This window comes from Mus musculus, chromosome 13 (assembly GCF_000001635.26).
Source record: "Mus musculus strain C57BL/6J chromosome 13, GRCm38.p6 C57BL/6J".
Taxonomy (NCBI): domain Eukaryota; kingdom Metazoa; phylum Chordata; class Mammalia; order Rodentia; family Muridae; genus Mus; species Mus musculus.
Genome location: NC_000079.6, coordinates 83,711,135 through 83,783,223, shown reverse-complemented (window position 1 = coordinate 83,783,223; position 72,089 = coordinate 83,711,135). Strand labels below are relative to the sequence as shown.

The window sequence follows — 72,089 nt, the reverse complement described above, 5'->3', positions numbered from 1 at the left end:
TGCTGACCCCTGCCCTCTAATTCCCTTAAACTGGGACATCGAACCCTCAGAGGACCAAGGGCCTCTCCTCCCATTGATGCACTACAAGGCCATCCTCTACTAAATATGTTGCTGGAGCCATGGATCCCTCCATGTGTACTCTTTGGTTGGTGGTTTAGTCCCTGGGAGCTCTGGGAAGTCTGATTGGTTGATATTATTGTTCCTCCTATGGGACTGCAAACCCCTTCAGCTCCTTCAGTCCTTTCTCTAACTCTTCCTTTGGGGACCCCATTGTATTTGTGAACTCATGATATTGTTCACTTGTCAAAATCCATAAAACATTGAAATACGAGGAAAGAACCTCGATACATACACAAATTTAAAAATATACTAGGAGTGTGTAAATTTAAATGTCAATTTTATTTCCTCATATGAAGGGTTTTCTTTCTATGTACTAACTACCCCTAGTCCCAGGCCTAGAAGTTTCTAGCTTCTGCAACAATCTAATCTTCTGCTGACCTAGGCCTACAATGTTTCATCTTCTGAGACATACTACTGAATAAACTCATTCTTTCTAGTTCTTTCTGATCTCTGGCTGATTTAACTCAGCTGTTCTGTCTCAAACTCCTCTCCAAACTGACTGATTCAAATTGGATTCTCTAGGCTTCTTATTGAATTGCTCCGCTTGGAAGAACTGCTTCTGAACTCCATGAATGAACTGTACTGACTGCACGAACTGAATGGAACTGCACAAACTCACCTGAACTCAATTGCATTCCAATTAACTCCCCAGAAACTCATATGAACTCTAATCCACCTCTTTTCCTACACTAATCTTAAATAGCCTTTCTTTGCTTTCCTTTCTCATGAAAGATCTCTGACTCATTCTGTCAAATCTGATTCATTAATACATTTTCAAAAAATGTGCAAATTATTAAAAAATTATTGAATAAGCAGGGAACACAAATTCATGTAAATTCCAAGTAAGTTCTGGACCCATTCCACTTTTAAAGAGGTAAAAAATAATGCCTAATTCTAAGTATGAAGTGTACTATGTGATATGGAAGTGTTAAATTTTTTAGTTCATAGAGAAAAAAGCCTGACAAATGTTACAACTTTTTACAAATAATCCCATCTAAGTCATCAAGAATAAAGTAACATCGACAGATTTTGCTCAATAATATTTTTTCCTCATATGATGGCTGGTGAAAAAAAGTATATTTTTACCCAATTCCTTTTCAAGACTCCTAACTGCATGCTAATGACAAGAGAAATGTCAAAACAATCCCACTCACAAGACACAAGACATGCAACAAGATATGCAACCAACACTTATCAAAACTAAGTTCTCAAAAACTAAAAACAAATCTAGATCATTGTCACAGCCAAGAGTAACCTAATGAAACATGATAGTTAAATGTAATGTGGAATCCTTATTGAGACCCAAGAACGGATAAAGAACAGAAGGGGCTAGCAGGACATTTACAATCCCCCAAAGAATGGACAACAATGATATTAATATATCAATACTACTACTGATCAACACGTAGTACCAGCATAATGTTAACAACAAGGAAGGCAGCTGTGGGTAAGAACTCTGCAGTATCCTCACAATGTTTCTGTATATGTGAAACCTAATATTTCTTTGCTTCTTAAAGACCAGAAAGTTCAGCCAAACACTTCTGTCCTGAGATAGACAAGATGGTGGAACTGAAATACTGTTGAACTCAGGAAAGTCAAGGCTTGCTGTCAAATGCTGTATGCATGAATGAAATTCCCAAAGAATTAATAAAAGATTATATTTCAAAAAACACACAAATAAACAGAATAAAGTAAACATTTATCATAAGTACTATTTAGCAATAGTGGGCCATAGAACATCCAAATGGCACATAGCTTTGAGATACACTTTGTTATGCTCATATTTACAATGTGGAGTCAAGCAGTTGATCTCTAAGATCTAGCCCTACAACTCTAGTATCTTTGCCAAAGCTAAACACAGGGTCTAATTGAACCACTCCCTTCGTACTTTTCATGAAAAAGTTCAACCTCCAACTCTAAAAATCACCAGTAACCATATTTTCACCATAATTTTCCTTTCAATGTCAGATTCGTTGTAGCCACCAGAGCTATCTAAACTTCATGTTCTCAGGTCATCATTAAGACTGAAAGCTTCATGAGGCTGATGAGCAGATTCATTCTGCTCACTGTAGTCACTTGGACCTAGGACACTATTTGACACTTAGTTTCTAGACAATGGACCAGTGCTTATGCAATAAATAATACACATTTAATTTTAAAGATCTTACTGGACCAAGGAAGAACCAGAGAACTAAAACTCTCCAATGGTACCCAGAAGAGCATTGTGCAGGATATGTCCACCAAACCACAGAGACCTTAAAATAGAAGTAGGATTACTGTACTGAAAAGCCAGAAACATTCGGAAAACTAGCTCTGTACAAAAATTATCCACAGTTTTCTTAATCTCTTGTTACTTTTTTAAATGAAGGGGAAAGATATTTAATCATGTCTGTCTGTGGTATAGCAACATCCTATTCATCCTAAGTATGAGCATGGCCTCTTCATATCCTTACAAAGGTGAGAGATTTAAGAGAGAAGATATTTGGAAGCAAAAATACTATCTTCAGATGTACACATAATCTGTAAGACAATTGTGGTATCACTGTTACAGGGATAATTGCCTGCTTTCTAGTTGGATTTCAGGCACACTGCATAAGAGGGAATTTAGGATTGACTATGTAAACTATTCAAAGATCCATGGCTTAAGGTTACAGGCTCAAGGATGAACTTGCGATGATTGCTGTGTTTCTAAATGCTTATGTTTATAGCCATAGATTAGTGCTACTCTCAGCCTTAGAAGGAGAAGTGGTTGTTGTGGTGGTTGTTGTTGTTGTTGTTGTTGTTGTTGTTGTTTTTGCTGCTGCTCCTGCAGTGGGTAGCAAATGATAAGAAGAATGAGTAGCACTGGAGTAATGGGCACTAAATGAGATATCTATATCAAGCCATGTTGGGAGTGGTAGAATCTCTAAGTGTGTGAGGTACTGAGTGTATGGTGTTATGTGACAAGACTTTTTCTGGGAATACACAACACACATGTATATTCTCCCCAGATAGGAAACCCATGACAAACTAAAGTACAGATACCACCAAGGTCCAGCTTGGTGAACCACTGAGCTTTATTGGCATTACTTGAAGGAATATGGGTGAAGGTTAATGTACAGGTGTAGAAGTAACTCGAAGATGGCAGTATCACCCAAATCGCTCTAGGCATGGACGACACCTCACAAAAACATACAGCCTTCGGGCAGCTCAAACGGTTGGAGATGGACCCTTCCGGGTCACTCAACTGGTCTGTACCGCTTCCAGGCATTTCAGCTGGACTCTGCTTCTTTTCATGCTGCTTGTCTCATAGTCTTCTTTGCAGCTTGTCTTGGCTAAGATTGATTTTCATCAGTCTTAATGGTTTGACCTTGAGCATGTGCCCAAAGGCTGTTTCATCGTACCACAGAGACATGTATTTAACCATGCTCATTGACGCTCTATTCATAATAGCCGGCAATTAGAAACAACCTGGATGTTCCTCAACAGGAGAATGGACAGAGAAAAATGTTACATTTACACAATGGCCTATTAATTGACCATTCATAAGATAAAATTGTGAAATTCACAAGTAAGTGGATGGAACTAGAAAATGTCATCCTGAGTGAGGTAACTAAGATCCAGGAGGACAGATATGGTATGTTTTCACTTATACTTGAACATTAGATGTGAATCATTGATAACCAATCTACAATGCATAGAACTGAAGAAGATAAGTAAGGTGTATGGGGCACAGCTAGATCTCCCTAGGGAAGGGAAATAGAATATCTTGTATGGATAGATTGGGGTGAGGATCAAGTTGGGAGAGGGAGAGAAGAAGGGAGAAAGGGAGGAATACAGGAGAAACAACTAATTTAAGGGTCATTTGAGGGGTGAGATAGAAACCTAATACAGTAGAATCTTATTAAAATATATACATATTTGAAGGTGATTTAAATGAAACTGCCAAATAATGGAGAAGACAGAGCCCCAACTAACCATCTCTGGTCACCAAATGAAGCTTTAAATACTGGGATTGGGTTACATTTAATTAAGTTGTTGACCATGAACCCCCCACACCCACACCCAAACTACCCAGGCTGTTGCCAAGACTACAAAGTCTCCACAAACTGAACAGCAAGGCCACTATTACTGAAGACAACTTCTTCACTGGAAATGAAGACATCATGCTTGTGCCTACATGGAGCCTTTATGTCTACATACTTGAATCTTTGGTAAAGAAAAGTACTCTACATAGTATCACAGGAGAAACAAACACCAACTCTGTTATAAACCCTTTAAATTACAATGGCGTCCTACCTCCAAATATGCTAATGCAATAGTGCCACAAAGTCTGTGGAAGTAACTAACCAACATCTGATTTGATTGAAGGTCCACGCCAAAAAATGGAACCCATACCCAGCATGGGGTAACCAAGAAATTGTGACGCAATTTCCCATAGCCAGGGACCTATAAGAAAATCAAATACTACTGTTTATTGTTGTTGGGTTTTTTTTAAGTAGTAATAAAATGTCTCTAATGACTTCCTGCTATACTCATAGACCAGTACCTTCTCAGCTATCATCACAGATGCTTCATCCTTCACCACATGGGAACAAATTCAGAGACCCACAGGCCAAACATTACTTAGAAAGTGAGAAGCCTTGAAATATATAGCCCTAAATGGGATATCTCCATTAAATCTGTCCCGTTGGGGTTTAGGGAACCATGTAGAAGAGGAAGGGAAAAATGGTGAGAGCCAGAGGGGATGGGGGACACCAAGGAATCAAGGAAGGACCTTTAAATCAACAGCACCCAAGCACATATGAAGTCAAAGTGACTGAGGCAGCATGCACAAGGCCTGCACCTATCTATACCAGATGGGATCCTAGATCTATAAGAAGACATGGACATATGCCTCCATCCTTAATCCAGAAGCTATCTCCAAAAGAGAGTCACTTGCAAATGAAAACTTAATTCTCTCCAGTAAAGTCTTACTGGGCAAATAAACTATTGTGTAGGCCCTATGCTCAGAAGTAGATGGGTAGCAGGAAATGAAGTGGAAGGAATCTTTGGAGGTCCCTTGTCATGTCAAGAATTTGTTTGCTTGTTTGTTTAAATTTAAATTTTTATTTTTGCTTGACTTTATATTTTTCATGGGTATTTTTCTCTCTTTTTACCCGTGGTCATTGGTGGCTTTCAGTTTTAGTGTTTTTATGGGATTCGTGAGTGTGCGAACAAGTGCATCTCTGAGTCTGTATCTATTTCTTGTACCTTTCCTTGGGCTCTTTTCTTTCTGGTTGCTTGTTTTATTCTGTTCCAATGTGTTTGTTTTTTGATTTACTTGATTTTTATTTTTATCCCTTAAAAGCAAATTTGTTTATTTTCCAATAAAAGACAGCAAGTGAGTGGGTTTGAAGAAGAGGGGTTTGGGGAAGAACTGGGATGAGTAGAAGAACTGGAAACGGAATCTGTTTTCAATAAAGGGAAAAGAGAAATTGTTAATAAAACTAATAAACTGAATCTTGATAAGTATCCATTATGTAAAACTTAAAATATTTCAATACAAACTTGATTTCCATCATAGTGAACATACTTACTAGGAAAGAAATTCCTGAAAACAAGCCATGAAAGTGTTTCAGATGGGACGATCATTTTTGATATTAGACAATATTTTTCACACATCCTATATAAAATAATTTAACCCACAATTTTCCTGTTAGGAGTATGCCTTAATACTTCATTAAATTAACTTTTTCTGCTATTTCCTTCTGGCATGGATTTTTAAAAGAATATTTTATCCCAAATCATATATAATGTTACATCATGAGTTAAACTGATCCTGACCCAAAGTTCTATACTCTGAATCCTGAGATCACACATTTACCTTACAAATCTGTTTAATTCGAGGGAGTTTCTTGTGTTGCAGTGATGATGACAACTTGCTCCTTGTCCTCTGCCAACCTTTCATCCTCTCAGTCCCAACACATACCAAGATCCTTGCTCTTAAAGGACTATTTCAAATCTCACCTCTTTAGTGAAGTGATCAACCAACTGTAAGGAATTCGCTATTCTCCTACACCTGAGTTACAACCCTCCCTTTATAGCTCTCGACTTTATTGTCTTTTCAGCCTTTATCAATTGCCTTAATTCACATTCATTTTATCAGTTCCATTTGTTTGAACTACCCACACTTTCTTCCTTAAGTAGACATACATTCTGTAACTGGAAGGGTGCTTCTGGAAGCATTCGCTTTGGACTCTTCCATGCCTTGAATAGTTCTCTACAAAAGGAAGGAATTCAAAACACTTGAGGTACAACAGGAAACATGGCATAGTGTGTGTTTGCAATGACTCCTTTCTCAGTCCTTTACATTAGTATTCCATCTGTTTTAGTCAGTGTTCTATTGCTGTGAAGACACACCATGACCTTACAAAGGAAAGCATTTAATGGAGGCTGGCTAACAGTTTCAGAGATGTAGTCCACTATCCTCAAGGCAGGAAGCATGGCTGCATGCAGATAGACATGGTGCTGGAGAGGTAGTTGAGAGTTTTATATCCAAATTAATAGGCAGCAAGAAGAGATTTACCACTAGGCCTAGCTTGAGCATTTAAAAACACCCAAAGCCCACTCCCCCAGTGACGATTCCTCCAACAAGGCCACATCTACTAATTCTTGTCAGGTAGCACCAGTCCCCAGTGACCCAACATTCAAACATTTGAGGGTTATTCCTATTTAAACCACAACACCATCATAGCAGATGTTTGACATTTCCGAGGAATCCAGACTCCTCTCAAATCATTGAATTAACAATGAAATTGGTAAGGTAGGGTGGAGGCATGGGGGCTCCACGTGGCGATGAGGTGGGCTGGGGAGGAGGTGTGAGATGTGGAGCAGACTGAGGGTGGATGGGTGGGCAGGGAATGGAATATGGAGTGTAAAAAATGAATTAAAATAAAATTAAATTTTAAGAAAACCAATGAAATCATTGCATGCAATTTCAGCAGCTTCTTGTTTATAACACTGATAAACTGTTATACACTTACTGCAGAAGGTTGTGACAATAAATTATGAGTAGCAAGCCCATGCTGATGATTTAAATATTAAACCATTTCTTTGTTGGGGGAGGAGGAGGGTGGCTGATATCCTGGTATCAAGAGATAAAGGACAAAATAAGAGGTAAGATTTTTGAATGACATGGCTTCATGTACCTGCTGGTCCGTGCACACTGGAGGGGCAAGTGGAGTTCTTCTCAACTGGAAGTATTTCATGAAGAAGGATATTGGAATCACACAAAATCACTTAAGTAATTTACTTCCAATTGTGAGAGCCCATCATCTTCTAACACATGAAAACAGTAAATATGGGAGAGAGGCAGTATGATTGTTTTTAATAACCTAACATTCCTAGGTGATTCAAATGAAGGTTTTTTAAGAGGGAAATGGTGGACCATGTTAAAAATCACAGTTTGGTATCGCATGCTCTGGGCAAGATGAATGTCCGATAGCATGTTCTGGTAGTGTTGCATAGTCAGAGGAAAAAAGCATACCCATGCTCTGAAGGCTTCCCAGCCAAGATAGAGTGGTCCATTTTAATTTTCAGAGGAATTTGGTGAACAAATGACTAGATACCCACCAAACCTTGGTACTAATGAAAAATACAGTGCATTCTGAGAAAATCAATATATAGTTTGCCTGAAGGTATCCCAAAGGAAACATTCGGTTATTGAGGTTTAAAATACGTTAGCCCCAGAATAATAAAATTTTTGAAATGCAGGCGTTTGCAAGAACAGCAAAGAGGTTAAAGACATTTTATATTTTATCAAAGCTCTAAACCTGCTGTGCAGAGTCTTTATGCATTTTGTATTTTCCTTGCTGCTTCTTCGTGCTAAAGACCTGGCCAGTATCTCAGCACACTGCTTTCTGTTTAGATGGTGTTAATTTACCCTTCACATAAAATGCCAGCACCCACCTGTCTCCTAAAAGTCTACTGGGTCACTTCAGATCAGGTTGGGAGAACTGGGGTCCTATCTTAAGGAGCAGGTATGTCAGTATTTGTTTTAGGAAAATAAATACATTCTTCCAAAGACATGTTTGACTTTGATTTTAATTACAGATCTTATTTAGTTCAATGCCATGAAGAAGTGAGAAGTCATTTTTTTAAAAACATTAGTAGCAAATATACAGGTCTAAAGTTGTTTCTATGGGGAAACAAATTAAAAATACTTAAAGTACAATAATAAACAATTTATACTTAAAGAATAAATTGGAAAATTAGTACTTCCATTTGGACCAAATCATGAGATTAATTCAAAACATAATCTAATATGACTTGGGTGATCTGTTTTTATCATCTAGGTCTTCAGTATCCATTGGAAAATTGTGACCTGAAGTCCTCCCAAGGAAAAAAAACAAGTTTTTGAAAATAAATCAGACATGATCAGTTGTCTGTATATATATTGCACTATCTTTGTTTCACCAAGTTAAAAAATTATCAGTAATCAAAGGATGGATGAAGGTAAGCATCTGTCAAAAGTCTAATTTTGTAAAATTATTTATAACTTCAATACAAGTAGTTTAAAGTAGAATTTAGGAAAAGATTTTTTTCTTGCAACAAAAAAAAACTACTTGTGGATACTGACAAATACGTTTGCATGTTTCTAAAAATGTGGAGACATCTACCTTCACCTATGGGACAACCTTTGAGAACATATTCATGAAAGTGTCTCCACAATTACGTTAAAAGTCATAGACTCATGGACCTTAATTCACAAGCAGAAATGTTAATTGTTATATCCAGAATGCACCATTAAGAAGCAATTGCTTATAACTGTGCCAGTGAAGCCCTAAGTTATCCATTCTGATCCCTTAGTGTTGAACTCTTCAACACCCTCCAAACTGAGATGATTATTATGAAATTCCCAATATGCCAAAGGATTTTATTTCATGTTCAAAAACCAAATCAAAACCAAACACTACAGCATATGCTATTGAATCCTGACTGTTATCACAAAGATGGTGTCGTAACTCCAAAGAGGTTGCATTCTACTCTTCCAGACTCTTCCAATATTGTTTGCACTAAATTGACCTGAGTGGATATAATTTATAACTGCCAGTCCACTGCACTGTTCACTTAACACTAACTTTAAACATTGAAAACCACAAACATTCCTTATATAAATCATCCACATTACATTGTGTATTACATATACCCTAGAGATTATTAATGTATATAGGAAGATGTGTATAGGTTAAAAATAGTACCCCATTTTATGGAAAAGATGTGAACTGTGGGTTTGGTATCAGTGATGGTTATATATTCTGTAACTGGCTCCTTACAGGTATCAAGGTCCATCTATAGCTCTAGTCACCTGGTCATAAAACTTTACAGAAATTGAAATTGCTTCGATGAAGTCAGTGGAAAAACTGATCTATTCTCTAGGGTGTTCATAGCACAAAGAGATTTTACAGATAAAATTTCAACTGCATACCATGACTAGACTGAAGTAGAAGTGCTCTAAATACAAATAGCAGAAAAACACTTGCCAACATCTGCTAGCCTTGTTCACTTCACTGCCTATTACCGGGAAGTGGTGAGAGCAGTACACTGCTAAGTCACACATCTCTCAGCAGTGTGCAGCTGAAACCACATTGAGATTTTGCCTCTGAAATTTGTATGGGAATTCTTCAGGAATTATGATACACAAAGGCACAAAACCCCATCACATCCCATTTGAAAGTTTTGCTTGAATTTAACTCTATCTAACATGACTTAATGTATTGTTATTACTGGATCAAATTTAAAACCTCCTAAATTCTTTTGCATTTCAGAGACCCTCACGAAAGAGGCTAAAAACACGAACTAACCAGAGACTCTAATTGCCACCCACGAATGTGAATTTTCAGATGATTCAGCTCCTGGATGGTTTTACTTCATAAGAACTTCTTGCTGCACTAGGTATTTGACCCCATTAATTCACTTGTGTTTAAAAATAATGACAAATTAAAGATTATAGATTTTTATATGATAGAGAGAAAATCACAAAAACCCTGTGATAAAGAAATGTGCATTTTTAACTAGCTGTGGTGGCGAACGCCTTACAACCCCATTATTTTGTGTTCCTATAAATTCTAAGCTAAGCTGGGCCACATAGTGAGTTCCAAGCCGACCTAAGATTACACAGTAAAACCCTCTTTCTCAAAAAATTGAATTTTAAACTAATACTGACATATTAAGAATCATTGAAAAACTCTGTGTTAAAAATAATCACAAAGATTTAAGGAATGGATTCATCAGATCACGTCTGTGTGACCACCACACACACATGAGATCCTGAGTTCAAATCCCTGGCACCCATGGCTGCAGATGGCCGCCTGAGTCTAGAATCCTAAGACCCGAGAGTGATACATATAAACGATGGAATTTTATACAGCCATAATAAAATGTAATCACAAAAGAGTGGAGGGAAGTGGGTTTTATTATGTTAAGTAAACTATACCAGATTCAGAAAGACAAATATCACATCTTGTATATACAGAATGCAAATTTTAAATTACAGATGTGCGTGTTTTTACAAAGGTATGTGTAAAACTAGAAAGAGTGTTAAGAGAGTGGACGGAATGTCCTAAGGGGGGAGAAAGAGATGATGATGGAATCACGTGCAAAGAGAGCAGAAGCAGGAACTGTCCTGGGTGAAGGAAGAGAAATAGGCATAGTGGGGCATAGCCCAGTAGACACCAGAACAAGTCACAACAAAGCATAATGCCTCTTCTATGTGAAAATGTCATAATGACATGCATTACCTTATATGCCAACCCAAGCTAATTAACAAACTAATTTAAAGGTATTTAAAAAGATATGTAGCTTTCTCTGCATATCCAATGCATTCCATGTGTTAAATTGGATTTGGACAAAGCTACTTTCCATGTAGTTTGTGACTATTAGCCCATACAAGCCTAAGAGGTAGCTCGGCGGAGTAGGGATGAAGTCATCTGGATATCAAACACACCCACATCCAGTGCGACCATGTTTCAGCTCTGTGGAAAAGGATAAACGGTTTGATTGTTTTGATAGAATCCTGAGAATTAAATGAGACTGTACATTGAAATTATTCGTGTCAACTTCAGCTCAACTCTTTCCTTTTTGCAATTCTCTTTGTGTGATAGATTACTGCAATTTTCCACATTGACAAGTGGCCAACCCTGCTGGTGACTATGGAAACTATATGTATTCTAAGGACAAAATCTTGTGATCCTGCTTAAATGGCACAGTCCATGGTGCATCTAAATCAATAATAAACTTTTTTCTCACAGCATGTTTGTCTGCTCCTTAGACAGATAAAAGGATTTGGAAATGAACTCTCTAGTAGTTTTTGGAACTGATGTTTTGATTCCTATTGTTTCATTATGAGCTGTTAATTCATTTGTTTCGTGATTATATGAGCAAAGTTAATGAGAAAAGTAATAAAATGTAGGTGTTTTATAATTTTGAAAAAAATATCCTCATATAATTCACAGTATGTTCCAGATGTTATAAAAGAATATATAAATAAAATATATTGAATTATTCAACTGTCTAAATTAAAATTATTCTAGAATGAAGTGTTTTACTTAAAATTAAGATGTTAAATTATAGAAAAGTAGATAAAGTTTCAAGTTACAATATTAAAAAAGAAAGAAACACTTGGATTCAAAACTACAGTGAGATGCAGGTCAGTCTTTTTTTATTATTATTATTATTATTATAGAAATCCCTGTCTACAACACTGAATTCAGAATAACTTTGTAGACGAAGTTTTCACTATCTGCTTATTTTTAAAAAGAAATAATAGCATTCTTCTGATCTTTTCAGAGCCTTGATCATTTTTAACTTGTGATTTTTTTTTTTCGGTTTTTAAAAATATTCTGTGGAATGCAGAGTAAGGTGAATGCAACATTGTGCCTTCCTTGGGCAGAAGCAATACAAAAATGTTAGTTATATATATTATGGCCTGGAGAAAGACTAACAGGCAAAACCTTTAGCATAGTTTCTATTTCTGAGTAGTCTGTTAGTCAACACCTCTTTGAGTCATTGGTCTAAAATATGGTTTGGTAATCATTCTCAGCATTGTATATCTATCTTGGTTCTTTGACGTATCATTAGAAAGTCCATATTAGGGGATGGGATGGAAGGAGGGTTGGAGAGGAAACTGGGAAGAGGAAATTCACGTTTGAAATGTGAATAAACAAAATAATCAATAAATTAAAAAAAAAAAAGCAAGTCCATCTTAATAGCTTTTTCTCCCCTTGGCTTAAGACTGCAAACAAATGTTAGATAAATTGCAAGAGAAACAGCTCAATTGCTTATTTCACATATGTTCAGAACTTAGAACAGCTTTGAGTGTTTGCATCTTTGAACTATTGGTTTGTTGTTTCTCATAACTAAGTGTAGAATCATTAACTCATATGTTCTAACGTGGGATTACTCAATTCTCATGACTAAGTGTGGAATCATTAATTCATGTGTTCTAACATGGAAATTAATCAAAGGGAGGATGCAAAGACTAGAGTAGTTTAGAAGCAGAAAATTTCACAAGTTATTATCTCCACATTCACAATATCAAGACAATATCATTTGTTTTAAGATTGAAACTCGAGAAAAGAAATTACAGAATAGGGCTGGAGAAACGACTCAGCAGTTAAGATCACTGACTGCTCTTCCAGAGGTCCTGAGTCCAATTCCCAGCAACCACACTGTGGCTCACAACCATTTGTAATGGGGATCTGATGCCCTCTTCTGGTGTGTCTGAAGACAGCGACAGTGTACTCACATACATGAAATAAATAAATAAATCTTTGGAAAAAAGAAAAAAACAATTACAGACTAGAGCTGGAGAGATGCCTCGAGAGTGAAAAGCGTTGACTGGTTTTTCAGAGAACCAGCTTCCATTTCCAACATGCTCACGAGATCTTACAGCCATTCATAACACCAGTCCAGGGAATTCTATACTCTTGCCTGTCCTCTGATGCCCTGTTCACATGAGGTGCAGAGGCATACATACACACAAGTTATACAACCAAAGTAATAGTCAAAACAAAACAAAAATATATCAAAATACAAAAGTACGATCGAGGGATTCCAAACCTTTCAGATTTCCCTTTTTCACCTTTTCCATCTGTGTCATAGACTAAGAATAGTTGAAAAGAAAATCAGTGAAATAAATAACTCTGTGAACGTATAAAACATCTTATCAAGGGCTTCCTTTCACTCATGCTATTTTTTTTTTTTTAGTTTGGGTTTCTTCACAAATATATTTGTCATATTCTTGATTATTTTTATCTGGTCTAACTTATCTATCACTCTAGCCTCTATACCTACAACTACTTAAAAGGACACAAATTGGGGTTGGATAGATGACTCAGTGACTAAGAGCACATACTGCTTTTTCAGAGACAGAGGACCCAGATTTGGTTCCCAACATGAACATGGTGGTTCACAATTTGTAGGAGATCTAATGGCCTCTTCTGGCTCCTTTAGGCACCACACACACATTGAGTGAACATACAAATATATGAAGGCAAAAATCATGCACATGTACTAAAATAAATAAAACTCTTTTTAAAAGATCACAAGGTTATAGCAATTAATTTTATATTTAGTATAATAGTATATAATATATAGTATATAAAATATAATAACTTGTTTATGAATATATTACTTAGTATAATATTAAGCAGCTCCCCTCTCAAAAAATCTAATTCATACTTTTGAATGTACTTAGAATAAAATATTTACTATAAAAGAATATTGAAGAGTAAAACTTTATTTTCTTCTAAATTATTTCACCTTCTGATGTTGAATAAGCAAAATTTCATTTCTTTCTATAAAATTAACATTATTACTAATGTGTTTGTTTTGATAATCCCATTTAGACACTATTTGTTCAATAAGCAGTGAATGTCTGGGCAGGAATATTAACAAGTTTTAGATATTCAGATCATAATTCAAGAAGCGATCAGGTTGTTCCATCAACAAACAGAAAACATGTCATTTATTTTGAAAGGTAAAATTCAATATGAAGAAGTGTTACATATTAACAAAGAGTGCTGGGAATATTGATTCCTAAATACAAAAAAAAAATTAAACTTTGATTCATAATTTATACCTCATAAAAATTTCAAAAGAAAATCAAGCATACACAAACCTCAATATCAAATTAAAGCTATAAAAATGTTTAAGAACTATTCTAGTAACATCAAGTTACATAATATGTTTCACGTACAAAATCACAATCCACTAATGAAAAATTCGATGATCTAGGTTTCTTCATAGTTGGATTTCATTCTTCAAAAGATATTATGCTGTGGGGCTGGAGAGAAGGCACAGAGGTCAAGAGTATTGTTGCTCTTGCAGAAGACCAAGGTTTGGTTTTCAGTACCCACATCATGGCTCACAACCTTCTATAACTCCCATTTCAGCAGATAAAACACCCTCTTCTGGCTTCCACAAGTACTGCACCCACATGATGTACATACACACCCACACTGAAAGTACAAACAACTAAATGTAAACAAACATTAAGCTATGGTTGAAATGATGATTTTAAAAAAAAAAAGCTACAAACTAGGAAAAAATCATAACCCTGGCTAAGAACTTGAATTCAGAATATATAATTCAAAATCCATTAACAATAAAAACAATCTAACTCTTAAAAGAATAAGCAAAAGGTTTCAATAATCACTTTCCCAAAGAAAAGATATCAGTGGAAAAGAAGCGCACACGAAGGAAATTTTCTGAAGTGAAAAATGTATCTTTAGCTTGATTGTGCTCATGGTCTCATTAATCATTAAAGAAATGCAAGTAGAAGTCACAATGAGATATGACTACACAGTCACCGGAGTGACTAAAAATGATGGGCTCTAGTGCATTCATAAACTCAAAGCAGCTGTGGCTGCCTGCACAAGACCTGTACAACAAGCCAATCAGCATTCTAGCACAGAATGGGGAGGTCTCATGAGTCTTGGCCTGTAACTGAGGAGCTATGCGCAGGTGATAGCTTCTGGGAGAGGAAGAGTATGGCTCCAGGTAGGTTGACCACGAATGCCTGGATGGACCCAGACCTGAGTGCATTGGGCTGGAGAGAAGAGAAAATCCAAAGGGGTGAAGAAAGGGGTGGACTTGGGAAGGGTGGGGGGGGGGAGAATAGGAAGTAAATATGATCACAATATAGTGTATGAAAGTCTCAAAAATTAATAAAAATCCTTATTTATTTTTACAAAGATCCACTCCTCTGCCTCTGGAGTTTATGTAATTTGTTACACAACATAGAGCATCTTGTTTTGATCTCTGAGTGAAAGTGTGTACTGCATCCTCCCAAGTAAAATGTTATTCTGACAGGATATTTGTTGCTATTGAGTTCTGAGATGGCTTGGTTGTTGCTTTTGTTGTTTGGTTTTTATTTTCAAAGTTTGTTTGTTTGTTTGTTTGTTTGTTTGTTTGTTTTTTGAGATGGGATTCTTACTATGTAACCCTGGCTGGCTTTATACTCACTATGAGACAAGTCTGACCTTAAACTCACAGAGAAACACCTGCCTCTGCCTCCCAAGTGCTGTGGTTAATAGCATGTACCACCTTGGCAGGCCTGAGCTGAGTCTTTAGGAGGCCAGTTATTTCTAGATAATAGCATACGTGAGAAGACTATTGAATATCTGGGCATAAGCACATTGCAGAAATTCATTTGCATAGGCTGAAATGTATAAGAGCTGGAGAGATGGCTTTATGGTTGAGCACTTTGTTGCTCTTGTAGAGGACCTGGGTTCAATTCTGAGTACCCACATGGTAGCTCTCAACCATCCCATTACTCCAGTTCTCAAGAGAATGTGATGCCCTCTTCTCACCCTCTCAAGTACTGGTATGCACATTCATGCAGACAAAGCACTCATACACTTAGAATAAAAGAAATAAATCTTAGAAAGTGAAACAGACAGAATAGAATGATCATGATACCATGAAGACAACCAATGAAATGAAGAACACTGGTGTTAGCAAGGGAAGTCATTTTATTTCTAGAACACATTTCCTAATCCAGTGAGTAATAAGCAGTATCCTATCCATGGTAGATGTATTCAGCCAATAGAACAAGGCTTGCTGGTTCTCTATAGGGTCCCATTGTTATCTCATGTTGCCACATGAAGCAATAGATAGTGGTGGCCACCAGCTTAACCTCTAAATAATGAAGTTCTTAAGCTCATTAAGAGCTTATTTCTCTGCTCTCATGGCCCTTTTTAACTGCAGTAACTGAGGGACGAGGTCTTCTCACATCCACACAAGGAGTATATATGTTTACCCACCTAATTACTCAATGTCCCAAACAATTTTCCATGAACATTTATGAGGGGCATACAATCTTTACCCCTTGTTACTATTATGAAATTGACAGGCATACACCTCTTCCCTTGTCCTCCAATTCTAGTTTTTCCCAAGTCTTTACTCATTTGATAAAACCATTATCAACTTCTCCTAAATCAGTGTGAATGTTACAGACTTGTGCAACCTCAAACTCATATGTGAAGTCCAATTACTTCACAACACTGTATTTTAAAATAGTGTTTTTTTTTTTTTTAGAAAGGTGATGAGGACCATACATGAGCCTTAATCCAGTATAATCCAGTCCTTGTAAGATGAAAATAAAGCAGCCCCACAGAGGTGAAATGTTTGTTTGAAGGAAGAGGGCGAGATGGGCCTATATAAGCAAAAGAGAGAAACTTCAAAAGAAACCAACCCTCCTACACTTTGATTTTGAACTTCTATTTCCCAGAACTGAGAAGAAGTAATATATATCTTCTTATTCAGTAGCAGTATTTTATTATGCTTGCCCTAATGATCTAGAACAACAAAGTTCTACTCGTCTCTCAAGTCAAAAAAAAAGCAATAGACAGTCAAACACATACTGTTTGAATACATGCACAGATTTAAATTATGTGCATGAGACGGGCGGTTTAGAAGGAGTGCCTTTCATCAAACATCCCTGTAGGTCAAAACATTTCAGTTAACACTAAGGTTCTGCTGTGTGTGAGAATGTGCCTGTCTGCTTTAGAAGAATGAGTGTTGTCATTTGGCCTAAAAAGGGCAGGCAGAACATAATTCTTCAAGAATTCTGGTGCTCACCTTACTATAGGGTGTCTGGGCTGGAGCAGGAGATGTGGTGAGTGAATGACGAGCCACACATGACACATATGATAAATACACCCCAACACCCTAACCCCATATCTCCAGGCTTCTATTATTCCAAGAAGCACTGGCATTTTTACTCAATATATATAGACTATCACATAATCTAACCTTCATTCCACCCAATGAGAAAACTGTCATGATCCCTTTTAGCAATACTGCTAATGTATTAAATCCTGACTCTCTGGTAAGTGCTCCCATATCAGTTACTATGTCCCGAGCTGATGTTATATGACATCTTCCATGGTCCAATATCCATAGAATTCATTCTGTCATGCATTGTCAAGATTCAAATGCTTGGCACACAAGCTACTTATTCTGAGTGAGACTTAGTATTTAAACTTATGTGGCACAAAGATAGGACCCTACTATTGGGACTAGTTACAAATGACAGTGATTGTGGTACAGCGTAAGGAGCACGGTTCTTCTTATGCAAGAACCTATACTTGGTAAAGGTATTAGAGGGCTTTCAAGCCCAACCAGGAATAGTTTCCTAAGACAGGTAAAGATAAAGTGTGTCTGTCAACAATCCCTACACTACAATGTTCACAGTCCTACATCTTCCAAATAATACTCATTTACATGAGACAGATTTGGATAGCCTGTGAATGAAACTCATGCTAGAATTTCATAGTCTGCACAATTAAATTTGATGTTTGATCTCCACAGTACTAATATTATACTGTGAGTGTTAAGGAGAATCATATGATTAAGGTTGTTCAATCACACAGACAAGCCACAGATGACAAAAGCATGTTTTTCTCTTGAGGCATATGAATAACAGCGACTGGAGCAAACTCACTCCTATCTGTTACTCCTGGAAGGAAGACAAAGAATGCAATCCAAGACCCTTTCTGTGTTTTGAAGAAACTGAGGTCACAAGACTCGTCTTCTTTCCTTAGAGTTTTCTCACAAGCAGTCAGAATTGGATCCTGACCGATGGGAACTGACCAATAGGTAGAAATAAAATGTTCATTTTAAACCGAGAGTTGAGTGCTGCCTCGCAAGAAGTTTTTATGTAGCAAAGCCCCAGACTTGCTTATTCTGAGTTTTAGATACATGGAGGTAGCTTCAGATCTCTTTTCTTATGTCTCTGGGAAAAGAGAACATAATTTCAAGCTTGATTTTGTACGAATTATTTTAAATGCTCTATATTTATAGCATGCATGCGTGTGTGTGTGTGGTATATTCATGTGTGCAGCAAATGTATTGAGGGATGGGGTGCACCAGTGTGGATACATGTGGAGGACAGAAGTTAATATGGGATCTCTTCTTCTGTCAGTCTTCGAAGTGCTTTTTGAGACAAGGTCTTTCATTGAGCCTAGAGTTTGCCATCATGGTTAGGCTTTACCTGGTCAGTGAGCCTCAGGGATCCTCTAATTTTTATCCTCCATCTCCCAGCCCTGGAGTAAAAGACACATGAACTGGGCCCCAGAACATAAGTTCTGGGGATCTGAGCTGAAGTCCTCATGCCTGTGCAGCCTGAATCTCGGAGCCATTTCCTTGGCCTCCAGTTTGGAGCAACTTTAGACGCAATAAGTAGGTCGGTAGGCTTTTCCTAGCTGCTAACTTACAAGCTTTTATTTTTGTTTAACTTCTCCGTAATGTGTCATGCTAAGTGGGGCTAAAGGGGGAAGATAAATAGAATTCAACTTTCGTGAAGTAGTAAGCTTGCAAGCATCACAGGAGGAAGCTTGAGAACTAAAAGAAAGGCAAAGTGACAGACCAAGGTAGTTCTGATTTCAACCGTCTTCAAGGAAAAAGCATAGAACTTGTTTGGGAATCTAAACTGCTACAGGTCCAGTTGGATATCAGGCAATGTCACAATATTAACAAATTAACAAAATGTACCCTTTGATATGATTCAGCTTTTAAATAAAGAATGACAAGTTGAGTTACACAAAATTTTAAGTGTGACTTACTTCAATTATTACTAAAATAAAAACCATTGGCTAACCTCTAACCTATAAATTCACCTTTTATTATAAAAAGTTACATGCTTTGACAAGTTTAGTGCAACGTATTTCATGAAACACTTTAAGTATGTTGACTAAAGCCCAGGTTGAGTACAACGCCCAAACTTAAACTTTATGAAACATTAGATTTTTGATGTCTAAGGGCAGAAAAACCCACATAGAAAAACAGAATTCTGTGGTAGCAATGAGCATCTCCTTAGTGGACAGCGGGTCACCTCAGCTGTTGGTCGAATGAGGCCTGTGCAGATGTTTTACAAGTGTTTGCTTTTTTGTGCCTTGTCTTCTATTGCCCAGGCCCCATCTAATCAGACACTGTGGGAAATGAACTCAAACAGCAATTGTCTTTAGAAGGCTCTTAATGATTCTAACGTACAGCCAGGGTGGAGAGTTGGTATCCTAGGCCTGTCTCCATTGTTCGTGGTTTAGGAACGACAGTAGTACTCTTTGCTCAGGCTTCTTTGAGAAATCTACTGACAGCTGGGGTTCCTGTATAATAAGAAGATCCAGAGTTGCCGTATTTCCTGTCAGTCAATTTGTCATGGGAGATTTGAGAAACATAAACAATTGTTGCAATTTACATTCAAATTTGACATTTCCTAATTAAAATTAGTCTATTCTTGTTAGCACTTTCCTCTAGTTGCTTTCGCTATTTGCATTTTTTTTCTTAGCAATTTCTACATGCTGTAAGAAAGTTTGATATGAATTTTATTATATTACATACTAGGTCAATTATAATCCTCTAATTATTTTATGTATTTACAAGTGTTTTTGAGAATCTGATGAAGTACAAGTCAGTAGTCATAAAGAATACAATCCATATCTAAGTATTGTTGCATATTTAAAAATTAGATAAATATAAAATAAAAACAAGTCATGATATCCTTGAAATAGATTCTCACTGCTGTATAGCAGCACCAAAAAGAATGATCACAATTCCTTTTTTATTCTTAGGAAGAAGTGCTTCTCTAAAAAGCATTTTTTTAATGGAAAGGAGCACTCTGTAAAAGAAATTTTAAAAGTGGAATCACACATTGTGCTATTTCCAAAGTAAGAAAATTTACTTTCAATATATTAAAATGCCATAAATAAAATACTTGACATTACTAATAGCAAAACTGATAATATTTCAACTATAGAAACATAACAACTCAAAAATTTCACTTATCTTCATTAAATTTACTGTGCTTAGATATAAGCATTTCTACTTGAATATGCTAGCCAAACCCCTGTTGTGAGGTTCTAATTGAAACTTGGCATTGACTGTCACAACCGCCTCCTGCAGAATCAGACTGAATGGAAGGTATGGGCTGGATTGGCCTGGGCTCATGATTTCCATCACAGAATGGGTAGAGTTGGCCACATGACATTTTTGTTTTGTGATATGCTTTCAAAGAAAAAGTATAACACATGCTTTTAAAACTTTTCCCTATTAATCACCTGAAATTTCACAATTATAAACCTACATCATAGATTACTGGGGATTAAACTAGTAAATGTCTATAAGATACACATAACAGTATGTAGATAAATGTTAAACGAAGCAATTTCATTCTTTGAAGCTTCATTATGTTTTAAGAAATAAAATACTGGGTAAAGTCAGAGCTGCAGGTGCCTTCTTGGCCCATGGAAAGACCATCTAATGCCCAACTTCCCACCCCAGCTCTTGCAACACAAATGCCCAGCACACCAGGATTTGTGGGATACAATCTATACAGTCATCTCCCCTACAACAACTACAGGCTGGGAGGGAACCCGGGCACCAACAGCGGGGTCACGGCGTCCTCTAGCATTACTGTTCCAAAGCCTCCAGAGCCACCAGATAAGCCGCTGATGCCCTACATGAGGTACAGCAGAAACGTCTGGGGCCAAGTAAAGGCTTCCAATCCTGACCTAAAGTTGTGGGAGATTGGCAAGATTATTGGTGGCATGTGGCGAGATCTCACTGATGAAAAGAAGCAAGAATATTTAAATGAATACGAAGCAGACAAGATAGAGTACAATGAATCTATGAAAGCCCACCATAATTCCCCAGCGTACCTTGCCTATATTAATACAAAAAGTCGTGCAGAAGTTGCATTAGAGGAAGAAAGTTGACAGAGCCAGTCTCTCACGGAGAAAGGAGAACCTTAGATTAGCATCCAGCCTGCTAAGGATCCAGATGATGATAATGATGGCTTTTCAATGAAGCACACAGTCACTGCCCATTTCCAGAGAAACTACTGTCTCATCAGTGACATTCTCAGAGAGAGTGTGGTATCTGATGTGCGGTCAGTTGTCACAACAGCTAGAATGCAGGTCCTCAAGCGACAGGTCCAGTCTTTAGTGGTTCATCAGCGGAAACTAGAAGCCGAGCTCCTTCAGATAGAAGAATGACACCAGGAAAAGAAGAGGAAATTCCTAGAAAGCACAGACTCCTTTAACAATGAACTTCAAAGGTTATGTGGTCTGAAAGTGGAAGTAGACATGGAGAAGTCTGCAGCTGAGATCCGCACTGGCGGGGGAACAGGCCCGCAGAAGGCAGGAGGAGAGTGAGAAGCAGGCAGCAGAGCAAGCTGAGCGGAGACAGAGCAGCATAGCCCCTGAGGAAGAGCAAGTGGCGAACAAAGCCAAGGAGAACATCCTGATTGAGACAGAGGAGACACACCTTGCAGAGAGTCAGCAGAATGGTGAAGAAGGCACGTCTACTCCTGAGGACAAGGAGAGTGGACAGGAGGGGGTTGACAGCATGGATGTGGAAGGGACCAGTGATAGTAACACTGGCTCAGAGAACAACAGCGCTACAGTGGAGGAGCCGCCCACAGATCCAGTGTCAGAAGACCATCAGGTTGGAATTTAATCCCTAATGCATTAGTCCTAATAGGAGCACTGAGGGAAATGATTAAGCTATAAGGGCTCTGCCATCATGAAGGAGAACAAGGCCCTTAGAGAAGGGGCGTGCATCCTAGAGGTGCCTGTCCCTTCCGTTTGCCTTTCCGTATGTTGTCCTCTAGCAGGACAGCATAGACAACACCACACTTGGAATAGGCCTTCATCACAGTGAATCCGATGGCCCCGTGGCCTTGGACTTTTCAACCTCAGAGCTATGAGGGAAAAAAACAGTACTTATAATCCAATATAAAGTATTGGTAACAGCAATGAGAATGAACTGAGACAGACAATAAACTGTAGAGCCATTTTCCCCTTGGGGATTGATAATGTTCAATTCTGTCCCCAGATCCAGGATCAACAGAGTCAAGGAGGAAAGAATGGATGTGGCAGGAGAAACAACTGTGAAGGTAGAAAGCTCGGAGGGCGGCAGATTTATTACGTAAACCCAAGATAGAAACGTCCCTTCATTCACAATTCTTCCCAGAGTCAATTTGCCTTCCGTGCAATTAGGTAATGTCACGCTGCAACACACAGCCTGCTCAGTTGTTCTGCAGAGCACGCTGAACCAATAATTTATTTGTGTGCTTAAATTCAGAGGCTTAAAGGGGAAAAAATGGTAATGTATATTTGATTGAAGTGATGCTTGCATACCCAATACGGGTTATGTTAATTTTAACTTTCTTTTTATCATTAAAGACACTTCTCCACACACACACTTAAACATAAGGTAAAGAAAATTGTCACTTATTTACGCTAGAATTAATATGTTTAGATAGCCATAAAAGCAGACAGGAAACATTATTTCAGTGTGTTTTCCTTTCAATGCAGCCAAAGATAAAATTTGACATATAAAAATGATTCTTTTTGTTAAAAAATTCAAGCGAGTATTAAAATAGTTATAGATGTAGATGTAATTTCTAATTATGTAAATTTAAAATATTAAGTATATGCCTCTAAATTATACCTGAATATACCACAGCATGTGATCCTAAAGGAAATAAGCTGTTTACTTTATAGACATTAATTTCTCTTCATACCTCACCATTCAGTGATATCTAATGATTTTCCATTAAATAATCTGCTAATTAGAAAATGGTCCATTTAATAGGGCTGGAATTTTATTGGCTTGAAGAGTTTGTTAATGGTTGGAGTAGCCAAATATGCCATAATATTCTTGAAGTGGATTTTTGTTTGTTTGTTAATTTGTTGACTTAGAAGCTTAAGAGAACTAGATAGTCAAATATCTAAATATTTCTTGATTGTCCTTTCTTGTCTCTGCTACTTTGCATACTTTGCCTATGCTTGTCTCAGTTTCGACCTCTGAGAAATAAGGCCAAGATAAAACACCAACTTTTCACAGGGATTAAATGAAACTCTTCGGTCATTTTTCTTTCTTCTTACCTCTCTTATCCTTGTCAACTCTAGAACACTCCTAGGAATTGCCATTGTTTAAGGAAGAAACGTTTGCCTAGTCATATCAGTGTCTCCTTCCTCAGGCTCTCCATGGATCGCACTGTATTTGATTTTAGTTCCATTTGAAATAATGTTCTTATCAAAACCCAAGAAATTTAGCCACTTACCTAACTGCCTCATTCTACTATATTATGCTTCATATGATGTGCCATGCAGGATCTCTGTGTAGTCCTGGCTGCCCTGGAGCCTTCTCTGTAGATCAGATTGGTCTCAACCACAGACATCCACCTGCCTCTGCCTCCTGAATGCCAAGATTAAAGGTGTGCACCACCTCAGCCAGCTGGCCTGAGTTTCTTAACTGACCACACTATTTACAAATTTGATTTTGTTGTTTTGGTTTGGTTTGGTTTAGTTTTTTAGGGTTGTTAACTATAAGAGAAGCTAAGATTTGGTATTTATATAATTTACAATTGAAAACAACTACCTTCATATTTTGAAAGTTGGTGAAGCACATGAGGTTTTCGGGGAAAAGCCTTATGAACAAATAATAAATTCTCTATTAGAGAAACTGTTCATAACTTTTTATGTCTTCTAGACTGAGTTTCTCAAAATTAATAATACTAATTTTTGCCTAGTTTTAACCACAGATAGCTCCCACAATTCTGAAGTATGCATGATTTATGTTTGAATTCAGTCTTGGGGTACCTTTGATATCATGATTTACATAAAGACGAAAAATAGCAGAAAATGTTACAAAGCCCAAGATAGTGATACATTGAGAATCTGACTGGAGAGATGGCTCAGCCATTAAAGACTAGGCTCACAACCAAAAAAAAAAATAAAATAGAAAAGAAAAGAAAAGAAGAAAATTGAGAACTTTTCACGTAAACTAAGTGATTTCAACTTCAACATTAAAACAGTTTCCAAACTTCAACAGAATACAAGAAGCTAGTAGGAAAATGAAATTACCCTTTGTGGTTTAAATGAGAATGCCCTCCCAAAGAGTCATATTTGAGTGAGTGGTCCCTAGTTAGTGGACTATTTGGGATTAGGTGTGACCTTCTTAAAGGTGATGTGTCACTTGGGAGTCTTTAAGGTTTCAAAAGCTCAAGCTAGTCTCTCCCTCTCCCCCTCCCCCTCCCTCTCCCTCTCCCCCTGCCTCTTCCTCTCCCTCTCCCCCTGACTCTCCCTCTCCCTCTCCCCCTCCCCCACCTCTCCCTCTCTCCCTGCCTCTCTCTCTCTCTCTCTCTCTCTCTCTCTCTCTCTCTCTCTCTCTCTCTCTCTCTCTCCCTCTCCCTCTCCCTCTCTTTCTCTCTCCCTCTTTCCCTCCCTCCCACTGCCTCTCCCTCCATCTCCTTCCCTCTCTCTCCCTCTCCCTCCTTCTCCCTCCCCCCGCCCCTCTGTCTCTGTTATGGATCAGATGTAAGCTCTTCTCAATTGACCCAGGAGCAGACCTTCTTGTCTGTCTCCATCCTTCTCACCATGATGATTACAGACTTGTTCTCTAAAACTAGGAGCAAGCTCCCAATTAAATACTTTCTTTTATAAGTTGCTTTGGCCATGAGTCTATAGCCAAAGCTATAGACCGTGACTAAAACATTCCTGATGGACGGAGCAAAGGAAACTCACAAGCTTTTTTGTCATATTATCTCTGTGCAACTTTGTGCTTCAAAGGGCATATCTTTGTCCATTTGTAATTGATGAATTAAAATTGTTAAACAATAGTTCTGCCTGAATGTGAATTCTAAAAACTAAACTGAAAATATATGTTTAGAAAAACTGCCAATATTTCTGAAAACTATATAGGCAATTGAGAAAAGTCTAAAAGAACAAAATATACTTATAGAATAAAAACTTCATAACATGTTCATATACAAAAATCAATATTAGATAGGTGTAAAAAAGAATAATCATTGTCAATTTTATAGCTAAATATAAACTGCTACCACTAATAATCCTAATCTTTTGCTTTCTGACTTATTACTTTCATAATGGTCAACCTAAAATTCTCTATTTCTGCTATCAATCATTGTTTGTGAATAACTTTATCCCCTATCAGTATCTACACTAGAATTCCAAAAATTAAACTTCTGGAGTCAACAAGATGGTTCTGTGGAAAGGTACTTGCTCCACAAACCTAATGATGTGAGTTTAATATGCAGAGCCACATAAAGATGGAAGACAAGAACAAATTCTACAAAGATGTCTTCTGTCCTCCACATTTACATGTAGTATTCACACACCTATCCACAGATTGCATGCATACACAAGAATTTAATTGTTTAAAATATGCAAATATAAACCTTTAAATAGGTACCTAACATTAGTGATAGTATTGCTTTCCTAAATACTTTCTCATGGGGCAACAGAAAAATATACACCAGAATATCATCCTGTCTTTAAAATCCTTTAGAGAAAAACTGAATGCTAAGTTTCATGGGCAGGATATGCAGGCAAGAGATTGATTCCTGTATTTTCCACTGAACTTTAATGCGTGATTACAGAAGTGAAGTATGCACTTGAGTAGTCACACATGTGTTGTGCTTTCCTCTGCATCCTCCTGTCTCCTATGACCAGGGAACCAAAAGTAGTGTTTGTTTCCATTAAACACGATGGGTTTAGTATGCTTATATGAGTACATATATACTTCTTACACATTTTAAACTCGTAGGTAGTAGCAGACCATAGTGATAGATGTTAGGAATCCTGGAACTCAGGAAGCTGAGACAGGAGGATATTCGTTTGATGCCACCATGAGCTTCACAGAGAAACAAAGGCAGCAGCAAAAGCGATTGGTTTGACATCATGCATTAAGGTGTCTCTTTGAACCTCATTTCCCAAGTAACTGTTGTCTGGCCACTCTCCTGTGTTATAACTCCCATTTGCATTTTATTAGTCCTAACAATCTTAATCCTTCTTTTAGCAGTTTGTCTAATGACAAGTTTTCCTCTTTGCAATGTAAGTTCCTAGTCAGGACAAAAAGTGATAGACCCAATCCAGTGCCAAGTATGTGTGTTCTAGATAAATACTCTGAATATTCACTGAATCTCAAAATCAGTTTCTTTTTTTCCGAGAGAAATTTCCATGTACTTGAGCATATTTGAATAACTTGATAATCGTTGTAATAATATTCATGGGACATTGTTTAACTTCTAATTGTTTTTAGAATTATATAAACATGTGCCTAATCTTTTCTCTCTTTCTATTTTTGGAGACATAATGTCACCATCTAGTTCAGGCTGTCCTCAATCTTGCAATCTTCCTGCCTTGGCTGTGAGTGCTAGGTTTATTGGATTGTTGCATGGTGTTCAAAGCATTCATGTTCTAAGGGTAGAAAACCATAGCCATGTTTTACAGGACTTTACTTATTTCAATAAGTGAAAGAAAGCTGCGAAAAGTTAAATGGCCTTCAAGAGGGAGTTACTGAGAGTGACTGGGTTTTTAAATGTAAAGAAGCCCATGGGTGGCACTTGCTATTCCTCCTAAATTACCCAGAATCAGGCCTTTGCTGGTTGCTACCTATACTGCGTCCCTGGAAAAATCCACATATTTTACTACATGAATCCAATCATAACTTCTCTTTATACCCAACCGAACAACCACTATATTAGCTTTTTGCCTTCATGAGTGTGTGTTTTGTGAGGTTTATGTGTGTCATGTGCATATGTATTCACATTAAAATATAAAATCTTCTTAACACACAAAACATGCTGCGTTTGCAGTAAAATGTTTAGTCAAAAACCAGTCAGTGTTGTTCCTCTTTGAATGTATTGAACACATATCTTGCCTTCTTTCTTCCCACTTTCAGAATCCATTGCCTAGTCAGAATGTTCTAAGTCTCCAACCTGTACCTCCCTTGAAAGCTGGCAACAGAAGCCTTCTTTTAAACAATGCTATCTTTTCTCATTGTGTGCAGAGGGTAATATTTTGCTTCATTAAACTCCTTTCAGATATCCCTGTCTTTTTCAATTCTAACTACTAACTACTCTAGCTCAAACCATAAGCCCCTCTTAACCGTACAGCAGCTTCATGAATTTTGCCTCACCCAGTCGTAAAGGTAAATTTCTTAGAAGTAAAAAGTCACATGTGCCTGTCTTAGTTTAAAACTATTCAATGTTGCTCTACCACATTCATGTCAAAGACAAAAACTACCAACAGTATCTGTCTTTGACACCAAACCTTTCTTAGAGCATCTTACCTTGCTTTCTATTTCTTTGAACTGTCTCAGAGTAGGATTTCTCCTACCTAGGGACCCTGACATGTATTGTCTCCCTGTCTGAACATTCTGTCTGACCTCTCTTGCAGTGAGTCATCCTTCTATCTAACTGCCCAAGCATTGATTTTGAAGGGAAGCTTCTGATCAGGCCTCTCATCCCAGGCATTTCTCTGTACTTATCCATTGCAGAACTTACCTATACAGTTAGTCAGTTACACGATTTTTTGATTTGTTTGTTTGTTTTTGTTTTCTAAGATAAGGTTTCTCTGAGTAGACTTGGCCATCTTGAAACTTACTCTGTAGACTATGCTGGCCTTGAACTCATAGAGATCCACCTGCCTCTGCCTCTCAAGTGCTGGGATTAAAGGCATTCACCACCACAGCTCAGCTACAATTATTTGTTTTATGTCTAAAATCCCTATTGTGATACACATGTCATAATGTTAACTACTAATTAATTTGGTCTTACTGTATTTCCAGCGGTAGCCAAGTATTTTAGATATAGTATATCCTCAATAAATATCTGTTGATTATATCAAACAAACAAAAACTAGGAATAGGTATGGAAAAAAGACAGTAGAATAATTGCCTAGCATAAATGAGGTCATGAGTTCAGTCACTAGCACTGAATAAAATAAAAAAACAACTCAAAATAACAAAATATAATTTCTGCCATCATATCTATCTCCAATGAGATATTTCCAGAATTAAGTAATTTTGCTTCTCCCACCTGTCTACAAATATTAATCACCATTACTGAGCATAAAGCCATCTACTCTTCTCACTCTCTGAAATCAAGCCATGCTTATTCATGCATCTGGGTCATCATCAATCACTTTGTTTTTCTGGCCTATATTGCTCTTCCTCCTATCTCTCTTAATTCCATAACTCTTTCCCAGCTCCAACCCAAAGCTGCTGACATTACACTTCTATATTGATTTATATTTACTATGGATTTCTATAGTATTAGTAATAAGTGCTTACCAATTTTAAGCATGTGTTCAGTATTTTTTCATATTTATTAATCTACTTTCTTCAACCAAAGCCTTTTTTTTAAAACAATTCATTTATTCTATTCACGTCTTGTACTACATAGTGAGTTTTAGGCTGGCAAGGGCTATAACATGAGACTGTCTAAAAATAAATAAGTATAATTTAAAAATAAACCCAAATAATGAAATTAATGCAGACAGAACACCTCCTTTGAATTTTCTGCTTTTCATTGTGATAAAGTCTATTGACTATATCAGTTCAAATTTTACCAGAATTCAAAGTAAGTCATAATGGTCAAAATAGATGAATTGGAAATTTCATTATGTCCCCAAAGTTATCATTTGTTCTCTTTTAACAAAAAGCAGAAATAATTGCATTTAAAAAATGTTATTCCTAGCTAACATAGTATGTTAATAACATTGGAAAATTAATAGTCAAACATTTAACCCAAATCCAGAGTACCCTTTCTTAGTGATACATAAGTGCAAGTGGGCTGTATTTTCTGATATTTTATCTACTACTCAGTCTTGTGAACACATATGGGTGTTACTTCTTTTTAGTTATTTTTAATTATTTAATTATTTTATGTAGATTGGTGTTTTGCTTTTATGGATATCTGTGTGAGAATGTCAAATGCCCTGGAACAGGAGCTGAAACCTGCCATATAGATGCTGGGAATTGAACTCAGGACCTCTGGAAGAGCAGCCAGTGCTCTTAAACACTGAGCCATCTCTCCACCCCACTGGGTTGTGAATACAACAATCCACTGCTGGTTTTCTAAGAGCCATAGAATCTTCTTTGGTGGAACATAAGCCTAAGAAACATTTAGTCGGATTAAGTTTCACATGTTTCTCTTGGATTTTTTTCAATTATTGAAAAACATTTTATTGTATGTGTGTCTTACTTGATATGACCATGTACAATATCATATATGCCTGATTCCTTTGAGGACCAGAAGAGGGCATTGGATCTCCTGGAACCTGAGTTACAAATGGTTTTGAGCCATCAACTGAGCACTAGGACTTGAATCTAGTTACTCTTCAAGAGCAGCCAGAGCTCTAAACAGCTGAGCCATCTCTCCAGCTCCTCTCTTGTTATTTTAATCCTGTGCTCTGTAAAAATGTGAGAAGTCAGCCTTTTGCGGTCTGTATATGAAATATTTCTGGATGAAATATAATCAATGACTTAAATTCTACATGTAGCTCTTTGACTGCAGGTTAGATACTCAGAAAGACTAATTGTTAAATCACAGGGGTCCCATTTCCTAGCGTATCTTTAATCATAATTCCTACTATTCTAAGGTAACCAATGAAGCTTTCAAAACTGTTCCTAGGGGCTCAAGACACAGCTCAGTGGGCAAAGCATTTGTCACAAAGCTATGAGGGCTAGAGTTCACATCAGATCTCTTGAGCTAATGTAAAAACTGGGCAGGCATAGAGTGAGGGACCTTGTTTCAGTATGAGGTGAAGAGGGACAGAAGAAGATGCCCAGTGTCAGATTCTGGCCTCTACGTGTACCTCACACGCCTGCAATTTGCACCCACACAAGAGAGCACACCACACAAGCACATGCACACACACACACCCTCTCTCTCACACACACACACAGACACACACACGAACACACACACATACATACACACATATGCAAACACACATACTTACACACAGTGGGATGGCCCTTGCCAAGTATGCCAAAGGCCCTGAACTTAATGGCAGCACTACTAAATAAAATGTTAATTTATTCAAGGAGGTTAGATCTTAAAGATACTGACCTTCATTTATTTCTTCAGTCAGAAATTAAATTTATAAACATTTCAGTCATTTTTGTGAGCAGTGTACTTCAGTGAATTAGATATTTTAATCGAGGTGAAATAGCACAGAAAATTACCTCCAAATATTTCATTTGAAATGTGTTGGTGCAACTGTTTTATGATTTTGAGGGTTCAGTCCCAAGTTGTCCAGTTAACTTGGCTAAACACTGTCTGAGTCTACTAATGGCTCCTCACCTGCAATACCAGATCTCAGAGCATGTACTACAAACACATTTGAAAGCTTGCTTAGAGGCTCTGTCCAGTCACTCACTCCCAAAGAACTATTTTCTCTAGGAAATACAATCTCAACAGCTCGGCATCTTCAAGAGATGTTGAAAGAACCATTCTTTCCAAACCAACCCCTTAGCCCATATGGGAAGAACTTTTTCAGAAAGAGCCATCTTTTATTAAAACTAAATTCATTCACTCATCAACACATAACACGTACTGTTTGTCATTGCTGTTCTGGCTACAAAGAATTCTGCAATGTATAGTAGGTTCCATACCATTAAAAGCTTACATTTATCCTGAGGGCTTGTGTTTGGGGAAGGAATGTGAGGTATGATTGGTAAGTAAAAGATATGGCTGGTTTAAGCTGGGTGTGGTGATATGTATCTGGAACCCGGACACTTAAGAGACTAATGTAGACAATTGCAAGCTTAAGATCACTTTGGAACACATACTGAATCCCAACCTAGTCTGGGATACCCTGTCTTAGAAAAGGGGGGTGCTGGTTTTAAGGAGAATATAATAGGTAATTGAAGTGAAATCAAATTAAACGGCTCTATACCAGGCAGTGGTGCCTTTAATCCCAGTACTTGGGAGACAGAGGCAGGCAAATCTCTGATCAAACCCAGCATGGTCTATAGAGAAAGTTCCAGTATTCAGGGCTACACAAAGAAACCTTACCTTGGAAAACCAAATAGATAAATAAATAAATAACATGCTATATAAATGGCACATAAGGAATACTTGCCAAAATGAATGTGTATATAATATGCAAATATCTATATATGCATATGTAGATATATATTCCATTATGGAAAGTGTATATATTTTTATATATGTATATGTGTATATGTACATATATATGTATATAATTACTTAGCTATCTGGCTATATATTTATATATGTATATGAGTAGGTACATGTATATGTATATGTAAATATATGTAAAATCTAGCTAAGTAGCAAGATAAGCTAAATAAATTCATATCGATGCAGTTAATCTAAGTAATCATGCAATCTTTGTAGGTTCATACATCTCATGATATTCATTGGCCCATAAATGAACAGAAGAAATAGTGTCACATTGGCATAATAACAAATTACACATAAAATTAAATTTTTGCATGCATGATAAACAAATTACTTTTAAATTATAGATGTGCTTACAAGCTAGTTATGAAAGATAATTAGCAAATAGGATAAGTGAAATATACATTCAAAGTTCACATAAGAATGTACATATAAGGTCAGGCATAGACCTCAATTCCAGCACTCAGAAGCCAGAGGCAGGTGGATCTCTTCAAAGCCAGTGTGCTACACACAGTGACATCAAGGCAAGGCTACATGGTGGAATCCTATCTTAGAACAAAACAAAACAAAACAAAAATGTACATACAATTCATTCATCATCCCTGAATTGTATCTATGAAAATTCAACTGAATTCCTCATACAAATAAATATACATAAAGCTAAATAATCCAATAAGTATAAGTACAAATACAATAAGTTTAAATTTTACACTAATATGCATTTCTTATATATGTGGTTCATTTAGAATCATCTGTTGTTTTCCTGGCTAATTGTCTGGGTGTCTGAAAAACGCAGTAAATAATACAAAAATCTAAAGCAAATAATTTATTATGGCGATATTAAATATCAATTTGCATTCAAAGCAGAATGTGATCTTCCAAAATGGTTGAAGAAAGCCTGTCTCGCTGTCAGTGCATCCTTGCACATTTGTATATGTGCCTTCATAAACACTCCTCTGGATTAGAAAAGCACGCCTTCATAAAGGCATTTAAGTTGGCAGAAATGGTTTTCAAGAAGCATACAATTAATTTGTGATAATGACAGGTATGTGTAGACTCAGGAACTAATGAAAGGCAAGAGCATCTAAAGCCAGTAGGCTTCTAATGTTATCAGTTTGATTTTTGCAGGAAATGTAAGTCATTTATTTTCAAATGAAATGATTAGAAATACTTTCTAGAGTATATCAGTAATATTTAAAATAAGATCCTCACAACTTTCAAATACTGCTTTAGTAGTCATTACTTGTCATTAAACATAACTGTATATTTGCGAGCTTCCCAATAATAGCCTTTAATTAAACCAAGGACTGACTGTTAGAGGGCTTCCACTGCCCTTTGAAGTTCTTAATTATTACTTGCATCAAGCCTTTTATGGTACACTTAAGGTTAAGTAATTTAAATATATCTTGAAAAGAAATATGAAGACTTTTGCCTTTTTATATTAAATATCTGAATTTCAGGATTTGAAAAATAATAACATATGTTTTGATTTTTTTTCATGGACGAATGGTAAAATGCTCACAATATTAAACAACAACAACAAAAAAATGGTGGCTTTTTATGGGACTAATCGCTAAGCAGATGCATGTAAATGAGCTATTTTCTATGCATGACTTCCAAAAGTGCTAATTAAATAGTTGGTATTCAAGGCTATGCTCGCTCATTGTTTAGTGACACACAAATCCAGCCATGTGTACCAGCAGACATTTTAAGTTGAATGTTTTCGCCTCTGTGGCCTTTGTCAGGAAATGGTGGGCACCATGATGAGAACGCTAGTGCAAGCAAAACATTGAAATATGCTTTAATAATGTTTTAACCATGTAGTGACACTAGTCTAGTTTTCTAATGAATTTTTAATTTCTTTTTTCTTATAAGGGTGGTATGAGTTATCGCCGATGCATATTAAATCATATACATGAGTCATTTTCTCTAAATTTGCATAAAATGGCTAAATGCTAATGCACCAAATGGAGCTTACTATATGTGCTACAGCAAATATTCCCTTGAAGATTTTCTGCAATCAATCTCCTGTATTTCATTAGCAACCAGATAAGGTGTGGTCTGCAGAATAAAAAGGAAAAGTGTGCAGCTCATGAACTTGAGGCTTCGGATGATTTCTACATGGTGATTAGAGTGGATTCTGCAATTAGGATTTATGTAGGTAAAACACACACACACATGCTTCCTTTAAAGGCACAGCCCAACCACAGTTCTGAGTACAGCCTCACAGGGTTGAACAATGAAAAGACACCATTCAACTCCTGTGATTTTCTATATCCAAAATTAAATGAAAGAAAGCCATACTTGAAATTTAGTACCATTTGATTGATAGAAGTCTTACTCAAATTGTACAATTTTTTTTCATTATGATTATAAAAGAACTTTCAAAAATAACCATGGGTGAAGGGGCATTTTCTTTCCTAATTTTCCCCTTTTCCTTTGTCATATAATGATGAGGAATTTTGGCATTCATCCTTTAAATTTTTTTTTCTTTTTACCACCAAGGCATCCTTTATTAAAGGCACATTAAGATCACATGCTGTACAAACAGCATCAAGGTGATAGTGTTACTGGGTAAGGCAAACATCTCCTTGAAGAATACACTTCCCACTTACTGCACTTACCAAGCTTTTTTCTTATCCCCCATATTTTCACCATCTGGAATACTTTTTAATCTGAAAAAATTGGGGAAGGGGATGGCTATTTAAAAATAAATGTATGCTTTGCCCTACAGTTATTTTGAATTAGTCTTGATAAATAATTAAGGAATGCATAATATATTATTTAGAGCCCATGGTCTTAAGAATTTGAGTGGTATTTCAAGTACAATTATAGTCATTTATTTATCAGTAGAAAATTTACATAATCACACTTCAAAATCCAGTGGACTGGAGAGATATCAGAAAGACACCCATGAATGTGGTAATGACTCTGAGCAGTACATTAGTTAATAATGTAGTGGCGCTCAGGATAGTCTAATGTCTAGCAAGGCCGCATTTGATCACTTGTAACAATAAAAGCATAAATATTTTCCAATTTCAAGTTGCATTTTCTGCAGAAGAGCTTTTTATTGTATTAAATGCAATTTGAAAATTCAAAATTGAATTAGACAATCTGTAATGAAATAGCTCTAGTTGAGTATTAACTTTTAATAAACAAAGCCAAATTTCTATTTCCAGCAGTAAGAAAATCATTTAGTCAATTGTAATTGGTTAACATGAATAATTTTCACTTCATATATTCTAATGTGACAATATAGATCATAAGACTAAAGTCTAGAAGGGCAGAAATTTAAATTCTTTTTTTTTTTTTTTTTTTTTGTCCATGAGCATAGCATACTAATGGAGATAGGGTTCCCTGTTACAGAGGAAGCACACTTTCAGTTAACTCAGTCCTGGTATGGATTTTTCCTTAGCAGCTAGTTCATCTGAGACAAATTGGTAGAAATAGATACAGTGTTTGTACCCTGCTGTTGGAGTCACTGGGATTCCATGTTACATCTGCAAACTGAGACTTCAGGCTATAATTGAGCATGAGTCTCGTGTAGGAAATCTTCAGCTACATAGCAATTTCTAGTTTGATTCTAGAATAACTGAGCATCTCTGGTATTAATCTAATTGTGTACAAGTTGTCCAGTCATTTTATAAAGCAAGGCAAATGTTAATTTGTTAATTCCTACTTCCTTGCTGTGTAGCTATTTCCATGATTAAAGCCATTCATGGGGCATCTACTCTAAATTCTAAAGATCAAGATCTGTTTGTTTGTTCGTTTGCTTTTTTATTTGGGAAGGATATTTTACTCATGTAATCCCATCACTTCAGAACCTGAGACAGGAGAATTTCCGTTAGAAGCCAAGTTAGGCTCCATATTGAATTTCAGGTCATCATGGATTACAAAGTAAGATCTTGGTTCAAAAATAAATATTTTCCTATTCTTTTCAGATCCGTTTATCATCAATCAGTCATGGCCATAGTTTTGTATTTAAAGCTTTTAAACAGTTTTCATGCAATGCCACATACTGGTCTACACTGTAAACTTCACATACCTAGTGCTAGCCAGGAATAATTTAACACAGTACAGACAGCATGCATTTCAAGGATAATGCAATCAATTAAAATAATTTTAAGCAACTAACATCTATAAGATGTCTGCTTTTGAAAATGAAATGTCTAAAACCTATTGGGTGGGTTCTTCCTCAGTACTCTTATATTAATGCAACTGTAACAGGTTCCTTCATAATACTCACTGAATTAAAAATAAGAACTAAGTACACTTTTATTATTACCATACAAGAAATTTAGCCTTCACAGGAAGCTAGTTGGTAGAATCTGAATTTCAATGATATTAAACCTGTTATTGTCTTCAAGGAGACATTAATTCCAAATAGATTATAGAAGATTTTTTTCATTACAGTGGACCTGATAAATATATAAACTGTTTGAGATATTTATTCAGTGAAAATATTTCTTTTCATATATGTGGTTAATTTGTAAAGTAATAAATTTTATTCTATATGTTGATAGATTTTTTTTCTCTAAAAGACAAAGATTTAAAAGATGCTATGATTAATATTTGGCAACTTGTTTCTTGTAACATAATTGGGAAAGCATTGACGTTTTACCGTTTTGCTACTTCTCCATTCTACCTTCCTTTGCAGTGCTTCCTTAGCCACCATTTTGCAGGTTTACACCAGTTTTTACAGTGATCAGTAACTACAGTTATTTTCAATCTCACACTAGCAGTTAATGATAAAAGACAAACATTTTAACCTTGTTAAAAGCAGGGTTTAAATTTTTTTAAATGCCCAAAACTAATCTACAGTTAAAAATTATCCTGATAACTTGTTTTTTCAAGGCATATGCCTACTAAAGAAACTCATAAACACAAGGAGTCTGCCAGACAGCTACTTAGTGACAGAACCAGATGGGTATTGTTAGCTGTTTTAATAACGCAGCATTTTTTGAAGCATTTTCCCAGGGTTATTTCTAATTTGCCCTGTCATATAAAAGTCACAAACTCCTTTAAAACAATAATCAATTTGAAACTTATGTCAAGAGGTTATTAGTAATACTCTGATAAATTTACCTTTGAAATACTACCCTGGATTATCTTTTTCAAAGTAGCTGGCCTTGGCACTACAAATAGACCGGCAACCAGGAAGTCATCATTTTGGGGGATCTGAAAGCCCCACCCCCACCCCACCCCATCCCACCCCGGGCATACAACAACTTTCACACCTGTGGACAACAAAATGAAAACTGCTCTACAAGTTGGCCAATACCCTTCGATGTGTGTCATTATTATCACATGAACAAGCACACCAGTGTGCTTAGGACTTCTCTTGGTGGTCTTGCTCATTTTCCAACAGTAAGACCCACCATAGCCTTCCAGGACTATTGACTGTCACCTAAAGCAACATTTAAAGATGCTCCTATTGTCTGCCCAGTTCACTCATCCAAGGCCTCCCTCTTTTTTAGGATCATCGAAGGGTCTAAGACCCGGACCTGAGCCAAGGGAGGTGGATTTAGGCCAGTTAGAGTTAAGATGGTATCATTAGCTGCGCACAGCGTGACTTCCCCTTAATCCTGTCTGCATCTTACAACAAGTTTAAATGTCCATGCATGATGTTATTAACTGGCTTTAGTAAGTGCTTAAGACCCCGATTTTTTTTTAAAGTAAACTCTGAGCAAGTTCTACTGTATCCACCCAACAGAGATAAATAATTGCAGCAAATCTGATGCTGTGAAGATGCCCCAAGTTCCTGTTGGTTCGTTGGTGCGACTCCTGGAGAGGTCCTAAGTGGGTGCTCCCTGAACCCAAGTCCAGGACCACCCTGTACCAATTTTTTCTGATGAGGGTTGAGGGATCCTTTTCTGTCAGCAGCAACCCACTAACTTAAAAAAAAAGTATGAGGAGATAGAGGGGACACAATCATGAAACCTGAACTATTGAGGGCAAGGGTAAGCAGAGGTAGAAAAGCTCAGTAGAGAACCCCTTTAACCCTAAAGAGCCGACCAGACAAGTAAGAGGCTCTGGGGCAGAAAACATCTGCCTGCCAGAAACCCTTGTCCAAAATAGACTAACCCCCAACACCACCCTATCCGCAAACACAACTCAAGGATTCCTAAGCAAATGAACACTGGAGAGGCACAAGCAAGGCCAGGACCCTGGTAACCTGCCAAGGGACAAGCAAATCACATTCAGCATCCCCTATAGATGCTCTCAGCCTGCCGGGCAGAGGAGGGGCGGCCTGGACTACACAGCCCGGTGGGGTCTTCAACCTTCCCGCGGCGGGGTGCGAGCACGTGAGCTCCGCGAACCAGGGAGACTTCCCACCCGGTCACCCGAACCTCAGCGCGCCCCTCGCCTCTCCCGCGCACCAGCCGGGAGCGCGCGCGCCGGCGCACTAGCTCCAGCAGCTAGGGCAGCCGGTCTCCCGGGAAACACCAATCAGACGCTAGCTTTCTGTCGCCCGCCGCGAGTAGCGGCAGCTCAGGGAGGACTCAGGCTGTTGGCCGGTGCTGACGGGCCTTGTGATGCCCAGCGGCGAACCTGCAGCCTCAGCCATTGCCACTGCCTGGCCCAGCCAGTTCTGCAGCCAGTCACAGCCTGCTGTCTGCTCCATACACCGCCCACACCAAGCACCTTGAGAGGCGAAGCCTGGCTATTTTTAGATCTCTGGACTGCGTTGTGCAGACTCTGAGCTAAAATCCAGTCAAACCATCAAGCCCGATATGGTTCAGAACTCCCTGTTTCTCTGAATAAAGTCGATTATCTGTACTTTTTAAACTCTACCCCCTGTGGTCTGGCAGTTGGCTGCAAAGCAGAAAGCCACATGCTTGTACCTCAAAAGATGGCCATCATCTTTCTAAGGTAGTCTACTAACTCTGGCCTGCAGCCCTGTTTGAGAACAATCAAATATTCCTTAGTAGCAATCACAACTATATGCTTTTAATTTCCATTCAGTATTTTAGGTTAATTTCACAGGAAAGTAGAGCAGAGAAGGTGAAATAAGTTCTCTAGGCAAATAGGAATGGATGATTCTGCTGCGGCTTGTTTAACTTGGAGGGGGCGGGGGGGGGGCGGTGAACAGAATAACAGGATAACAAAGCCATCCATTAATCCGGAGACACTGAAGAACGGCCTTACATGCTCCATTGTTGTAAGATCTATTTAACAGTCTCAAAGTACTGGTAAGACAATTGACCTAGTATTACAAATATCTTTTACTGAACAACTTTAATTCTAGTTTTTAATCACAAGGGACATTTATTCTTTGTCGTTCATTTCACAGCCACCACCCAGAATCCAACATAACATAGTGTGTTTTATTTTAGCAAATTTAGGAAAATGTGAGTCACTGGAGGATATAAAATGACCTCCAGGAATAGTTGCATATGCCTTTAATGCCAGCTCTCAAAAGGCAGGCAGATCTGTGAGTTCAAGGGTAGTCTGGTCTACAGAGGGAGTTACAGGGCAGCAAGAGCTATACAGAGAAACGCTATCGAAGAAGAAGACGGAGAAGGAGAAGGAGAAGGAGAAGGAGAAGGAGAAGGAGAAGGAGAAGGAGAAGGAGAAGGAGAAGGAGAAGAAGGAGGAGGAGGAGGAAGAAGAAGAAGAAAAAGAAGAAGACGAGGAGGAGGAAGGGGGAGGAGGGGGGAGGAGGGGAGGAGGAGGAGGAGGAGGAGGAGGAGGAGGAGGAGGAGGAGGAGGAGGAGGAGGAGGAGGAGGAGGAGGAGGAGGAAATAAGTATCAACGTTCTGAAGCCACAATGGTATTTCCACAGGTTACGCATAGGAAAACAGATGTGCACATCGTTTTTATTCACTATCTAGCCACTTTGTTCATTTTTATTTTATTTTATTTTATTTTATTTTATTTTATTTTATTTTATGTGTATGGCTATTTTGCTTGTAAGCTTGTCTGTGTACCACGTCTGTGCCTGGTGCCCAAGAAGTCTGAAGAAAGCATCAGATGTCCTGGAACTGGAGTTACAGATGGTTGTGAGCTGCCATGTGGGTGCTAGGAATTGGACCTTGGTCCTCTGGAAGAGCAACAAGTACTCTTAACCAGTGAAGCATCTCTCCAGCCCCCATCTAGCCACTTAAAAAAAAAAAACACCCTTTTAAACATAAAAGTTCTTAAAATGTTTACGTAGTCTATGAATAGAAAGTGGTTTTCAATTTGAAATGTAAGCATTCTCATCTCATTATTTAAATGAATTTTATATTATCATCAAACAACACAAAATCACATTAGAATTTTACATATTTTCAAATAAGAAAGTCATATAAATTCTTAAAATAAACATAAAGAACACTATTAATACAAAATGTAATGCTTTAAGAAGACCTGAAGAAAAGCTATTTTGAAAAAAGCATTCCATTTTTAATATAAATAGTGTATTTATTTTATTATTATACATATTCATAGCAACTTCAGAAAATGAAAGGCACTGAAAAACATACTCATGCCTATTTTGCCAAGATTATAGACATCTTCTATATATCTATGTTTTAACTTCTATTCAATTTCTATCTTTGTTGTTGGGTTGGATTTTTTTTTTCTGTGTTTAATGATATATGCCTTATAATTTGATTATTGAGTGACTTTTCACTGTTAGTTTGTAACATCACAAAATAAAGCAAGGGAAATAAGTTGCCTATAGCTTTACATTCACTTTTAGAGCTATCATTTGATCATCCTCTTTTTAAATATTTTACTAAAATATTCTAAATGTCAAAGACTGCAGTTGGTGTTCCTATTTAGGAATACACACACACACAAATACCTTTGACATTGGGAACTCAGATGTGTTATTCAGCAAAATGGCAGTTATTCGCTGTTTTGCACTTACATGTGAAGAACTTGGTGATACAATAGCAAAACTGCAAAGTCAATTATACTTAAAATAGACATCTCAATAAAGCGTGAACCATCAGCTTCTTTTACTCTTTCTGAACTGTTCTGTTACTCTTTTCTGTTTACAGTCAAATAAATCATGTGAACATTAGCCTGAAAGATAACTGATTGATACACGTGTGTAAAAACTCTTAGAAACTATAAAAAGAAAGTGTACAGGGCACTAGAATACACTCGTAAGCTCTTGTGTGTCTTGGGAAATATACTTCTATGGTGTTCATTTACAGTGTCTGTCCATCACCAGTCAAACTTGGAAAGAGTAGTATGCTGAAACTCAAAGCAAAATTTAAGTTGGAGTCACACTAACAGCTTCTAAGCAGAACTACAGCAATAAAAACCAATTGGAGTCCGTTTATGCTCAATCAGACTTTCAGACTGAAGTGGATATTTGTTTTTAATTTATTTTAATTACACAAGAAGCAGTTTTAGAACTTCAACATCCAAGTAATGAACTCCACTCTTCAACTAGACCTGTGTCCTGAATGTCTCATCAGCAAATTAAAATGTTTGTCTAGATAAAATAACTTCGTAATGAGTTCTCTTATTTCTTCTCATTTCTTTTTGTATTTTCTGCAATGTAACCCCTTGCAATGATATTAGTTCTAGTGTGGGAAAATATTATAATTGAGATCTGGTAAGTTATTTGCAGACTTCAAGTTTTTCTTTACACTGTGCTGACATTTAGTACAGCCCTGGTGAGGAAAACAATACAGCCATTCATAGCCCTAGACGTAGATTTCAATCGACTTAGACGGGCACAATGAAACTTGGTCATTCACTGGTTACCCATATTGTGTTCTCAAATTTTCTCTCAGCAAAAGTATAATGACTCAGTATTGTATGGTTGCATAGACAAGGGCTAGGAACAAGAGACACTAGTTTTGTCTGACGGTGTGAGAAAGTCGTGAAGGGATCTTTTCTTCCAGATGGTGTTAAATTCAGCTGCCTTTTTAACATTGGCCTTGCACAGCAATCTGCTGCTCTCCTTTCACAAAGCCTGCCTTGGTTCCCACTAGTTAACATGCATACTCACGCAACCTGCAACTTCACTCCAACTGGTTTACAATGCAGTGGTATGCTAAATAAACTTGATCCGGTTTCTGCCAATGTTAAAACTAGCTTTCAAAGAACTACTTAACTGATAGTTACACTGCTTTTGACTTCAATGTGCGTGCCTTCGGAATATTTCAAATTTTAAAGAAATATCACCTTATGATAAGGTCACTGTAGAGATTATCTTGGACACCATTAGACTCATGCTTAGATATGGTACCTCCTTCAACACACACAAATAAAACAAAATGTCAGAAGTTTGATGTGTAATAGAAAAAAAGAAAATCTGGGACATGTTGCAGCAGGAGCAGTGGGACAGCAAAAAGTAAAATGAAAATAACATTGAAATGTATTTTTATTGATCGATAAGTTATGTAACATTAGTATGATACAAAGCAAGTTGGATATGACAATGGCAAACACATAATTTTAATATTGTTTATTTTCCTTAGATGTTATAGTTAACATATTTACATAAACGACCCAAGATGTAGGCAAAAACTTCAGTAATGTGACTCCATTGAGAGCTTTGAGTAAACAATAGGTTTCCCCAGCAAACATCTTATTGCCTTAATTGAACCTCCTTGAGAAAGAAAAGCACACACTTTGTAATGTAAATGTTAATTGTAGTAGACAATGGTTCTAGGTAAATAGCACCCCTGGACATGAAGCAAATGAAAGGAATACAGGCACTTAACAATGAAAGCTTGTTTGCACAAACAGTGCTTCCAAGGTAAATAAGCAAGGGTCTTCTCGACTGCCTCTACAGCAGTCAAACTTTGGCACGTGTACAGCGGCCAAACTGAGAAGTTGTGTTATTAAAGTCTCTTGGCTTTTCTAAATGAAACTACCAGTGGCTTTACAGGTTTCTCTGGTGTCAATCTTACAAGAAGTTGAAGCTATAAAGAAAAATGTACTGTCCCTGAAGAAAACTTATGCATTTGGGAGTGTCAGTAATTTAGGCCATATGAAAGAAAAGAAGCAATTTTGGAATTTTTTTTCTCATTGCAATGCTTGTATTTATGTGCAAATGCCTATACAAATGTTTGCCTGATAAAATGTAACAGGATGCAAGGAACTTCAAAAAAGGACTACAGTGGTTTCTCCAAAGCCTCAAAGTTTATGCTGGGACTAGTGACTTTTAGATGAAGAGGGAAGAGGAGGAAGAAAAGGAAGAGGAGGGGGAAAAGGGAAAAAAAAAGCTCATCCGCTAGGACAATTCTAAAACAAAACAAGTTCTCTAACATATTGTGATTGTAATCAACTTTCTACAGACTGATGACTTTATAGCTTTATTTCCAGAATGTAGATTAGCATAAGTAGGCCAAGTTCCTGTGTGTCACACAAGGAAGTAAACAACCCGATGAAGTAAGTCATAATAATGAATGCTATGAGACATGACTTTAAAATATAACACAGCCAAAACAAAAGCCAAAGGTGGTCACAAGGCCCTAACCACATACTGAGGACTTCTCTGAGAAGGGCATGCAGTTCTGGGGCACTCTTGGCACCCTTTCCACTTGTTTTCCTTAAATGGTGAAAATTTCAACCAAAGGAGAAATCCAAATTTAATCATGGCCAGATTAAACAGAGGTTTAAAAATGAACAGAGACAGTACATAGCAGCTACCAACCAGTTGGTGTTGCCATTTGGGAGGCTGCAGATGGCTGTGGGTGGGAAATGCCTTTACTTTCTTAAGCGATGGAGATGAGTATGGTGTGTGTGTGCTTGATGTTTTTTTCATACCCCTACCCCCCAACAGGGCTGTCTGTCATAGGCTGCCGGCCAGGCTTTACCACTTGCCCCCGAGCGTGGGAATCGGAGCGTCCTGCCGTTCACATCTCCTGCTTTCCGTTTAGCGGAATCAATTAGGCAAGACAGACCCTCAGATTCCCCACCCCCTTTCCATTTTTGTCAGGTCTATATACGTCCTAATTATTTCAGTTTGGGATGCCAGAGCTGTTTCCTGGATAGACCTGATCATCCTTAAACAAAAAGAGAGGAGGCGCACACGTGGGTTGTGGCGTAAATGTCACTTTCATTTCCAATGCTAGGCGCAGAGTAAGACAGAACATTTTTTTAACACTTTGACAAGAGGGGAGGCGATCTCGTCTCCATCATGTCTTTCTGCTTCAGTAGCTTCCTCAAGGAAACCCTCTTGGAACAGAGAAGCATCTGTCCTTGTATTTTGAATAGAAGAATAAAAATCAGCCTTTGCCCCCACCCCTTTTCCCTGCTAGCTCTAAGTCTTCGGTAGATATAAATTATTAACCTTCCAGTATAAGCTTTACTGAAAGTCTAACTTCACAGAATTTGATGTACACACCCAAATACATAGAAAGTTTCCAGGCACAAGCTTCAAACTTGGGGGAGGGGCCTCAGATAGGAACAGCCCAAATCTACATAATTATGAAATCATTTTTAAGCGAGGTACCAGACATCACTATAACAGCTTTCTAAGAAAAAAAAAGAAAAAAAAAACCTCATATGTAAACGTTTGCTTCAAAATGAACAATATAGAAAATACATGCATCGTCACCCGTAAAAAACACTACACAATTCTCCTCTCCAGTTGTACAAGCCCCTCAAAGCCTGGCCCCTTTAGATTTCAATATGCGTGTCACTTAATTTTCTTGCATCCCACTTTCAATCATAAGATAAAAAAAGTTAGATTCAATAAGCATTCCTGACCTTTCTGGTTTTTACTGTCTCTTGGTTGCAGTCTTTCTTTCCGGAACGTTCCTCGGTGACCTTGAAGGAGTTTTTACTTTCGGTTATCTAGCTTTATGAAGACCAATACACTCATACAGCTAGATAACCAAAGATAACAACTCGCTTCCCTCACAAGGCTGCCTTCCTCTGGCTGAACTCCAGATCTCGATCCTCTTTGGCTTTAGGGAAGCGTAGTCCTCCGGGGTACTTGCCGCGTTTAAGCTTCTCCTTTCATGTAAACATGACCTGGTTTCTGTCTTAGTGTGTGCGGCTAGAACATCCAAATGAGATCTGTTGCATTCAGAGTTTATTCCAAACTTTTCCCCTTCCAGCAAGTAATCTCCAGTATCGTTAGCCAACAATTCATCTATGAGTATCAGAAATTAAGACCAGAGACTAAGGTGCAGCAAGCTGTTGGGGGTGAGCAGCAGTGTCCTTCTCTTCACAGGCCTCTATTTGCATTGTAAATTGCTTCATTCTCACGGAAGATTCTTTAGCCTTCCTCTACTGAGATGTATAAAGCCATCGGCAGTTTCCAACGCTGGTTAAAGAGGAAGAAGGGGGAAATCCCATTCTATAGAAGTGACAGCTGATTCAAAGATCTGCTCCGGATCATTGGGTTAGGCATCATGATCTTTTTTACCAAGTGCAGGCAGCTTGATTGCACATATCTTGTATGTGAATGTTTTAAGGGAGATCCTCGATTTCTTAGGACTTCTAGGCGGGCAGAGCATGCCCTCTTGCTGGCGTACTGCTGCCCCGGTCTGAAAGAAGGAGAAAAGGGCCATCATTGGAGGGGCTTTCACCGCCAAATTGTGGACCAGCCCGGCAAGGTCAAAGGTTTGAGACTGCGGGAGACCAAGGTAATGATGATGTCATGAGAAATCTCAAGTACATGGTTATTGATATGCATCAGTGGTCACCCAACTGCCCCACGCCTGCTGCCAGGAGTAGCACAGGCGACGGCGGCGGCGACGGCGGCAGCGGTGGCGGCGACGGCAGCAGCAGCTTTGCAGCAGTCCCTATATTCTCAATCAACATTTCATCCACTAGCACTACGGACTGCTCCTTGAAAAGCAACCCGCGGCCTTTTACCTCCTTGGCGCTAGTGTAGATCGCTCTAATATCCAAAGAATGGAGAAAATCTCTCTCTAAGGATAGATAAAAGCATTTCAGGTCTGGGGAACTTCTTTGCCTGCATTTCTCTTCTGGCAGATTGCATAGGCAGGCAGATGGAAGGCACTTTACTATTGCTTAAAGCAGGGCCTCGCTTTCTGGGGCTGGGAATCAGCTCTGTTTTTACGCAGTGAGTCGATGGTTACAATGACAATTTGCTTTGGTGTTATGTTTTTAATGGCTTTACAGCTCAGTCATGTTTTCTATCTGTGTACCGTGGCGATAGGGCAGCATATTTGTTCTGTAAGTTCGAACTGCACGATCTAAACAGTGGGGCTTCTTTTTTAAAAATGCTTTGCATATAGAGTGTGTGTGGGGGTTAGCATGCTGCACAGGTAAACATTGCAGCAATAGTTTCAATGTTGTACACAACTCTGCTGTAGCAAAAATGCTGAGCCTTTGTCTACTGTTTTAACATAAATTTCACACTGGACAATAATGCACTAGACTTGCTTATAAAATTAAAATAAAAGTCTTGTCTCCTGAACATGTAGATCCAACACCTGGATGGGGAGGGAGGGAAGCTACCACACCTCCCTGGCCCCACCCACTCATATCCTTCTATCGAGAAGCAGAAGGTCATTTCATTAATTAATTAGCTTCATTCATTGTCTTAGGAGTTTTTAAAGTGTGACTTTAAAATCACTTCAAAGAATCCTTTTCTTTCTCATCCTTTATAATAGATAATCTGTCTAGCACATCTAATATCTAACATTCAAATCCCTCTCAACAAAATATTCATGGTAATCTACATAAGAAGCATGTTCTCTGTGGGTAAACATTATGGATTATTGTTCAAATTACTAATTATTTTTTAGTAATGTTGCTTTTCTTTAAGTTACATGCTAAAGGAGAATTAGTAATTCTAAATGTACATTGCACACATCACCTGTGCCTCACAATGCTCTCAATTCCATAATGTGTCTATTTTCCCCAGTGGCTAAAATACTTTTGGATTTATTAATTTTTTTGGAATAAAATTTTTCTCAGTAATTCACTAATTTATTCATTTAACACATAAATAAGAACCTGGTTATTTAATCACATACAGAGCCCTAAAATCTAAACTCTGTAAAGAAGAGACTGACAAGTTTTTTTTGTTTGTTTGTTTGGTTTGTGTTTTAATGATAGGAAACATCTCCAATGAAGAGTTTAAACATATCACACCAATTAAGATATGGCTTACAGCTTAGTAACAGAGATGCCAATTTGTCCTTATATTAATTTGTTTACTTTTATGGTAAGCATTCTGTAACTGGCTATTGAGAAAAGACTAAGATGTGGAAAGAGTTCGTCTATATTTCTCTTCAAATTATGAACGAGAAGTCAGAAATAAAATACACACGGACACTACAATCCAATCCTAAAGGCATGTTCATAGAGTTTTTGTTCATTCCTAAACCATATGGTCACAGCATAAACAACTCAGTGAAGCGCATGCCACTTCTGACATCATGTAAAAATCCTAATGAGCTTTGCAGCTTGGAAGATTAAAGAGCACCGTGGCCTTGCTTTCCAAGAACTAGCAGCAGAGTAATTAATGATTTGGCTTGTATTACATAAAATAAGCACGTGATCAGATATAGTCAACTGTGTAAGCCAAAGCCCAAGAAATCAAAAATGGTCTTATAGAATCTCTTTTCTTCACATGTATCTAGGTGTGCTAGCTACATATATATATCTATGTGTTGGGAGGGTGTTATTTATTCACATATTTTCTGAATTTGAAAGTTATTATGACTCTATTCCCATACCTAACAATAAAATGTGTTTTTAGAAACAATATCTACAATGAGTTAACACACTGCATATCTGAACGCTTCTCCCACTAGAATCTGAATAAGATGCTGTAATAAATACCACATTCTTAGGGCAACACTAGTCATGCCAACTTACTACAAGGCCGGTCTCCACGCTTGGTATTCATCATGGGAACTCCAATGAGTGAAATGAGCCAAGATCAGGATTATGGGTAGTCTGTTCATTAGCAATGTAGTCAATTAAATATTTTAACTCTCTATCAACCTCACAGGCACACAGAAGAAATTAAATATACTAAGATTTAACATCGAGTGCCCCCTTATTTATAAGATTGCCAAGGTTTATAAAATGGTTTATTGTATGTATTATATATACCCCACAATACGTTACAATTACATATCTTCAAAGACTCCTAGCGATGTCACCTGTGAAGAGCAGCTCTTAGCAACTACACTTTAAACTTAATTTTTTTTTTGCTTTTAAAAGATTATCTAGCTGAGCTACAGAATATCTACTTGAAAATCAGCATAGAGAAGGATATACTGAATTCAAGCAGCCTGAATTCAAGCACTAAATTCTCACTACTATCTAGTAGATTAGAGTATGGTTGTTGTGCTTGCTTGCAGATAGTTTGTAGGTCTCCAAATTGCTGAAACATGACTTGAAACATCCTAGTTTATTTGGGGATAAAACAATCTCTCCTGATTTACAGTAAAAAGTTATGGTTTTCCTCATATTTGGGCCAGAAATATGCTATTTAATTAATTCATATACACTTGGTTTATGATCAATATTTGGAACGTCTTTGAATCCTATACACATGAATGCAGAATGCATAAGGAACTGGCCCAACACCAAATCATTTTAAATATTTCATTTATAAGAATTACAAATGTGCAAATTGTAGTCTACAGTCAATACTACTATTGTCTTATTTTTTAAGCCATTTTATTTACATTAGTGTCCATGGTCCAAGTGATGAAGTGAACTGGCTTTCATTATAATAAAAGTATCTTACCCTTTCCTCTAAATAGGAGCTTCTTTCTTATAGGCTATTGCAGGTTTTATTTATGTCATGCTCTATGCATATACATATATGTGTGTATTACATCCATACAAAGGCTCCTACAGGAGAAATAACTGTACACAGAGGAACTTAGATGTTTCTGGAATTCTATCTGTTGCAAGAGAAGATGTGTGAGAGATTGTAGACCTGTTTTCCAGTAAACAATATTCTATTTTCGTTTTGTACATCAGTCAGGTTTTATCAAATAAAAAAATGTAAATTACCTTTGTTTGAATAGTCTGTTCATTTTATGCTTCTTTGAAGTGTCATCTGAAAAACAGACAATAAAACAAATGATCACAGTATATATATATATGTATATATATATATCATTATATAGGAATATGACTTAATTTAAAGGGTCACTATTACTGTGTTTTTTTTTTTTTAATGCCAATAGATTATATAAAACACCAGTACTGTCTATCTTGGGCCTTAGCACCTACAGGGTTAAATATGCTAATTTGCATTTAAATGGAGACATGCATGATAATGGGAATGCAAAATATGCAGGATCTAGAGGGGTTTGGGAAATTAATTTTTCTTTCTCCTTTTATTTTTAGCTTGGAAAGAAGAGAGACTTAAGAAACATTAGGGATTTGAACCTTGTAACCTCCCATACAAAAGAGAAGAGAGAGCCCCACCATGCAAGGATTTTAAGTCTGGAACAAAGTCTTGTTTTCTAAATGTTTAAGAGACTGAATTTCTTGGCCTTTCAAACAATGGGAATCCCAGGATAAATGTCTAATCCATGAGAAAGATGCAAATAGTTTACTGTAAGGCTCCAGCACAGTGAAATGTGCATTCATATCTATGGCTCCTGATTGGCTCTTTCCTTCAGTAAATCAATGAATAATGTAAAACCTGATTGCTGTAAAGTGGTGGATTTTTAAGCCCTTCCCCCACACCCCACGATACAATATTAGGACATCTTACATACTCCCGAAAATAGGTTGCGTGTTTTAAAAATGATTTTCTGATGCTTACTATTATTTTGGACTGGAGGAGTGGAGCTGTTGTTTTGCAAAATGAAAGTATTCACCGGTTCAATTATGCTGACTACTGTGGCGTGTTCCTAACAGCGCCCTCGTTACTGGTGCCAAGGTGGAGATGAAGGGTGGTGGGCAGGTGTGGGCGCCAGGAGAGAGAGAAAACGATCTGACTCCATAGTTGTGGACCCAAGACAGCCACAGCTTTAACCCCCACCCCCACCCCACGGCCGTGGCCGTGACATGACAGGGCCTGGGGTCTAACTTCTGATCAATTCCACTGAATTGCCCTGACCCCTCCAGACAGTATTCTATTCAAACACCGCCTGCACATTTGCAAGAGAAAAAAGCGGCAGATCCTAATGGGGGCGGGGGGGGGGGGGCTAGGTACTCTTTGCTCAGGATTTTCTGCAGATAGTTCCTAACCACCGAAAGAGATCTTGCCTTCAGTTGGTTGGCTCTTAAGCAAGAGAACTCGCTTCGCTCCGATTCCAGAGGCATCTGAAATGGAATAGCTCCAAGTCCCAATAACTAACCACGAAGGTCGCATCTCGGTTAAAGCTAAACTTGGAGTAACCCTATAAAGCAGTCTCTCACCTCCAAAACCCAAAAAGTGGAAGAAAAAAGGGTGTGGGGGGAGGAGAATCTACCAGATGCAACGAGCTATTTTACGTAAGTTTTCCACCGTGACTTCAGTGCCAGGTAACTGAAACTTTGGGGGCTATTCAAAAACAGCACATTCAAAATGAGAATACAGAATTCAAAAACGCAAAACCCAATTTCACTTAGCACGGCATCTAAGAGAAGAAAGTCTCTCCACCAATACTATTAATTTACGTCCTTTTTCTTTTCCCTGTGCGAATTTTCCTGGCACCTTTCTAAAATTAGGGGTCTGCCCAAAGGATAATTAACAGTCCTGGCTCGGACAACTCACGAGTTCAACAGGTTTGGTATTGGAGACATACAATCAATTAGCTGAAGCAAAGCCCCGGACTGGCCCTCGGAGCGGCCCTCGCCAGGCCCTTGTGTGGGTGCCGGACAAACCACGGGAGCTGCGGGCCTGGCGTAACCGGGGAAGCATGCAGCCTTCATGCCGCCAAGATACTCACTTGATCTGTCTGCGCCAGGCAGTGTTGTCCCCAAATCCAGCCGGACGGAAATCGAGGAGCCAGGCAGAAGACAAGATCCAGTCACAGCAGAACGTGGCCACACAGCACACAAACAGGCTCCTTTAGGCGTCTCCAAAAAAAGAAGGGGAAAAAAATGTTTTTTTTTTTTTTTTTCGAGACCAGTCTTCTCTTAGTACATTTAAAACTGCCGCTCAATTCCACATGATGGGCGATTCTTCCTTGATTGCGTCTAAAATAGTTTATGTCGCTCTTCTCTTCTGAGGGAGAGAAAAGGGCGCTAAAGACCAAGGAGGGGGAAAAAAAGCCAACTTTCCCCCCCACTCCAAACACTTGCTCCCTGAGCCTCGGAGTGCAGAGTGAAGTGGTGTGTGAGGCTCGGCAAGTTTTTGGGGGGGCTGTCCAAGGTCTAGTCCAGCCCCCTCTGCCGAGGAGGACGTGCTCTGAAACTCAACCAATTTCCCCACTGCTTTTGTTAGTGATGAACTGAAGCCCTATTGTTCATCCATGGCCACGGTCTTTTTCAGTCCCCACACTACGCTCTGCCTTGCCAGAGATAATGAATTTGCACCCAAACCTCTCATAGTCCCCTCCTGACAGACGGAACAAATTAGAAATGGCTCGTCTGAAGAAGGGCAATGGCTACATTTTTTTCAATTGTAGGATGCAAAGAACACATTTCTTTGGAAACTTATTTTTGCCTTTTCTACCTTTTTTCCCCCCTCTTACACCAGCTTTTCTGCTCTAGGTTTCTTAAAAATATTTTTTAAAATAAGAATTCCCTGCCTTGTTTGTCCAGTGCTCCATTTTATTAACTTGTGGGCTTGCCTGCCTGCCTGCCTACCTGCCTGCCTGCCTTCCTTCCTTCCTTCCTTCCTTCCTCCCGTCCTTCCTTCCTCCCTTCTTTCCTTTCTTTAAGGCTTCTCTTTGCAATATTATTTACAAACTTAGAGAATGACCTTTTGACTTGCAGACTTTTTTTTTTTAAAGAAAGGTCCTTTGGTTCAAGTCCCCTCCCCCTTCTGATTGTTAATGTGTTTCGCTAAAGACAAGGAATACATTTTAAGGATTTTTCTTCTCTAAACTCCAGTTTTATTCAAAAGGTTCAAGACACGCATGATAAAGGTTGAGCAGGAAGAAAAATCTCGTGTGTGTGTGTGTGTGTGTGTGTGTGTGTGTGTGTGTGCCAAAAAGGCTAAGATGTGGGAGGAGGGGCCGAAGTGTGTAGAGGAAGGTGGGGGCTTTGAGAGAAGGTGGGTATCCTGCAACACCAGCAGGAGGCTGTCAGGGGTGCGGGCGCGGAGGGGGAGGGGGCGGCGGTGCAGGAATCTGTCCCGAGGAGGGCTGGCTGTTCCCTCGGGCCTGTTTGCGCGCCCGGAGCTGGAGGAGCCCGGGGCTGTAGTTGTAGCCTGCGCGCGTGTGCGACCCAGGCCGAGGAGGGGGTGGCGCTCTGTAAAATATTCGACGACCCCCAGTATGTAAATGAGGCCCAGGGAGGAGAAGGGAGGCCGTCCTGAGAGCGGCGGGCGCGCGGCCCCGCCGCCGAGCCCCGGCTTTCCCGCCAAGTGCAGCCGGAGGACAGCCAGCCCAGCCTGTCCTTGGCCGGAGGGTCCCCGCCCGCCGCGCGCGCCCCCGGCCTCCGCGCACACGCACGGCGCGCGCGCGCGCGGGCACCCGCACACACTCCCCTCCTAGGCGTCCGGCCCCGTCGCCGCCTGCAGGTCAGGAAAACAAAGCTGCGACTGCGAGGTGGGAGCAGCCGCGGCCGCCTAGGGACGCGGGCACCGCGGCCTCCAGCGCCCCTTCCTAGGCGGCGGGCGGTTTCGTCCTTCTAAGGCCGAGGCGCCCGAGGACCAAACCCTCGCGGCTGGGAGCCAGTGGCAAGGGCAGGCGGGGGCGGCTCGGCTCTGGGAGGTGCCAGCGGCCCCCGCCCGGTGCGCGGGCACAGGAGAGCGGGCACGCGGGGAGCAGGGAGTCCGGAGCCCGGAGGCCTCCCCGCCGAGTCTCCCAGCGCCGCTCCCCGCACGCCCAGGCGGCTGAGCCCTTAGAAGAAAACACCAGGCCCCTAAGGCAAGCCGCAGCCAAGGGGATGGCTCCCACCTCAAGCCCCCTTCCTCGGACAATGCGATCGGAAGGGCCTAGCCATTCAAGGGAAGCCTTTTCAGGTTTATCTCTTCAAAGAGGGAAGCTCGAGCCTCAGCCCGGCTGTCTCGGCTGGAGAAGTCCCCAGACTTGGCCACGTAAAGACTGGCCGCAGTCTCAAGTCGCCTCCCTCTGTGCTGACCAATCTAAGCACCCTCCAACACACACACACACATAACACACACACACACACACACACACACACACACACACACACACACACACACACACGTCACTCCCACTACAGTAAAATTTTGCGCCCCTGGCACTGCTGTTAATGAAGCTGATACACATAATTTGTTCATAGGTAAACAGGTACCAAAAAGAGAAGCCCTCGCCATTTGGTTGGGCAATTTACCTGTCGCTACTGGGAACTTGTGTAGCACATCGTGTTACAGGAATGCTTTGCTGGTGTCTGTTTGCTCCCTCTCCTCTTCTTGTGGAGACAAGAAAAAAAAAAAAAAAAGAATAATGTCCTATTGTCAATCTTTTTACTGGACAAGCGACCCAAGCGTTGTTCTGAAACGCTTGGGATTCGTTGATTTTGTTATCTGTTGTTTTCGGTTTGTTGTTTTAGGTGTGTGTTTGTTTCTTTTCTTTTCTATTTTCTTTCTTTCTCCCCAACCCTCCCCGGGAGAGAAAAAAAGAACCTGTATTTAGTGGGGCTGAAGGAGCAGAACCAGAGTCTGCGAATGTGGTGGGAAGGCTGGCAACTGCCACGGGGCAGCGGCTTGTCCTCCCCTGGGGCTGCTAGGGGAGCCCTTGGCAGCTCCGGCTGGGGCTCGGCCACCGAAAATACAGCCACACATGCTTTCGGGCTCCACCGGCTGCCGCTCCGTGTTTTCCCCCATCCCGGCTTCACGTTCAAGGTTTAGCTGCGAGGTCACGTCCATTGACGTCAGCTCCCTGTCTCCCTCTACGTCCGGCTACATTTACATACATCAAGGAAATTAGGGCATTAAAAAAATATGCAAATCCTGCACGAAGAGAAGCCGGTGCATTCCTGGAGCGATCGCCTTTTATTGAAGCTTTTAATTAAAGGGGCCAGTTGGCTAGCCCCTGAAACAACCGCCAAAATTCCCCAAAAGAGAAAAATAAACGCTGTAGCCTTCGGAAACGGTTGTTTCGGCTCCTGTTCTGTGGGCGGCTGAGGACCGCGGGCTGCCCTGCTCCGAGAACAGGTTAGAAGAGGCAGCTCCAGCCCATGCATAATCAGGGCTCCGCGGCGCCTCCATTCTTTCCTCCTCCTCCTCCTCCTCCTCCTCCTCCTCCTCCTCCTCCTCCACCACCACCACCACCACCAATACCATCACCTTTCCTGCTCCTCCTGCTCCAACTCCCCTTGGGTGCAGCGTGTATTATTTTTAATACTGATGCATATGTAAATATATTTGCATTTTTAAAAATTCCTTGAAATTTTCTGGTTCTACAGTTTTGTTGATTCCCCTCCCCCTCCCTTTTTTCTTCCTGTTTTATTATGTCTATCTGTCTCTGTTGTCCGTTCTGACTTTTTATTTTCTGTCTTTTTTTTTTTTTTGGCTAATGTTTGCTATTTCTAGCTAGATTATCCACACAGTTGCCTACCTTCTATTTACTTAAGATTACAAATATGCATTTGTGTTATGTATCCAACGCCAACTGGGGGAACATCCTAGTTTGACCATAAAAGAAACACATTCCTTTTTGTCTTTCTTTACATACCCCTCCATTGACTATAATGCCTACTGTTTTGAGGCTCAAAGTTTGATTGTCTGATTAACTTCATATAAGTATAAACACAGGTTGGAGCCAATTTATTTGAGAAAGTATGTGTGAGTGAAGGGATTCCAACGATTACTAAAGAATTGTGCTCATTAACCGAGGGAATGCGGTATTCACTAGCTATTGCTTTCTAACGTTTCTTGCAAAACAAAAATCTATTTAAAAATGTGTAGAGACAGCAATGGAGAGCCATCTGCAAGGAGGACATTTTTCAACCATGCTGTATGTTGTATCATGTCTGCAGCACTCAAAATGTACTGAGTTTTATTTTGTCTCTATATAGATGGAAGCACATTATCTTGACTGCAAAGCATCCTTAATTCCAGACTTTGAAGTGAAACCACACAGACAAAACAGCTAACTATATTAAAGCAGGCTATGTGCCTTAAAATATACAGGCCTTGAGCTGGATTTCAAGCAATAGTAATCGTGTTTATAGGATATAGTTTTTCCTTCTTGGCAATATTCAGCACAAGGACTATTGAATATATGTATATTTAAATTACATATTAACATTCCCTAAAGCTATCTTGTAAAAAAGACAATCCATAATTGCATAACCACAAAGAACAGAAAATGTGCACACATGCAGCTCTTTCGATGAAACAAGTCTGAGTCCATGCACAGGTAATTAGTTTTCTTATGAATGACTTACCTGCACAGATACTCGAGGCAAGACTCAGCCCTCCCCAACGGCTTTTGTGTATAAATATTCACATATATTTCCTCCCATCTCAACCTACAGCTGTATGCCATCTCTCCTTTTGGACTCTCTAGCATCCATTTTCAGCACCCTTAATTCTTATGGCATTTTCCAGCCTTACCTCTGGCTATAGTTTTTCCAAGCCTACACGAAAGTGCTCATATGATATGTCACCCAATAAAAAGTGGTCAGATGGCTATGCGTAAAACATTAAAAAATGGAAACACATCCACCCTTCAGGTTCACCCTTACCTTGCCATATATAGCAAGATTACGTTTCTTGAGGTGAAATTTCAGCACATTTTGTGAATAATTGCAGAATTCCTCAACTGGTTACAGAATTCCGGTTGGGGTGGGGGAAACCTGGCCGAATGGATTAATTCAGCAGGCTGAATGTCTGAGTTTGGCTGCAATTCAATTGTGCGTGGCTGTTTATTCTTGCCTGTGTTCTGGCACGTACCTGTCCCCTTTTATGCAGGATCAGGACAAACACACTGGCCACGCTGCAGGGCATAGAGTGTCGGTGCATGTATTTAGATGGAAGTAGCAAAGAATGTGGAACGTATTGCTGTATGAGCATGCATGTTTGTACAAATGCATGTGCACGCGCGCTGTGTGACAAGGGACAGAGAGAGGTACACCTCTTATCTCTGATCTCTCTGTAATCTTTTCTGTTTCTAATCTCCCTCATTGGAGTCACCATCGCTGTGGTGTGCACACTGTGGCTTACCCCGAGGGCCCGTGGCTTGGTGGTTTCCTGGCTCGATGAGTGCTGCGGTGGAGGGTGGGGAGCGCCGCTGCCGCCGCTGCCGCGGGTCCGGGTGCTCTGTCCCAGCACAGCAGCAGAGCGCGCGGTGTCAGAGCCCCCCTCCCTCCCGCCTTCAACCCCATCCTCCCCTCCCCTCCGCTCTGTGCCTCCCTCCACCCACCCCCATCCCCCGCCCCGCATTACCATATGGAGGCCGAGTCCCTGCGAATCACAGCAGCAGCGGGCGGTATTTGAATAAGCCCCGCAACCCTAGGCGGACCCCAATTCCTCCACCAGCAGCGTTCTCTGCACATAGGGCCACCGCGCTGGTCTATAACCTGGTAGCTACGGACACCTCCCTAAAGTCCCTAATGCGCGCAGGGAAGAGGGCCAGATTAAGGTGCTGGGCCTCCCCCTTGCTATTTTCGTATTAACTTCACTGATAAAAACAGACAATAAATTATACAAGAAAGGAGCGGGAGAGAGAAAACAGCGAGAAACAGAAGAAGCGAGGGAAAGTGGGAGAGGCGCTATAGAGGAAGGAAGGAAGACAGAAGCAAGAAAGCAGAAAATGAAAGAGTTGAGTGAAACGGAAATCGGATGAGATTGGTACAATATAAAAATATATGAATCTGAGCATCTCAAGCTAAAAATACCATCTCATTGAACTTCACAACCTCCAATTAGAAACGTGTCCGTCCTACCCCCAACCCCAGAGATGAATCTGCTGCTTCGATAAGAAATGATTTTTTTAGAATTGTGTAAAAGGCATAAGACTTTAAAGAAAGGAGCCGATTTTATGAAAGGGCAAATGCAAAGGGCATTTAATGAAAATATTTACGAACTCTTGCTAAATTTCAGGCTCTCAGTGACTACGCAGCCTCTTGCGCTGCGGGTCCTGAAATGGTAAGGCCTCAGTCTTGACACCAGAACAAAATTATTCAAACATACTTGGGACTAAGTGGAATTTTTTTTTCCTGTCTGCTAGTTTTATATTTGTTAGGGTTTTCCTCTCTACAAATGTTTTAGTTTTACACAAAACCACAGCAGTATGTCTTCTTCTTCTTTTCTTTTTAAATCACATAGCAACCTCTTGATTGAAGGCATTATCTTAGAGTCAAGTTAAATGGACAACTACTTCTATTTCCACACTACCTCTTGCGATTGCTCAAGACCGTGAATTTAGGGTGGCTCCTGCCCTCTTCCCTTGCCACCTTTTAACAGAGAAGTGAATTCCCTATGCAAAGAAATCCTGATATCAATAAAATCCCCAGACATCTACAGGATGCAACCAATGTAAGTGCGTGTCATGGAATCTTCAAGCCAAATGCCCCCCCCCCCCAGACACAAAAAGAACGCCTCTGATTAATAATCGCTTACGCCGCATACTGAGCCAAAGACAGGGGGCCGCAGGACGCCAGAGAAAGGAACAGAATTTTCAATATCCAGAATTTCAGTACAGATTCCAAAGATGAGGTAACCCTATCTAGTGAAGATTAATACTTAGTAAATAACGGTTTGGGGTGGACAGCGGGACGTCTAGTGTAGTTCAAGCTTTTCTCAGAGCAAAGGGAGGACAACGCAATCACCCGACATTCTGCATACAGCCCTGTAGGTAAGACCGTAGGTAACTCAAAGTCCAGGCCTAGCACGTTCTCTCTCTCTCTCTCTCTCTCTCTCTCTCTCTCTCTCTCTCTCTCTCTCTCTCTCTCTCTCTCTCTCCTTCCTCCTTCCCTCTCTCTTTCTTCCTCCTTCCCTCTCTCTTTCTCCCTCCCTCCCTCTCTCCCCCTTCCCTCCCTCGTTCTCTTCCTCCCTCTTTCCTTGTCTTTTGAGATAAGGATATTAAAACTCTTTTTGTGAGCGGTTCCCGCGAAGCTAGATTTTGAACCTTTTGTTTATTTTAATTTCAAAGTCGAAGTACAGCCGTGTGTGAATTCCTTAATTTAGGGTTTTTTTTTCCGGGGTGCTCCAGATAGCCCCGACGCCACCCTAGGCTTGGGGAGAGAAAGGAAGGAGCGGGTGAAGCGGGCTCCCCGCTTATTCCAGCAGGGCGGCCTTTGGGCCCCACCAATATTCCTCTCTCCTTTCTCTCTCCATAGGCCCACCAATGTTGCTGTGGTCGCAGCCAGGAGGACTTAGGTCAGGGGTTCTAGAAACAAAATAAGGGAATTGCCATATCCCCAGAGCTCAAAGACGTCTAGGAAATCACCCGGGCCAGAAAACTGAGTGGTGCTAGGGGCCAACGTCGGGCTCCAGGGTCCTGCCAGCAGGGAAACAGCGACACCTACTGGCCCTTGAGCACCTCGCTTGGGTCGTCGGGGCGGCCCTGGCCTGGGAGAACCTGCATTCTCTGGACTTGGGTGGCTTCAAGATCTTTATGTTCAAGACACTCTGGACTTCTATAGCCATTACTGAACAAAGAAAGAAAAAGCTATAGTTTCAAGATGGTCCTAGGGGAGCCGCAGAAGGGACCTGATAACACAGGCAATACACACAACCTCTATTCGAAGATCCTTTCTTCTGGAACCCTGGGGACCTGCAAATACTGTTGACCACAGCCAAAGCGAAATCCTAATTTACTTGAGTCTATATTACAGTCCTCTTCATCACCGTACCTATTTCAGCGCCAAACGAAGACTGCATCTTTACAAATGTCCGGCACCATAGGCCTGTCATTTGTTTAAGTCCTTTGGGATGCCATTTGCACCTTTATTGTACTGACTTCATCCAGAAATTGACAGCTTTTCTTTTCTTTAATTCCTCATGTTAGGACAAACTTAGAGAGAGGGTGATGTTTTTAACACACACACACAAACACACACCACAAAGCATCTATAACAATGTAGATATGTTAAAGAATATGCACTTTATATAACATATCTGAGTGCAATGTGTGTATTCTAGACTTTGTCTTATGAGTTTTTTTTTTTCCCCCATACACCAAATGGTCATTTTCTGAGTAGATGTGGTGCAGGTGGGCCGGGCACTGAGTGGAGGAGGGAGGGGACCCAGCAGCCCCTCCCACTCTCTATGTTTCCTTTTCATGGGCCAGGTTCTGAGCAGGCAGGGGCCTCTGAAACCTTACTGTGGTTCAGATAACTAACCTGTTCAAATGCTAGGGCAGATGCCTTCCTCGTAGAACACTGGAGCATTTGAAGCCTTTGAGGTTTCAATTTAAAATGTCACTTATTAACAAATCCCAGTTTTTAAAACAATGAATGCACCTGTTAATCTAAGGTCAGGATTTCCTATCGAATACCCTTAGCTGTAGAATAGTGAGTGGAACAACGGTCTAAAATATCTCACCCATGTGGGTAAGAAGCCTTGGTATAGCCAAATTATTGTCTCCATTTTGAATAATTGCAAAGGTTTGCTAATTACATTTTTCTTTAAATAAAACAGGAAGCTCTTAGTTTCCCTAAAAACAGATGATTAAAATATAGTTTTCTATGTTCTTTTTATTTATTTTTTTAAAAAAAATCTCCCAACTGTTCATGAAGTCTCAGCTCATTTTTATAAATGCAGTTTTTGTTCTAATTTTCTTGAAAGTGGATAGGAGTATGTTCTGTAACATATGCACTCAAACCTTGAGATAGACACTTAGCAATCTGTGTGGTGTGTGGTGTGTGAGTAAACTCACATTGCTAATACTGAATAAAACAGAGCTCTATTCCTTCTCAATGAGCCTTATATCTTGCTGAGTATTAAGGTTTCTTCTTGAAAAATGAAGCCTTCATAGGAGAGAGAAGGAGAGGGAAAAGACTGCAGAACAATTAGACTATACTGGGCAGACATACACCAGGCAACCAAACCCAGTTCACAGGGGTTTTTAGGTCTTGCAAGCACCTTGGAAAGCGGCAGTGTTCCTTTTCCCTTCTCTGTGTGGGACTTTAGAATGTATCTTATTTGTCACCCCCAAATCATAGCTAGAATGGATTCTGGTTTCACTGTCTTTGGTATAACTTTAAACATTTTTGAGCCCTGATGTGAAAAATACAGAAAAGTGGAACGTGTGCTTTAAAATGGTGGAATTTTTTGGTGTTTGCATGCAAACCAGTGCCAACAAGTCAGCATATTATACCCTGGGTAAAGGAAAGTTGCTTGATTTAGAACAGAAAATTAGGTCAGCATAATAATTCATGTCATAAAAAAACATGAAAATGTTTGCTATAAAAACATAGATGTGAGTGGTCATTGTGATTAGTGTGAAGGGTGGAGACAGAATCCTGGTGTGTTTTGGTCTCCCTTGATATAACTCTCTCTTTAGTACAGAATTAAAGAAATGAAAACAGACTGAACTACTAGATTGGGACTGGGCTCTTTGTCACATGCCCATGGTCTACTGTCTCCAGAGAAGGCACAGTTATTCCATTCCCTGCTTGTTGAGTAACATGAAGAAACGGATGCAAGGGTGGCAGTATTGATCAGAAAACATTACTCTGTGAGAAGGAGACTGGTACATTTGAAGTCTGCTTAAATCCATAGTTGGTTGTCTAGGGAGGGAGCCTTTATGTGTATGAGTTGGCAGTCTGAGGGAATGAAGCTCTGAGGAAGAGCTTCCTAAGTCAGCTCCCATGGAGAGGTTCTCCCAGAACACCTGTGTGCATCTACGCGGAGGTGTGTGTGTGTGTGTTGTGTTGTGTGTGTGTAAAACATTTGATCAAAAAATACATTCATAAAATTCTGCCTTGTTATCTATTGGAACCAGGTATCAAGGTCATTAACTGCCCAGGACTCAGCATCCTTGGTTTTGATGGCTTCTTTCATCTCTCTGGCTCTTTACTGTACTTCTTTTCAGTAGGGCGAGGCTGAATTTTCTCCTCCTCCCTTCTTGATTCTGGCAAACAAAACCATTCTACCACTTGAGCCATCTGCCGCAGGTGTAATGGATGGCAGGGGGCCCCCCCCGACCTAACTACACCCCAGTCTCTTCCAGGTCCTCACCTCTTGGCACCAAACAAATGAGTCCTGTTCTGCCGCTAGGGTGCCAAGGTGAATGGTGGGTGCTGGCTCCAGCCTTTGGCAACACTCAGTGCTTAGAAACTAGAACCAGCTGACAACACACGCAACAGACAGGCACCCCCCCACCCCAATCTGCACACAAATGGAAGATGCATACATAACACTTAAAAGCCTTTTTGATTCCCTCTTAATTCTTGGTAACTTCGAGCTGTCTTACTCATTACATATAGACGTCCCCCCCCCCCCCGAGTGTGTTTGCGTGTAGGGGGCACGCACGAATGTGCGTGTATATTTAAATAACGCTTATTGGTAGGTCAGCAGCAGCTGATCAGTCATGGTGATCCAATAATCTTTTTGACTACATACGAATTTTCGTTAAAGTCATTCTTTATAAAAGGAAAATAACAATATCCTGTACAATCTAGGGATCCTAGGTTAGAATCGAGGGGATAGTAGAACCAAAGAGCGCCCACCTTGCCAAACTTTCCCTTTTAAAGGTCTGAGAGAAGAATACTTTCTCACTTCCTGATACCAAAGCGTCACTTGAACGAGGGTATGTAAGGAGCGGAGGTGCAGGTCCGCATAGGGAGAGGGCTCTAGAAGTCACAGCCGTCTCGGATGACCTTAGCAGGTTGGGAAGCAGCCCTAGGCGGGAGCCTGAGCCACAAGCTAGCTACAAGGCGCACTGGCACCCATTTATTCTGGAACCCTTACGCTGTAGCCCTTCCCCGACCTTCACTCCATCCCAGTTTTAACCGCTGTTTGATTACCACCAGACTCTCAGATTTGGGCGGGGTCTGGACCCTTCCAAGTGAGAGCTCTTCGGGCCCCCAGAGTACTCACCTTTGGCGAGACCTTGGCAAATCACAGCCCAGAAGCATCAAGTTTCCACTCCCAGATGTACCAGAGTCCCTCCTGTCTTCCATTCACAGCAAGGCCTCTCTCTCCTCTCTCTCTCTCTCTCTCTCTCTCTCTCTCTCTCTCTCTCCCTCTCTCTCTACTTTCGGAAGCAAAACAGCTTGGTTATTCAGAGGAGGAAAGAGACACGAAAGAGTGGGGGAGGGTGAAAGAGAGAGGAAAAGAAGGGAGAGGGGGAGAATGGAGGTTGAAGAGGAGAAGAACCAGAAGATAGTGCGGGCGTTGGTAGAAGAGGAGGAGGAAGAGGTGGAGGGATGGGAGGGGTAGGGTGGAGTAACAGAAGATGGGGTGGGATGTGACCGCCAGGAATAAATTGCTCCCCACCCAGCTGCAGTGCGACGCCCCCAGCGTCTCTGGGGAGCTGGTGCGTCAGCTCCGGACTGGCCTAGGCGGGGCGGTACAAAAGCTAGCACCGCAGGACCCCCTGCGAGGGCTTCCACCCAGTTCAGCCAGCCCACGAGGCCGCTTCCCCAGGCAGCCTCCTTGCTCGGGCGAGGTGACTCTCCACGGCCTTCAAACCCTCCGGAACTTTTACTTCAGCCGGGGAGCCTAGCCATCCTGTTTGGTTTCAGAAAAGTGCGGAAGCCCGCAGGGCATCCTCACCCTCACTGGCGGCTTAACGCCGTGGCCTGAGCGGCTGCGGTCGGTTGAGTCCTGTTCCACCTCCAGCCCCGCTTTCCCAATGCCCGGGTTAAGCGGAGCCCCGACTCTCCGCTTGCCTCTGGGCATCTCTGCCTCTTCTATGCCCTTTCCTCTTCTTTCTTTCTTTCTTTCTTTCTTTCTTTCTTTCTTTCTTTCTTTCTTTCTTTCTTTCTTTCTTTCTTTCTTTCTTCCTTCCTTCCTTCCTTCCTTCCTTCCTTCCTTCCTTTCTCTCTCTCTCTCTCTCTCTCTCTCTCTCTCTCTCTCCCCCCTCCCCCTCTCTATATGTGTGTGTATTGGTGTGTACGTTTGTGTTTGTGCTCACGCGTGAACGCATGTGTGTATATAAGCGCGCAGTGCACGTTCTGAGCAAGAAAGAAGGTAAAATCTGGCACAAAAGTAGTTTTGGTCTCCTGCATCTTGAAGACAGGAGCAAGTTAAACGTATTTGACATTACATTTCGAAGTTTAAAAAAAAAAAACGAGGCTGGAGCACGACGGATCATTTAAACTGAGGTTTTACACTGCAAGGATCATTTATTATTGTTAAGTAAGATGAAAATAAGCTGAAAATGAAAAGCAATCAGTAGGGCAGAAAACAAGATATTTTGCCAACCGTCCGAAGTTGGGAGCGGTTGGAAAGGTTTTCCTGAGTAGGAACATCCAGGGTGGATAAAGGTGGAAGCCACAGATTCACACAAAACCGCTTCAGTACGTGATGGGATTAGAAATGGGACCGTGCTTTCCGACACAGACAACCCTTTAGTTCTCTGTTAACCGCATTAAACCAGCCCCATACAATGATTTCATGGACGCCTTTAATGCACAGACACGGGGGAGTCACGGAGGGTGCACGCGGTCGGTTTGAAAAATTCATAAAGAGAAAAAGTTTTAAAACATCGATATCTAAACACTCGAGTGCGTTTTTTCTCAGACAATCATACCTAAACACAGTGAGCCCCCCCCCATCTTCATTTCCTTGCTGATCTCTAGATGCGACCTTGTACAGTAGGCCGCTAGGTTCCACATAATTCTACTTACATTCATCTGAATGGCGCGTCATAAAATGTCAGAGGGGGGAGGAAACCCTTGAGGGGCGTGGAGAAGAAGCCTTTTATTAGCAATTATATCTTCCAAAGCTGTTTAATTTCAATAATAGCAATGGTGTCGCGGTAACCATCTCCTTTCTGCCATTACAGTGAGACTACCAAATGGATCGCAGCACTATGGGTGTGTATACTTAGTTGAGAGGCTACGATTGCTGGACTTTATGCACGTATCATAGGGCAGGAAGAATTTCCCAGGCATTATTTTGTTTAGCACCTGGTATAAGGACTCATTTACCTCCAAATTTTATTTCAGGATAACAGTTAGAAGATGTTGCTGATTTATGCCTACCGTGGGCTTAAAGTAAAATGGAAAACGAAGTTGGTTTTTTTTTTTTAAATTAAGTTAGTTGAAGGCAAATAAATATATTTTCCTTGAGCAGAACGAGCTGGCTATGAACTATATAAAGTGAAGGTCATATTTCACCACCCTGTCTGGGATTTTCAAGGTTGTTTAGGAGAGCACAAACAAGAAAACAAACTAAGAGCACAGAGCCAGAACCCAGCCTGTGCGTCGTCGGCATCACGCTGCCTAGAACAAACATCCTGGCTACAGCGGTGCCCTCCCAGACTTACAAAGCTGCATTGATATGGATCCGGCATGCAAGGATAAAAGTTCACCATCCCATAGCATCTCCCAAACATTGTGAAGTGAGTGTTTGTAGAAGGACAGCATTCAGACTGTAGTGCAACGACAGGCCAGAGATAGAGCCTTTATGATATGTCATCATTTAACAGGCGAACAATAATTAACCACCTTTGCCTGTTGAATACTAATTGTAGATGTTTGGCTGCCTTTGTTTGAAATTATGAGACATTGCCAGAGGAGGCAGAAGGGTGTGACAATCATAGGTTTAGATTACAGATGTTTAAGACATAGAGAAAGTCCAAAGATAGCTGTGGCTGGGTTTAAGAAGGTCTCCACAAAACTTCTCTTTGCAAAAACTTCTCTTAATACCTGAGATAGACAACTTCATAGATTGCACTTCAGTTTTTCCTTTTAACTTGTATACCTTGTCAGATTTGCTCATACACACTCACAAAACGGGCTAGACATCTTAAAGTAGACACCAGATAGCTGCTGACATCCTAGAGACACACAGGCTGCCTGTTGGCAAGCTGTGGAACTTTCTGTGAGGAAGTCAGGAAAGCCCCAAGGTATGTCTGGCAGTGTGCAGCTGGCACTGGGAGTGTGGCTTCCAGGAGAGACTTGGAAATGTGACCTGGTTCTGGGAGGAAGAGAAGGAAGAGGAAAAAGGTTTCTCTCTCCAAATCCTCTCACTGAGGAGAAAGGTTTATGTTAGACTCTTCTCCACTGTTGCTACCAGTATTCAGCTGGCCTGAGAGACCTAAAATTGAGATTCATGTAGAGAGTTATACCTGCCCCGAAAATAGTGGTGTCTGTGGGGGTGCTGTCTGATTGTCTTCACTGGTCCATCCTGATTAAAACAAACAAGCAGACAAACAAACAAAGGCTTTTGCAACAGCCAGGAGGGCCAGAACCTTCACTATCAAGCAGCGCTGATTAGGACATATTAATGGCTCCAGTTGAACCTTTACCACCACAAGAAACATTTTTCCTGCTTATCTTTCAGAGACTTGTAAAAAAAAAATTATTTACAGGTAGTCACTGCTGATAGTCCTCACAATGATTAACACAGCTCAATGGCATTCTAGGGTCATATAAATATCAATAGAGAGAGACATTGCCAGGTTTCCAGCAGCAGCCAGTGAGAGAACAGTATCTACAAAGATGGAACTTCGTTTGTATGATGGACCCAAGCCTTGCTAACCTGCAAGCTTTTGTCTAAATTCGCCAATCTGAATTAAGGAGCCAGGATGCACAGCCCATTAGCGAACTACCACTACATACCTAACTCTGTGCCCTGTGTGTCCGATGGTCACCATGTGGAGCTTCTGCTACAAGTCTCATAGTGCCCATTTTTTAACCTGCCCTTTTGGTTACCTTGAATGATTGTTCCTTTCAGAAATCAATGGGGAAGTTCAATTTAGACTTCATATTCACCAGTTTAAAGCTATTCTGTTTTATCATAAAAAATGAAGGCCACTCCCCAAATTCAGCATGTGACTTTTTAAGGCTCACATAATTCCTTTGGTTATCTAAGGTTTCAAATATCTGTGGGTGGCAAATTTCAGAATGCCAAGAAAGTGATGTCAGCAAGGACATTGTTGAGTGGGGTCATTAGTCCTCAAGTCTCTTACTTTCCTGCCTAAAGAAACATGGCTAACCCTGCTTGAAGTCCTCTTCTACAGCTACCAAAACTGGTGAAATGAATTCCACTCAGGAATTGCTCCTGTGGCTTCATCCCTTGGAACAGGTTCTGACTGGGTGGGCTCTTGCATTTAAATTTAGAGACTAGCCTCTGCACAAATTATCAAAGTTATCATTACTCTTAAAAAAGGGGGCTCCCTGACACTTTGCATGATATAGATAGATAGATTATATATATATACACACATATATATGTGTGTATATCATATATATACACACATGTATGTATATATCACACATATGCATATGTATATATAATTTAATTTTGTATCTCTATACTCACATTCATGTTCATGAGGCGAGGGGATCAGTAAGCAAACAAATGCATCAGGATAGAACTCCCACAGCTTATGACAAGGAGGGCAGCCCCACCCCCACATTTGCCTATCCTGCTTGGAATCCAGGGCACCTGCAAGGAAGGTCCTCAGGTGAGCCGCCAAGGAGGAGATGACAGGCTCTCTGGCAGCTTCCCAGGGCACTTTGAGCTTGGCCGCCATTTCACTTGTTCTTTTCCTTCAAATCACACCTGCTGCCACAAATCCGGGACACCTGACACCAGATGTAGTCAAAGGGAAAAGAAAAAATAAAGCCTCGCCCTCCCTAATTCCCTTTGGTAGGAGCCCAGGTCACCAAATCCATTACATAATTCCAGCTCTGGCTGACACCTGTGCCAGGACTGGAGCGGGGTCGGGTTGCAACGCCTGTGCTGGGACTCTGTCTTGGCCACAAGGTTGCCAAAAGCAAGTCGTGGCAGACCAAGTTTGGGGTATGTATTCTCTTTTATGACTTAGGTTGGGCTGGCTCCTGAGGGGATGTTTCAAGGATCCTCCCATACCTCAGTTTAGGGTTATGAAATACAAAATGATGTTTCAAACCCTCGGAATTCACTCGGGCGGTGTCCGAAGTCCTTCGGTGTTCTAGTTTCTGCGAACTTCCCGATCTCCCCCTCCCACCTCAAGAAAAGTGGATTTTTTATTTGCTGCGGGGGGGGGGCACTTCTCCCGCATACCCTAATCTGCGTTCTTTTACCCCCTACCCCACCCCGCTTCCATACTATCGATGTGCACTTTGTTGGTGCTCATGGCCTAGCGCATACATGTAGTTAGAGGTCCGACTGGGGTCCCCCTTTCCCCTGAAGGCGGACAATGCTTCATTAAGTATCTGCCATTATTAGTCCAAGAGAAGCCTTTATTCCGACCACAAATACGCATCGTTTTTCCGCCCGTGCCTGAAAAGTTTGTGGGAAAGGAGGTCGAATGCCCAGGTCTTCAGGGGACCAGATAACGAAAGTCCAGTTCCTAAGCTACTAGGAAGTTCACAGTCCGCCTCCCCGTGCCTACTAACTTTCAGCGCAAAAGATCTCAAGTGAGGCAAATCTTTAGATCAGAATAAAATTTTCCAATATTTTCCCCCGAAGGAAATTAAGAATACTTGCAGTGATCCACCACAGAACACCGCGTCAAAGGAGCTTATTACGGCGATTTACGGTTTACGACCAAGTTGGACAGTTATGTTGGAATACACTCAGGCTTCATTTTGCACAGTTCTTAAGAATTTCGTTGAGGCCTGAAGCCAAGGCTCAGTATACCCAGTTCATAGGAGGAAATCTTTTGGGGACCTTGGTTGAAAATAATATAAAATTAAAGCTAGATTCCAGATATTCTGAGGATCTCAAAAAGTAAAAATGCGCATGCAGCAAGAGTCAGAGAACTTCCCAGGACACGTCAGGCCATCTCATGTACACAGGGTCGATTCGTGGTGTGCATCCCTCATCATTACCCGCTTCTTTGCTGTTCTGTATCAAAGGACACGAGAAACACTGTCGCGTATACCCTTTTCTTCTAGCAATTTCAATGACCTCTGGGAATGTCACTGTACTCTACGCCCTTTAATAAATAATCTGCCAGTACATTCGTGTGCGCCTAGAACAGTGTAGACCAGCGACCTTCTTGTATAGCGACACGGGCTGGTGAAATTCTCTTTAAGGACCAGGATGCTGGCGGGGCCAGAAAGCACTCTGCCCAGCCTGGGAGAGCTAAGAAGTAAACCAGCCCCACAGAACCTGCGTTCTCAAAGAAAGCTTTCTTCACAGCAGTTTTGCAAGCCCCACCCAATAAAAGTTAAAGCACTATACCTTGCCCCGTGTTACTCTGCCGCCTGTTTCCCAGTTTGGACATGCTGGAAGTGTTGGATTTGGGGAGGTTTGCTTTGGCTGGGTGTGTAAGTTGTCTATATAAGCTCTGCTGCGAGTACTGTACAGAGGAACCCGCCTTGATGGACTCGGGTGTTAATTAACGGGAAGCTAATTTGAGCTCCAGGAGCTGGAGGCAGCGGGTCGAGAGGCGAGCCGCGAGGGGCCAGTGACCTCTAGTGGACAAAAGAGGATATGCAGCGCGAGTGAGTAGGTGCGCCAGCCTGCAGGGAAGAGAGAAGGGAGCTAGCTGCAGATCCGAATTTCTCCCAATCTAACGCCAGCGCCAGCGGGCCACACAAATGCACGATTTAAAGGGGCAAAGAGAAATCAGCAATAGATGTAAAATAAGGGCCTTACCTTTTCTGAAGCATCTAAAACAAGTGAATAACACACACACACACACACACACACACACAGAGAGAGAGAGAGAGAGAGAGAGAGAGAGAGAGAGAGAGAGAGAGAGAGAGAAAGAGAGCGCTTCACCATTCTTTAAGGCAAACGACAGAATGTATGCAGAAAGGGTTTGGAAAGTATTTAAAACTTTACTTTCTGAACATAGAGGAAATTTTAAAGCTTCTGTGAGACAAAGTGGTCAGATCATGAATAGAGTTCACCACACCTGTTCTTGCTTTTAGAAAATGTTCCAGCTTAACTGGATCTAACATGCAAAAGACGCTTTTTTTTTTCTTTCTAACTTCGTATTCCCCGATCAAGCAAGGCTGGACAAGATGGGAGCAACTGAAGCACAAAGCCTCTTGGCTTAAAAATAATTTACACAATGGCTTCTCCCTCCAGCCACATTTTATCAGTTAGTTAATTAGTGTTCTTAGTTATTTTGAAAAAGATTGTTAAAAGCAAACCATAAACCTTGATAATTTAGGCTGAATTCTTGTAAAAAACAAACAAGAAAAGCAAACGAACTTTTCATTTTGGCTTTCCCATTCTTCAGAATGCATCAGAGCTCTGGAGGTGGCTTTGCACCCTGCATCCCATCTCAGATCTCAAAGGCCCCCAGTCAGACTGATGTTCTGACCTCTCTCATGTCCTGCGTTTGAGCCCCCTCCCCACTTATGCTCCAGTTTTCCTTCCTTGGGCATTCTTCATAATCCCTAAGCCAAAGTATGAATTGGTGGTATTCTAAGGCACTAGGAGCCTAGTGAGTCCTGTGGGTAACCAGGTCTATGATCAATTGGGCAAGGACACCATGGTGTGCGGCGTTTCCTCTTCCAAGAAGATGATACATGTTCACTGACTAAGACGGTGTGGAACACAATCATCTTGCTGCGTTCGAATTTACCTCCAGAATATTGTTTGGAGTCCTGTCTGGGAACAACCTTGAGTGGGGGTATCTTTGGTGGAGAGTACAGAGTTTGGTCGCTGGTCGCTGGAGAAGGAAGAGAAACCGGCAGCTGAGGCTGGACAGCATTGCTTTTTTCTCGGAACTTCTCTTTGCTTTCATTGAGTTGCATAGGCCAAAGGAGCGGAAGGTCGGCCGGGCAAGGTTGTTGCTGTTCGGAGCACCTCTTAAGAAAAAGAGTGGGGGAAGGGCCGAATTTGAGAGATTAGGCGCTCCCACATCCGATGGACCGGAGCTCCAGCGAAAGTCCAGAGTATAGCCTACCCTAGGGGCTGGGTGTGTCACATCCTAGTGAGGGCAAAACTGAGAAAGGCGGGATAAAGATGAGCCCACAGACACAGAATATTTTAAAGAGCTGTATTTCTTTGCGGACCAAAGAAGACAGATTGAAAGCTGTTGAAGCGAAACATCGCGTGAAAGTCCCACCGTTAAATCTATGTCACAACAAAACATAGTGTTAACAGATTAAATTGAATTGTTAAAAAAAATCACCAGTAAATTAACCAATAAACAACTCAATTTCAAAGCACACACATTTACTTTTATGTCTACAGACATAGTGAGAATGGTACCCAGAAATACTATGTAGCATTAGAGTGAGACAAACCTAAATACTCCAGAATCAAACAAGGACCATGACAAAAAAATCCTAAAGCAGAAATAGATTGTAAGGAGTTCCTGCTTCCTGTTTTAACCTCTGCACAGCGGAGGAAGGGACTGAGTTGTCCTTGGCACCATTAAGGGGCACACAGGATGGGTCTCTCTGGATTGGCAGCAGCACACATAAGTCACCGGGACTAGAGTTAGAGAATCCACTATGCCCACGTCCTCCTTAATAGCCTGTAAAATGGAGTCCCCAGGCTTGGGCTCACAAGACTTTTGTCATTTATAGTGGCTGTCAGGATGCTCTTTCTACCCTCTCTGCCCGTGGCTCAGTGAATGATCTTTTCTGTATAAGCTAGAACTGAGCAAGGTCAAACTGACTCAACAGACCCCAAGGAACCCTCCTCTCAGACCAGAACATGCCAGGAGTGCTGACTGTACTTACCCAAGTAGTCAGCTATGAGAGTTCCTTCACAACAGCCCTTTGGTCCAGGTTGCTATCCCTGGCGCTGGTGGCCTGTGTACAGGTCATAGGGTTTACCTCTCAATTTGCAACACTTAGGAACTTAGGAACCCTGCACTGCCATTTAGGGGCTGCCTTCTCAAACAGTTGTGCTGAGAACATTCCCAGCCTAGAAAGATTTAGGAAGGCTTGTATATTTAACTCCTCAAAACTCAAAACAGGGGCAACCTTCCATCCTACCTATTCTCCTGAGGTTCTTCATCTGTGAACAGAAACTAATAATTTCCAAATATGCTCCCTGGAAAATTAGTCAAAAACAAAACAGAACAAAAACCCAAAAAACAAAACAAAACAACAACAACAACAACAACAACAACAACAACAACAACAAAAACCAAAACACAAACAAACAAAAAACCCAAAATTGAAATCCAGGAGAGTAAGACCTAGGTCAGTCCTTTGTGAGCCTGGGGCCAGGTAAGGATGAAGGCTAATCCCAGCCAGGTACTTAGAAAGGTGGCACTGTCTTATTCTGGCTCTCAGCTATTGTTTTGGGGTTTTGTGTGTGTGTGTGTGTGTGGGGGGGGTTGTTGGGTTTTTTTTTTTTTTCATTTTTGGGAGTTGAGTTACAGATTTCATGTGTGGGGAGATTTAGAAAAACACATTTGGAATGTATATGTATATGTATGTGTGTGTATGTGTGTGTGTGTGTGTTTGTGTGTGTGTGTCTGTGTGTGCATGTATATGTATATGTGTATGTATATGTTGAAAAGTCTTGCGCTCTATTTTTCTCCGGACTTGTACTCACACCTCCACTCTGACATTCCCTAAGTGTCTCAAACTACAACATTTCAACATCAGGATGGGGTGCAGTCCTCTACTCCAGGCTTGGAGGAAAACTTGCAGTCAGTTTTACCCTTTACTCTTCTTCCACCTTAAACCTAGACGGAGGTCTGAGCACAATGGTTTGCTTCTTTGATTGCTCCCTAAGTGCAACTTGGAGTTAAATCTAAGCCGAAGTTGACTTAGATTCTGGTTCCCAAGATTTTGATAGAGGGAGAGATGTCAAGTGTGTCATACAGTTGTTGAGACCAGGACTTTAGTAAGCAGATTGAAGGAGAGAGAAGGGGGAGGATAGAGAAAGGAGGGTGGGAGTGGGTGGGGAGAGGAGGGAGAGGGAGGGGTGGGAGGGAGAGGAAGAAAGAGAGACTCAGAGAGGAACTGCCTTAGACTTTGCTGTGCTCACAAACAGTGGGATTATCCCATGTCCTCAGGCTGCAATCCTTCTCTGATTGCTAGCCCATGTCTGGGCCACTCTGAGGAGAACATGGAGTGTTACAGCTCCACAGTCAGGTTCCAAGACATATTTAGGATTCTGAGCTTTTGTCTAGGACTCTAGAAAGACTTACTGGCCAGGATGCCCGGGTTTTTGATCTTCTCCACCAAGGTCCCTGAGAAGGTGTTCAGCAAAGTCGAGGACCTGAGACCACTGGCCACCACTCTTGTGAGCTAAGAGATTGGCAATGTCCTGCTGGTCATCTATCCCCTCACATACCCACCCCCCCAGTCTCCAAAACACACTATTTTTTTTCATTTAGGGATTAATTTTAAAGAACCACAAACTATGCATAAGACAGAATTTACCTTCCTGTATACTCCTGCTGTTAGGAAAAACTGTTTTGACTTTAATTTTTATTTCACTTAATTTAAAGAAATCAGAAAGGTGTCTGGCTTATAAACTAAGCAATCTATTTGTCATTTTTTTTTCTTAAAAAGAACTTTTAAGCACTAG

The 72,089-nt window shown here is 40.3% G+C and overlaps 2 long non-coding RNA genes, 2 other non-coding genes and 1 pseudogene across 7 annotated transcripts; 3 read left to right on the top strand and 2 right to left on the bottom strand.

Annotated features, from left to right (window-relative positions):
* Positions 20,889-22,086, top strand: Gm6411 (predicted gene 6411; annotated as a pseudogene).
* Positions 41,916-61,843, bottom strand: C130071C03Rik (RIKEN cDNA C130071C03 gene). 4 transcript variants are annotated; one of them, NR_152244.1, is made up of 5 exons: positions 61,569-61,843; positions 52,910-52,987; positions 50,392-50,521; positions 48,518-48,563; positions 41,916-45,054 (listed from the first exon to the last, which is right to left on the bottom strand). It is a non-coding gene; the product is annotated as an RIKEN cDNA C130071C03 gene (long non-coding RNA). The 4 variants fall into 4 exon arrangements; NR_152245.1 differs by lacking the exon at positions 52,910-52,987; NR_015561.2 differs by lacking the exons at positions 41,916-45,054; positions 61,569-61,843 and adding an exon at positions 54,968-55,118 and having other exon boundaries at positions 47,555-48,563.
* On the bottom strand, positions 44,339-44,410 carry Mir9-2 (microRNA 9-2). The gene has a single exon (NR_029545.1). It is a non-coding gene; the product is annotated as a microRNA 9-2 (primary transcript).
* On the top strand, positions 44,348-44,403 carry Gm51268 (predicted gene, 51268). Its single transcript, NR_162784.1, has one exon. It is a non-coding gene; the product is annotated as a predicted gene, 51268 (primary transcript).
* Positions 61,569-68,292, top strand: Gm52046. Its single transcript, XR_003950632.1, has 2 exons — positions 61,569-66,446; positions 67,098-68,292. It is a non-coding gene; the product is annotated as a predicted gene, 52046 (long non-coding RNA).
* Positions 68,293-72,089: the final 3,797 nt, after the last annotated feature.